Source organism: Phyllobates terribilis, unplaced genomic scaffold (genome assembly GCF_046119375.1).
Source record: "Phyllobates terribilis strain yellow unplaced genomic scaffold, ASM4611937v1 Scaffold_5__5_contigs__length_657084704, whole genome shotgun sequence".
NCBI lineage: Eukaryota > Metazoa > Chordata > Amphibia > Anura > Dendrobatidae > Phyllobates > Phyllobates terribilis.
In genome coordinates this window covers 82089569-82161657 of record NW_027362765.1, presented here as the reverse complement: position 1 = coordinate 82161657, position 72089 = coordinate 82089569, and the positions used below count along the sequence as shown (strand labels likewise).

The 72089-nt window shown below is 42.2% G+C and overlaps 1 protein-coding gene across 2 annotated transcripts; it reads left to right on the top strand.

Annotated features, from left to right (window-relative positions):
- The first annotated feature begins 30461 nt into the window (after positions 1 to 30461).
- PMP22 (peripheral myelin protein 22) lies at positions 30462 to 48868 on the top strand. Of its 2 annotated transcripts, XM_073682429.1 has the most exons (5): positions 30462 to 30664; positions 32982 to 33081; positions 35080 to 35176; positions 41829 to 41969; positions 47232 to 48868. In XM_073682429.1, exons 2-5 carry the CDS (start codon positions 33004 to 33006, stop codon positions 47390 to 47392), a joined length of 477 nt encoding a protein of 158 aa, XP_073538530.1. In that variant the 5' UTR covers positions 30462 to 30664; positions 32982 to 33003; the 3' UTR covers positions 47393 to 48868. The 2 variants fall into 2 exon arrangements, with proteins under 2 accessions (XP_073538530.1, XP_073538531.1); XM_073682430.1 differs by lacking the exon at positions 30462 to 30664 and having other exon boundaries at positions 32878 to 33081.
- The last annotated feature ends 23221 nt before the right edge of the window (positions 48869 to 72089 follow it).

The window sequence follows — 72089 nt, the reverse complement described above, 5'->3', positions numbered from 1 at the left end:
GGTGTGGGGGTGCTTTGCTGGTGACACTGTTGGGGATTTATTCAAAATTGAAGGCATACTGAACCAGCATGGCTACCACAGCATCTTGCAGCGGCATGCTATTCCATCCGGTTTGCGTTTAGTTGGACCATCATTTATTTTTCAACAGGACAATGACCCCAAACACACCTCCAGGCTGTGTAAGGGCTATTTGACCAAGGGGGAGAGTGATGGGGTGCATCGCCAGATGACCTGGCCTCCACAGTCACCAGACCTGAACCCAATCGAGATGGTTTGGGGTGAGCTGGACTGCAGAGTGAAGGCAAAAAGGCCAACAAGTGCTAAGCATCTCTGGGAACTCCTTCAAGATTGTTGGAAGACCATTTCCGGTGACTACCTCTTGAAGCTCATCAAGAGAATGCCAAGAGTGTGCAAAGCAGTCATCAAAGCAAAAGGTGGCTACTTTGAAGAACCTAAAATATATGACATATTTTCAGTTGTTTCACACTTTTTTGTTAAGTATATAATTCCACATGTGTTAATTCATAGTTTTGATGCCTTCATTGTGAATGTACAATTTTCATAGTCATGAAAATACAGAAAAATCTTTAAATGAGAATGTGTGTCCAAACTTTTGGTCTGTACTGTAAATCCATGCAAACAGCATGGATTTATATAGCGTGACCCGAGAGAGTGGTAAAAATAAAAAAATAAATATATACTTAACCTCCGATGGCCCCCGGTGTCCCGCTCACTCCGTTCTCCCTTGCCTGCAACAGTGAATTGAAAAGACCTGCCGACGTCAGCGTCGCGTGACCCGTCACATGACTCTGACGTCAGCGCAGGTCCTTCAATTCACTGCAAAGTGCCGGGAAGCAAGTAGGAGCGCAGCGCGGGCCGACAGAAGGTAAGTATACATTTATTTTTTATTTTATTCTTTTTTTACAGATTTTTTAATGGTACCTGGGTGTGGAGGAGACTCTCCTCTCATCTACACCCGGGTACCATCCGCACATTAGAACGCTTGGATTACGCATCTACATATACAGTGATGCGTAATCCATGCGGTCTAATGCAAGTCAATGGCGGCGAAGAAGCAGCACTTCCGCAAAATAATTGGTAGTCCTGCGTTTTTTTCCGCAATGATAATCCGCAGCGGAAATTTCCGCAGCATGTGCACAGCACATGCAAATTATCATTGGGTAACATTGCTGCCCTTCTACCATGTGTTTTTAATGCGTTTCCGCAGCTGCAAAAATGCTGAGGAAACGCATTAAAAACGCATCGTGGGCACACAGCCTAAAGCTTCTTCCCATCCGGGGGGTCTCTGTAACATTCAGAGAAAACAAAATCAAACAGTGATCGGAGAACTCCACCTCGACAACAGATAAAACCTGTCTATCCTGGACCTACAGTTACCTCTATGATAGGTATGATAGGTGAATCCCTTGTGGCCTGGGGTGTGCCGGATGTGGACATCCACCAGGCGAGCCTCACTAGCTACACTATTAAGGGCGACGCCATCATAAGTCAGCTTGTCTCTGGAACCTCCTCTATCCCGGGGCCTCGTGACAGTGTTAAAGTCCCCTCCAAAGACGACCTTCCGATTCGTAAAAAGGTAGGGCTTGATCCTCATAAAGAGACACCTCCGGTCCCACTTAGATTGGGGACCATAGATGTTAATGAGCCGGAGCTCTTGTCCCTTCATGAGGACATCTAATATCAGGCACCTCCCCATTTCTAACTCAATAACCCGTCGGCATTCTACCGGTGCGGTAAAAAGGACCGCCACTCCGCTATATGGCTCGCCCGCAAGAGACAAATAGGAGGGCCCGAGTCTCCACTCCCTCTTAGCTATAAACACCTCTGCCACATTTGGCAGCCTGGTCTCTTGCAAAAAGAAAATGTCAGCTTCAACCCGGCTGAGAAAATCAAAGGCCGCAAATCTAGCCATATTTGACTTAATGCTGGCGACATTAATGGACGCCAGCATCAACGGAGTGGGTAAAGCCATCATTGGTGATTGAGTTAGATGGCTTTCTTCTTCCCACTCCCCTTATGCTCTGCCTCAGAGGAGGAATCCTTCCTCCTCTTTAATGATACAGAGGTGTCCATTCCCACATTTTTCCTTCTTTTTTCGTCCTCGTCTCCGGACTCTGGGCCAGTCCCTCCCCCCAAGGACCTTGCATCCCTAGGAGAAGGAGACTCGGCGCCCCCTGTAAGCTCTGCCGAAGCCGGAACCTCACCCTCAGCCTCCTCTTCTGAGGAAGAGATGTTATCAAGGGCTTGGAACCGGTTAGAAAGACCAACCAGAGGGGAGTCAGTTTTACCTTCCTTAGGTACCTTGGCCAGAGAGGGAAAAGATGTTTTATCTCCCTTCTTTCTCTTCTTTTTGGTGCCGAGCTTACGCTTGTTCTCTAGCCACCGCTTATTATCCTCATCCATACTTTCATAATGGGAGGATTCTGAGGTAGAGGCGGTTTCCTCCCTGTGGATCCTCCTGACCTCCTCATCCAACTCATCATCCCTCGGGGCCTCAGCAGCAACACTGGCATCCAGGATAGGGGCTGCCCTAGTATCCCGGGGCTCGCCCCGCTCCCTCTCCTGTCTGCGCTTGTCTAGACGCCTCAGCTGGGCAGGCGTCTTTTTATTGCTTTTCTTCCCTGGCCCCTCAGCTCCCCCACCCCTGCTAGTCCCCTCCCCAGCAGAATCGGCCTCACGACTTTCTCCCACCGGGGTCTCGACTGCATTAGTGAAGGAGCGAGGACAACGGCTGAATGGGTGACCTAACTCACCACACAGGTGGCACCTAATCTCCACACAAGAAGCAGCAAGATGGCCGACACCCCCACACAACGCACATTTCTGCACAGTGCAGTTTGCACTGAAGTGTGTGGGGTCGCCGCACCTGTGACAGAGCTTCGGTTGCCCCTGGCAGAAGACCAGGATACGATCCCTACCCAGGAAGGCAGATGATGGAATGTGGGCAACCTGAACGCTTAAGTTTTACCATAAACGTCCAGGCCCCTGACCAGATACCAAAGTTGTCGCGGTTTTATTTTGGCATCTCCACCACCTCTCCATACCGACCAAGCCACGTCATGATGTCATAACAAGAAAGCGACTCGTTACGAGTCATCACGGTCACTTTCTTGATCTGGTTTTGGCGAGACACTGCCTGAACGGCAAAGTCTCGCCAGCCGGGCTCATTTTTTGCCAACTCATAATTCATCCAGAAGAGCTCAAGCCCCTCCGGCCGAACAAAGCTGACATCAAATTCAGGCATGGAATAGGGATGTATCAAGGCGTAGATGTCAATCGCCTTGAAGCCCATCCTCAGCAGGAGCTCCACAACTTTAGACCTTGGAGGACATGCATCACTGCCCCTCCACCGAAGATGGACCACATTCCTACGCACACTACCTGGCCCGGCTGTTGGGAGGGACCACACTGTATCCCCCCCTTTTTGCTCTCGGAAGGCCCCGAGGCCATGCCTCTCTATCCAGAAGGATAGATCAACCTCTCGACCCTCTACCATTAGTGATCTCTCCCTCTTCTTTAGAGCCTCCAGAAGGCGCCGTTGCAACATGCCATCTCCAAAGCCAGGAGACGAGGAGGAGGAGGATGCCCTATTTGCCCCGGAGGTGACACTGGCATAACTTTGAACCTGCGTTGCCACCACCGGGGGGGCAACCGGACCAGTGACTACATCAGCCCCAACAGCATCACCATTACCCACCTCCATCTCACCCTCCACCAAACCAGCAACTACACCACTAGACAATGAATTAGCCTCATTCACCCCCACCACCACATTCATTCCTGCTGGACCAGTAACAATGGTGGATGACATTTTGACCTCCGCATCATCAGGCACAAGGGGCTCAGTCACCTCCATAGAACTGGAGGCGACCTCACCCCTGGTCTTATGTGTGCCCTCCACATCATCAGTCGGTATAATGCGCCGCTGATCTTTAGCTGCTGTGAGGCGCCGCTGATCTTTAGCATCAGGATCTTCCGGACCAGCGACTCCAACACAAAATAGCACTTTGGTGGGAGGACCGGAATGCTCAGCCCCGACAGCCCCCTCACACTGCCGCCGCTTCTCAACTAAGTGATCAGCGGCAACAGCATTCAGAGGCGTCGAGGCTACCGGAGCTGCCCCCCGACACCGGGCTGCTCCCCCCTCCCACTGAGGAGCGCACCACAGCATTGTGGCCTGACCGAACGCCCGCCGCCGGGCCGCCCTCACTGTCCAGCCTCTCGGCTGATGCACCTCCTGCTGCGTCCCCGCTACTACAAGCAGAGGCGGAGCTCTGCGCCTCACTACCACGCTGTGCAATCTCCCTGCGCCTTTGCACTGGATCCACAGCAGAACCCGGGCTGGGCTGGGCAACGGGGCTTATACAGTGAGCTGAGCCTGCCACCGATTCAGGGGGTACAGGGAGGGGGACATATACGTATCTTACCGCTTCCTGCAGCTTTGGCTTGGTCTTCTTAGCCTTTTTGTGGCCCCCAGGTGCCTCTTCTGGTAAATCGTCACCAAGATGGAAGTTTTGGAGGCACACTGGGGACTTCAGGAGCTTTATTTCCGCCATTAGTGCCCCTCCCTGGCCACTGCTGTCACTGTCCTCCCCAGAGCCGGCAGAACTGCGACCGGATGTCACTGTCGCCTGTCCTGCAGGGAGCTCACTGCACGTGGCCTGCGGGTGACTTTGCAGGCTGCCAGGTGGGGCTTCCTGCTGGTCATCATCACTCTCATCATCCACTTGGCTCTCAGGCTGCAGCCCCATCTGCCTTTGCTCTCTGTTATCAGCCATTTCTCTGAAGCGGTCTTCATTTATCAGCTTTTCCTTGAATGGACCACTCTGCTCTCTGATGGTGGATTTTCTTAGTTCCAGCACATTAATTTCAGATGTTAGCCTCTTTACTTCGGCCTGGAGTTTAGCCTTCCTCTGTTTGGAGGCACCTGCAGCTTTGGCGCTTGTGCAGCGCAGCTCCTCCCGAAGTCTCCTGACGAGCTTACTCGCATCTTCATACTCACGGAGGTGGATCATGACCCGGGAGGCATAGGTGAACACAGACTCCCGGGGTCCCTGCAGCCCCCAACCCCCCTCAGTGAGGTCGGCCTCACCTCCGTGAGCACTCAGCTTTCCTCCTGAAGGAGCACCATCATGCACGCTGTCAGGCTTTACCTCCATGCTGGAAGCCTTGCGGCTTCTGGGAGTCTCCACAGTCCCAGGGGGAGTAGGAGCCACATTGCTGCAACTCCTGGTGGAGCGTCTCACCCCCAAGTCCTCTGATGTGCAGGCCGGTTGCTGGTTTCTCCTGCCCCCCGCCGGCCTGGTTCGGGAAGCAGAAGCCTGGGACTTGGCTCCATCACTCATCCCAGGAAACTCACTCCCTCCCTGGGTAGGAGAGAGAGCAGATCCCCAGGTGGAGAGGTGTTGGTTTTCAGGAGAGCTGGAGCACACAGCAGGATCTGCAGACACCACACCCACAATCAGCACACTGAACAGCAGCTGATCAGAGCTGCACTCACTATTCTGCTGGTGCAGTCACTGTGTACATACATTACATTACTTATCCTGTACTGATCCTGAGTTACCTCCTGTATCATACTCCAGAGCTGCACTCAATATTCTGCTGGTGGACAACCGCTTTAAGAGTCTGGATGTTCTGTGCATTAAGACTAAAATGTATATTACCCTTATCATACTGGGAGCCTGTATCAGAAATAGACTCTTAAAAGCAGTAATCAGCAGATAATGCAGACGATTAAAGTAGTGTGCACATATATAAATGCTGAGCTGATAAGGTTGGACGTCGGATATCGTTCCTCTGCTAATACAGAGCAATGCTAATGGTGACTCACACTCACATCTTGTTATATTCTATCCTGTGGTAATGTCTACAGACTCCCTGGTTGTTGATGAGAAATATAAATGATATTTTAGTCACCACTTATGTTAGCGCTATAGTATTAATAATAATAACTTTTAGGAATGAGATGTGCAGTACCCTCTCTGACCTGCAGGAGCGTTGATTCCATTTATAGAATCTTCAGAAGAGATTTCCATTCCCTGGAAGAACTTCAGCTGATGCAAAACTACAACCCCCAGCATGCTCTGACATTTTTGACTGTGAGAGTTGTGGTTTTTCAAAACTGTGAGCGCAGCTGCAGGGACATGCTTTAGTAGTAGTTGTACACAGGGTTGGACTGGCCCACCAGAGAACTGGAGAATGCTCTGGTGGGCCGTGGCTTCTCTTTCAGGGGAGTTCATAGTGAAAACCTTGCAGTTACTATGGGGCTCTTGAATGGGGGAGAAAGGTGGGCCCTCAGAGTCAAATCCTCTGGTGGGCCCAATGTTCTTCAGTCTGACGCTGGTTGTACATCAACTAGAGAGCTACAATTTGGGGGCCAAAACTAACCCATGGCCACTAATTTCTCGCTAAAATCTCAAACTGTAAAAAAAGAAAGCCAGGACACCCTGGGCCTTTGATGCCCAGTGAGGCTTGGTTTCTGTCCAAATTTGCTAGGATTACAACCGTCTTGCCCCTAAGGGCATCTGTGGGTCCAGTTGTGTCCCCCGAAGTCAACATTCTATTCTAAGTCTTATTATGGGGTTTATCATAGGTTTGGACACACTGAACCAGACTTTGTGTGTTGGGCCCCAGGGTTTGTTCTGAGGGCCCCATGCAGATATCTAAAAGTACAAAACGTTTGAGGGATCCGAATGCAGCTACCGAAATTGTACCTGTCCCTATGTCTTGGGAGCCAAAGTTAAATCTAGTGGGGGGGGATCCACATTCATCTCTGTTTGGAATCCCTTTGGCATGTAAGTCGATAACATGGTGAAGAATTTGAGCAAAATATCTAAACTCTTCACCCAAATTCCCAATTATACCCAGCTGAAAAATGTAATAGTCCCCAGCCCTTTAAATGCTATTTCCCCCCCCTTTCCACCAAAAGAGCGTTGTGTTATTAACACGCAGTTATCACGCTGCCTTTGCTTTGAAATAACAAACCACTAACAAGTGGAAAACCACAAATTTGCAGCTATGCAGGGTAGGAATCCCAGGCCAGAGTCACATTAGTTCCCAGCCTGGCGTATAACCAATGTGCCAAGCCGATTCCATGTGCTAGTTATGACCATTACTAATGGATGTTTTCTGCAGCTTCACACCCCCCTCTCCCCTTCCTCACCCTGAAGACAACACATAACAGCGATTAGTGATCACTGGGGGCTTATTGGGCTAGAAGGATGGCCAAACTCATCAGTCACCTGGGGTAGGTAGTATATGGGGCAGTGGCACATCCGTTGGCTCAGAAGCTGGACCCTGTCCCTGGCCACCATGGTACTGCCATTGAGCATAATGTCCAACAAAGGGGTTCTGAGCTTAAAACTGACCTCTCCGATAATTGCCATCTGGCTTATAAACTGTGCATTAGTCAGTGAGGTTCTACCATGTAGGGAGGAGGCTGAAGCTGAACCCCACACAATCACTGACTTTTTCATGACACTGTGCCATTTACATGCTAAATTCTCACTACAAAACCCCATAGATACAGGTGCTTCTCACAAAATTAGAATATCATCAAAAAGTTAATTTATTTCAGTTCTTCAATACAAAAAGTGAAACTCCTATATTATATAGAGTCATTACAAACAGAGTGATCTATTTCAAGTGTTTATTTCTGTTAATGTTGATGATCGTGGCTTACAGCCAATGAAAACACAAAAGTCATTATCTCAGTAAATTAGAATACTTTATAACAACAGCTTGAAAAATGTTTTTAAAATCCGAAATGTTGGCCTACTGAAATGTATGTTCAGTAAATGCACTCAATACTTGGTCAGGGCTCCTTCTGCATCAAATACTGCATCAATGCGGTGTGGCATAGAGGCGATCAGCCTGTGGCACTGCTAAGGTGTTATGGAAGCCCAGGTTGCTTTGATAGCAGCCTTCAGCTCGTCTGCATCGTTGGGTCTGGTGTCTCTCATCTTCCTCTTGACAATACCCCATAGATTCTCTATCGGGTTAAGGTCAGGCGAGTTTGCTGGCCAATCAAGCACAGTGATACTGTTGTTTTTAAACCAGGTATTGGTACTTTTGGCAGTGTGGACAGGTGCCAAGTCCTGCTGGAGAATGAAATTTCCATCTCCAAAAAGCTTGTCGGCAGAGGGAAGCATGAAGTGTTGTAAAATTTCCTGGTAGACGGCTGCGCTGACTTTGGTCTTGATAAAACACAGTGGACCTACACCAGCAGATGACATGGCTCCCCAAACCATCACTGATTGTGGAAACTTCACACTAGACCTCAAGCAGATTGGATTGTGGCCTCTCCACTCTTCTTCCAGACTCTGGGACCTTGATTTCCAAATGAAATGCAAAATTTACTTTCATCTGAAAACAACACCTTGGACCACTGAGCAACAGTCCAGGTCTTTTTCTCCTTGGCCCAGGTAAGACGCTTCTGGCATTGTCTATTGGTCATGAGTGGCTTGACACAAGGAATGCCACACTTGTAGCCCATGTCCTGGGTATGTGTGTGTGGTGGCTCTTGAAGCAATGACTCCAGCAGCAGTCCACTCCTTGTGAATCTCCCCAAAATTTTTGAATGGCTTTTTCTTAACAAACATTTCAAGGCTGCGGTTATCCCAGTTGCTTGTGCACCTTTTTCTACCACACTTTTAACCTTCCACTCAACTTTCCATTAATATGCTTGGATACAGCACTCTGTGAACAGCCAGCTTCTTTAGCAATGACCTTTTGTGGCTTACCCACCTTGTGTCAATGACTGCCTTCTGGACATCTGTCAAGTCAGCAGTCTTCCCCATGATTGTGGAGCCTACTGAAACAGACTAAAGGACCTTTTTAAAAGCTTAGGAAACCTTTGCAGGTGTTTTTTGTTAATTATTCTAAATTACGGAGATAATGACTTTTGTGTTTTCATTGACTGTAAGCCATAATGATCAACATTAACAGAAATAAAACCTTGAAATACATCACTCTGTTTGTAATGACTCTATATAATATGAGTTTCACTTTTTGTATTGAAGAACTAAAATAAATTAACTTTTTGATGATATTCTTGGTGAGAAGCACCTATATCAGTGCAGACTGTGCAGATTAATATAGAGATGCAGATTATAACTATTTGCAGATACTAGGCGGTTTAAAGGGATTTTTTGAGATTGCAAAAAGAGACTGCTCTGCCCCATTCACTTTAATACCATAATGCCAGACACTTCCTATAGACAAGGGGGTGCTGTTACAGGAAAAAATTAGACAAACGATATCAATAGTAATCCATAGCAACCAGGGCTGTGGAGTCGGTAAGCCAAACCTCCGACTCCTCAATTTCCATGACATCGACTCCACGACTCCGACTCCCTGATACATGGCTCATGTTTAAGTTTAAGTGATAAATTTACTGTAGTAAAATGGTAACATCAGGCTTTTAATCATTATTATGATACAATAATCAACCCATTTAGATAGAAAATAACATTTATTTATGAGCTAAGAGGAAAAACAAACTAAAACATCAAAGCATACAGAGACAACATATACTGGACTATTTATTTATGCACAGTTTATTGAAAGTTTAGATATGCTTTAAGAAGTACTTACCTTAATCCTGCTTTCCTGTTCACTCCAGCAGTTCTGAGATGAGTTCTGGCATGCCTTCCCTGTGTGTTTGTTTGTTTTCCCCTTATCTGTAGAGGAGGAGCTTCACTACTTATCATGTACATAAACTGCAGTACAGATTCATCTCAGCTAAAAGTCTAGACATTTAGATCAGGAATAGGGCAGACATTTATAGGACATTTCATAACTTTCCCAAATTCTTGTGAGAAAATATTCCCCAAAAACTGCATTGAACTACTGTACCCAATTTATTATATATTTTAGGAGTCGGAATCGGTCCATTTTATACCGCCTCTGACTCTACCAAAATGGACTCAGACTCCACAGCCCTGATAGCAACCCATTTGACTCTTGAGTCCTCTAGGCTGGGTCGTACATAGAAATCATGGAGCCCCATAGCAGAAATCCTAAGTGGGTCCCCCACAGGGACACAGAAGTGTATATCCCACAACTTTGCAGCCCTTAAAGCCCTTAAAGTAATTTTGCCCCTATTGAAGTCCCTTAGTATTCCCACACACTAAGATGTGCCCCCCCAAATACAGTAAGATACCCACACCGTAAATTCCTCCACAGACATAGTACACTCTACACGCACAGTGTGATGACCCTACAGTACCCCCCACAAAGTTTAATACCCCTACAGTGACCACAACACAGTAACATGACCCCCATAGTCTCCCACACACAGTGTGACAGCCCTGACACAGCCCTCTAGACAATATTATTGTCCCCACACAGCCCTCCATAAAGTATAATGGCCCTCCATACAGTATAGTGGCCCCCCCATACAGTATAGTGCCCCCCACATAGTTCTCCAAATTGTATGATGGCCCCCTAAATAGCCCTCTTAATAGAATGATGACCCCACAAAATATCCTGATAACCCCCACATAGCACTCCAAATAGTATGATTGCCCTAAATAGCGCTCCAATTAGTATGATGCCCAGCCCCAAATAATATGATGGCCCTCACATAGCACTCCAAATAGTATGATGGCCCCCACATAGCCCGGCAAATAGTATGATGACCCACCAAGTAGCATGATGGCCCTCCACATAGCAATCCAAATAGTATGATTGCCCAGCCCCAAATAGTATGATGGCCCCACAAATAGTCCTCCAAATAGTATGATGGCCCCCACATAGCCCTCCAAATAGTATGATGGCCTTCACATAGCTCTGCAAATAGTATGATGGCCCCCATATAGTCCTCCAAATAGTATGATGGCCCCCACACAGCCCTTCAAATAGTAAAATGGCCCCACAAATAGCCCTCAAAATAGTATGATGGCACCACAAATAGTCCTCTAAATAGTATGATGGCCCCGCAAATAGCATTCCAAATAGTATGCTGACCTCCAGGTAGTATGATGGGCCCGACATAGCACTCAACATAGTATGATGGCCCCATAAATAGACCTCCAAATACTATGAAGGCCCCTAAATACTATGATGGCCCCCACAAAGTACTCTTTGATTTAAAAAAAATCCCCATTTTTTAATTGTAAAGTGCTACGGAATATGTTGGCGATATATCAATAAAAATTATTATTATTATTCCCTGCTGCTCCGGTCTCTGCAGCATGCAGTCTGCACTGCTTGGCACAGTAGTCACAATGAAATTACATATCACGCCCACGGCGCTGAGACGTCAGACGCACAGGAGGAATGATGGAGGCGGGAGCGTCTATGCTCCCTCCTCCATCATTGCTTTCAATTGTATCTGCATCCAAGATGCGGATGTAATTAAAAGTCAGAAGCTGTGAGGGAGCAGAGCTGGCATCGGGACTCCCAGACTCACGGGTTCCATAGCGGCCACCTGGTCTGACGCTATTAGCGGTACACCACTGCCTCTAAGGGTTATTCCCCCCAAAAAAATGCAGTAATTCCCTACATATTAAATAGAGGGTAACTTTCTAATCACTGAGGTTCAGACCGTGATTACAAAATTGTGGCTTTGCAACCCAGAGAAGCCTTGTAGTTCCATCCTGAAAGGAGCTGGAGCATAGGTGCACATACTCGCCCTCCACTCTATTCATTGTCTATGGGACAGCCAAACTCTAGCAGTCCTGTAGACAATAAATGGACTAGAGGGCGAGTATGTGCACCTGTGCTCCATTCAGGATGGGACTGCAAGGTCCCATTTTCATGGTTTCAGAGCCCCGATCTTGGGATCGCTGGTTCAATGGATAGGGTAGAACTTGATTGTTTGGGAATAATAGGGTTATTTGGTTCAAAATGGTTACTAACACATACGAGTTTATTACAATTGTATCTGATAGATAAACAGCCTACACTCCAGACTGATTTTACCTTCACTGAAACATTGTAACAAACTATCAGAACATTAGTAAGGACTGGCACAACATCAATCCCCCATTTATGACTCTCCCCAATTGTAGTACATGACCCTCTGCAGCCACTAGAAAGCTGGAGCCCCTCAACGCGCCCCTGTCACTAATCCATCACAATGATCTTATTATTCTGCACTAGTGACAGAGGGGCCTGCAGCGGGGTACAGCGCGGCCAGCCGCAGGGACTACAGACTTCAAGAGAGGAAGCGGGGTTATTACAGGAGCCAAGGCTTTCCTATATGATCCATTATTGGGGGAGGGGGTAAGAGGAAGTTTAAGGGACCAAAGAAAATCCCACAAATGAATATACACACAAAGGAAACCTATCCCAGAATAGAAGCAAACCAATATTCACAAACATGTGAAAGAGGCGGTATTATAGTAGTTATATTCCTGTACATAGGGAGCAGTATTATAGTACTTATATTCTTGTACATAAGGGGCAGTATTATAGTAGTTATATTCTTGTACATAGGAGCAGTATTATAGTAGTTATATTAGTGTACATAGGGAGCAGTATTATAGTAGTTATATTCTTGTACATAGGGGGCAGTATTATAGGAGTTATATTCTTGTACTTAGGGGCAGTATTATAGTAGTTATATTCATGTACATAGGGGGCAGTATTATAGTAGTTATATTCTTGTACATAGGAGCAGTATTATATTAGTTATATTCTTGTACATAGGGGCAGTATTATAGGAGCTATATTCTTGTACATAGGGGCAGTATTATAGTAGTTATATTCTTGTACATGGGGAGCAGTATTATAGTAGTTATATTATTGTACATAGAGGGCAGTATTATAGTAGTTATATTCTTGTACATAGGGGCAGTATTATAGTAGCTATATTCTTGTACATAGGGAGCAGTATAATAGTAATTATATTCTTGTACATAAGGGCAGTATTATAGTAGTTATATCCTTGTACATAGGAGCAGTATTATAGTAGTTATATTCTTGTACATAGTGGGCAGTATTATAGTGGTTATATTCTTGTACATAAGCGCAGCATTATAGTAGTTATATTCTTGTACATACAGAGCAGTATTACAGTAGTTATGTTTGGACATAGAGAGCAGTATTTTAGTAGTTATATTCTTGTACATAGAGGCAGTATTATATTAGTTATATTCTTGAACATAGGCGACAGTATTATAGTAATTTTATTCTTGTACCTAGGCAGTATTATAGTATTTATATTCTTGAACATAGAGGCAGTATTATAGTAGTTATATTCTTGAACATAGAGGCAGTATTATAGTAGTTATATTCTTGTACATAGGAGGCAGTATTATAGCAGTTATATTCTTGTACATAGGGAACAGTATTATAGTAGCTATATTCTTGTACATATAGGGCAGTATTATAGTAGTTATATTCTTGTACATGAGACACAGTTTTATAGCAGTAATATTCTTGTACATAGAGAGCAGTATTATAGTAGTTATATTCTTGTACATAAGAGGCAGTATTATAGCAGTTATACTCTTGTACATAGAGAGCAGTATTATAGTAGTTATATTCTTGTATTTAGAGGGCAGTATTAAAGTAGTTATATTCTTGTACATAGGAGCAGTATTATAGTAGTTAAATTCTTGTACATAGGAGTTGTATTATAGTAGTTATATTCTTGCACATAGTGGGCAGTATTATAGTAGTTATATTATTGTACATAAGGGCAGTATTAAAGTAGTTATATTCTTGTACATACAGTGCAGAATTACAGTAGTTATGTTTTGGACATAGAGAGCAGTATTTTAGTAGTTATATTCTTGTACATAGAGGCAGTGTTATATTAGTTATATTCTTGTACATGGAGGCAGTATTATAGTAGCTATATTCTTGTACATAGGCGACAGTATTATAGTAGTTTTATTCTTGTACCTAGGCAATATTATAGTAGTTATATTATTGAACATAGAGGCAGTATTATAGTAGTTATATTCTTGAACATAGAGGCAGTATTATAGTAATTATATTCTTGTACATAGAGGCAGTATTATAGTAGCTATATTCTTGTACATAGAGGCAGTATTATAGTAGCTATATTCTTGTATATAGGCAATATTATAGTAGTTATATTATTGAACATAGAGGCAGTATTATAGTAGTTATATTCTTGTACATAGGAGGCAGTATTATAGTAGTTATATTCTTGTACATAGGGAACAGTATTATAGTAGTTATATTCTTGTACATATAGTGCAGCATTATAGTAGTTATATTCTTGTACATGAGAGGCAGTATTATAGCAGTTATATTCTTGTACATAGAGAGCATTATTAAAGTAGTTATATTCTTGTACATAGGAGTAGTATTATAGTAGTTAAATTCTTGTACATAGGAGCAGTATTATAGTAGTTATATTCTCGCACATAAGGGCAGTATTATGGTAGTTATATTCTTGTACATACAGAGCAGTATTAAAGTAGTTATGTTTTGGACATAGAGAGCAGTATTTTAGTAGTTATATTCTTGTACATAGAGGCAGTATTATATTAGTTATATTATTGTACATAGGCAACAGTATTATTGTAGTTTTATTCTTGTACCTAGGCAGTATTATAGTAGTTATATTCTTGAACATAGAGGCAGTATTATAGTAGTTATATTCTTGTACATAGGGGCAGTATTGTAGTAGTTATATTTTTGTGCATAGGGGGAAGTGTTATGGTAGTTATATTCTTGTACATAGGGGCAGTATTATAGTAGTTATATTCTTTTACATAGGGGACAGTATTATAGTAGTTATATTCTTGTACATAGGAGCAGTATTATAGTAGTTATATTCTTGTACATAGGGGGAGTATTATAGTAGTTATATTCTTGTACATAGGGGCAATATTATAGCAGTTATATTCTTGAACATAGGGGCAGTATTGTAGTAGTTATATTTTTGTACATAGGGGGAAGTGTTACAGTAGTTATATTTTTGTACATAGGGGAAGAATTATAATAGTTATATTCTTGTACGTAAGGGGCAGTATTATAGTAGTTATATTCTTGTACATAGGGGCAGTATTATAGTAGTTATATTCTTGTACATAGGAGTAGTCTTATAGTAGTTATATTCTTGTACATAGGGTGCAGTATTATAGTAGTTATATTCTTGTACATAAGAGGCAGTATTATAGCAGTTATATTCTTGTACAGAGAGAGCAGTATTATAGTAGTTATATTCTTGTACATAGAGGGCAGTATTATAGTAGTTATATTCTTGTACATACAGAGCAGTATTATAGTAGTTATATTTTTGTACATAGAGAGCAGTATTTTAGTAGTTATATTCTTGTACATAGAGGCAGTATTATATTAGTTATATTCTTGTACATAGGGGACAGAATTATAGTAGTTATATCCTTGTACATAGGGAGCAGTATAATAGTAATTATATTATTGTACATAAGCACAGTATTCTAGTAGTTATATTCTTGTACATAGGGGACAGTATTATAGTAGTTATATTCTTGTACATAGAGGCAGTATTATAGTAGCTATATTCTTGTACATAGGGGGCAGTATTACAGTAGTTATATTCTTGTACATAGGAGCAGTATTATAGTAGTTAAATTCTTGTACATAGGAGCAGTATTATAGTAGTTATATTCTTGTACATAGTGGGCAGTATTATAGTGGTTACATTCTTGTACATAAGGGCAGTATTATAGTAGTTATATTCTTGTACATACAGAGCAATATTACAGTAGTTATGTTTTGGACATAGAGAGCAGTATTTTAGTAGTTATATTCTTGTACATAGAGGCAGTATTATATTAGTTATATTCTTGTACATAGGCGACAGTATTATAGTAATTTTATTCTTGTACCTAGGCAGTATTATAGTAGTTATATTCTTGAACATAGAGGCAGTATTATAGTAGTTATATTCTTGAACATAGAGGCAGTATTATAGTAGTTATATTCTTGCACATAGGAGGCAGTATTATAGTAGTTATATTCTTGTACATATAGTGTAGTATTATAGTAGTTATATTCTTGTACATGAGAGGCAGTATTATAGTAATTATATTCTTGTACATAGAGAGCAGTATTATAGTAGTTATATTCTTGTACATAAGGAACCGTATTATAGTGGTTATATTCTTGTACATATAGCGCAGTATTATAGTAGTTATATTCTTGTACATAGGGGCAGTATTATAGTAGTTATATTCTTGTACATAGGAGCAGTATTATAGTAGTTATATTCTTCTACATAGGGGCAGAATTATAGTAGTTATATTCCTGTACATAGGGGCAGTATTATAGTAGTTATATTCTTGTACAAAGGGAGCAGTATTATATTAGTTATATTTTTGTACATAGTGGGAAGTGTTATAGTAGTTATATTCTTGTACATAAGGGCAGTACTATAGTAGCTATATTCTTGTACATAGGGAGCAGTATAATAGTAATTATATTCTTGTACATAAGGACAGTATTATAGTAGTTATATCCTTGTACATAGGGAGCAGTATAATAGTAATTATATTATTGTACATAAGCACAGTATTATTGTAGTTATATTCTTGCACATAGGGAGCAGTATAATAGTAATTATATTCTTGTACATGAAGGCAGTATTATAGTAGTTATATTTATGTACATAGGGGCAGTAATATAGTAGTTATATCCTTGTACATGGGGAGCAGTATAATAGTAATTATATTATTGTACACAAGCACAGTATTATAGTAGTTATATTCTTGCACATAGGGGACAGTATTATAGTAGTTATATTCTTGTACATAGAGACAGTATTATAGTAGCTATATTCTTGTACATAGGGGGCAGTATTATAGTAGTTATATTCTTGTACATAGGAGCAGTATTATACTAGTTAAGTTCTTGTACATACAGAGCAGTATTACAGTAGTTATGTTTTGGACATAGAGAGCAGTATTTTAGTAGTTATATTCTTGTACATAGAGGCAGTATTATATTAGTTATATTCTTGAACATAGGCGACAGTATTATAGTAATTTTATTCTTGTACCTAGGCAGTATTATAGTATTTATATTCTTGAACATAGAGGCAGTATTATAGTAGTTATATTCTTGAACATAGAGGCAGTATTATAGTAGTTATATTCTTGTACATATGAGGCAGTATTATAGTAGTTATATTCTTGTACATAGGGAACAGTATTATAGTAGCTATATTCTTGTACATATAGTGCAGTATTATAGTAGTTATATTCTTGCACATGAGACACAGTTTTATAGCAGTAATATTCTTGTACATAGAGAGCAGTATTATAGTAGTTATATTCTTGTACATAAGAGGCAGTATTATAGCAGTTATACTCTTGTACATAGGAGCAGTATTATAGTAGTTAAATTCTTGTACATAGGAGTTGTATTATAGTAGTTATATTCTTGTACATAGTGGGCAGTATTATAGTAGTTATATTATTGTACATAAGGGCAGTATTATAGTAGTTATATTCTTGTACATACAGTGCAGAATTACAGTAGTTATGTTTTGGACATAGAGAGCAGTATTTTAGTAGTTATATTCTTGTACATAGAGGCAGTGTTATATTAGTTATATTCTTGTACATGGAGGCAGTATTATAGTAGCTATATTCTTGTACATAGGCGACAGTATTATAGTAGTTTTATTCTTGTACCTAGGCAATATTATAGTAGTTATATTATTGAACATAGAGGCAGTATTATAGTAGTTATATTCTTGAACATAGAGGCAGTATTATAGTAATTATATTCTTGTACATAGAGGCAGTATTATAGTAGCTATATTCTTGTACATAGAGGCAGTATTATAGTAGCTATATTCTTGTACATAGGCAATATTATAGTAGTTATATTATTGAACATAGAGGCAGCATTATAGTAGTTATATTCTTGTACATAGGAGGCAGTATTATAGTAGTTATATTCTTGTACATAGGGAACAGTATTATAGAAGTTATATTCTTGTACATATAGTGCAGTATTATAGTAGTTATATTCTTGTACATGAGAGGCAGTATTATAGCAGTTATATTCTTGTACATAGGGGCAGTATTATAGTAGTTATATTCTTGTACATAGGGGCAGTATTATAGTAGTTATATTCTTGTACATAGGGGCAGTATTATAGTAGTTATATTTTTGTGCATAGGGGGAAGTGTTATGGTAGTTACATTCTTGTACATAGGGGAAGTATTATAGTAGTTATATTCTTGTACATAGGGGCAGTATTATAGTAGTTATATTCTTGTACATAGGGGGCAGTATTATAGTAGTTATATTCCTGTACATAGGAGCAGTATTATAGTAGTTATATTCTTGTACATAGGGGGAGTATTATAGTAGTTATATTCTTGTACATAGGGGCAATATTATAGCATTTATATTCTTGAACATAGGGGCAGTATTATAGTAGTTATATTTTTGTAAATAGGGGGAAGTGTTATAGTAGTTATATTCTTGTACATAGGGGAAGAATTATAATAGTTATATTCTTGTACATAAGGTGCAGTATTATAGTAGTTATATTCTTGTACATAGGGGTAGTATTATAGTTGTTATATTCTTGTACATAGGAGTAGTCTTATAGTCGTTATATTCTTGTACATAGGGTGCAGTATTATAGTAGTTATATTCTTGTACATAAGAGGCACTATTATAGCAGTTATATTCTTGTACATAGAGAGCAGTATTATAGTAGTTATATTCTTGTATATAGAGGGCAGTATTAAAGTAGTTATATTCTTGTACATAGGAGCAGTTTTATAGTAGTTAAATTCTTGTACATAGGAGCTGTATTATAGTAGTTATATTCTTGTACATAGTGGGCAGTATTATAGTAGTTATATTCTTGTACATAAGGGCAGTATTATAGTAGTTATATTTTTGTACATACAGAGCAGTATTACAGTAGTTATGTTTTGGACATAGAGAGCAGTATTTTAGTAGCTATATTCTTGTACATAGAGGCAGTATTATATTAGTTATATTCTTGTACATGGAGGCAGTATTATAGTAGCTATATTCTTGTACATAGGCGACAGTATTATAGTAGTTTTATTCTTGTACCTAGGCAATATTATAATAGTTATATTATTGAACATAGAGGCAGTATTATAGTAGTTATATTCTTGAACATAGAGGCAGTATTATAATAATTATATTCTTGTACATAGAGGCAGTATTATAGTAGCTATATTCTTGTACATAGAGGCAGTATTATGGTAGCTATATTCTTGTACATAGGAGGCAGTATTATAGTAGTTATATTCTTGTACATAGGGGCAGTATTATAGTAGTTATATTCTTATACATAGGAGCAGTATTATAGTAGTTAAATTCTTGTACATAGGAGCAGTATTATAGTAGTTATATTCTTGTACATAGTGGGCAGTATTATAGTATTTATATTCTTGTACATAGGGGTAGTATTATAGTTTTTATATTCTCGTACATAAGGGCAGTATTATGGTAGTTATATTCTTGTACATACAGAGCAGTATTACAGTAGTTATGTTTTGGACATAGAGAGCAGTATTTTAGTAGTTATATTCTTGTACATAGAGGCAGTATTATATTAGTTATATTCTTGTACATAGGCGAAAAGTATTATTGTAGTTTTATTCTTGTACCTAGGCAGTATTATAGTAGTTATATTCTTGAACATAGAGGCAGTATTATAGTAGTTATATTCTTGTACATAGGGGCAGTATTATAGTAGTTATATTCTTGTACATAGGGGCAGTATTATAGTAGCTATATTTTTGTACCTAGGGGGAAGTGTTATAGTAGTTGTATTCTTGTACATAGGGGAAGTATTATAGTAGTTATATTCATGTACATAGGGGCAGTAATATAGTAGTTATATTCTTGTACATAGGAGTAGTATTATAGTAGTTATATTCTTGTACATAGGGTGCAGTATTATAGTAGTTACATTCTTGTACATAAGAGGCAGCATTATAGCAGTTATATTCTTGTACATAGAGAGCAGTATGATAGTAGTTATATTCTTGTACATAGAGGGCAGTATTATAGTAGTTATATTCTTGTACATACAGAGCAGTATTATAGTAGTTATATTTTTGTACATAGAGAGCAGTATTTTAGTAATTATATTCTTGTACATAGAGGCAGTATTATATTAGTTATATTCTTGTACATAGGGGACAGAATTATAGTACTTATATCCTTGTACATAGGGAGCAGTATAATAGTAATTATATTATTGTACATAAGCACAGTATTATAGTAGTTATATTCTTGTACATAGGGGACAGTATTATAGTAGTTATATTCTTGTACATAGAGGCAGTATTATAGTAGCTATATTCTTTTACATAGGGGGCAGTATTATAGCAGCTATATTCTTGTACATAGGAGCAGTATTATAGTAGTTAAATTCTTGTACATAGGAGCAGTATTATAGTAGTTATATTCTTGTACATAGTGGGCAGTATTATAGTGGTTATATTCTTGTACATAAGGGCAGTATTATAGTAGTTATATTCTTGTACATACAGAGCAGTATTACAGTAGTTATGTTTTGGACATAGAGAGCAGTATTTTAGTAGTTATATTCTTGTACATAGAGGCAGCATTATATTAGTTATATTCTTGTACATAGGCGACAGTATTATAGTAATTTTATTCTTGTACCTAGGCAGTATTATAGCAGTTAAATTCTTGAACATAGAGGCAGTATTATAGTAGTTATATTCTTGAACATAGAGGCAGTATTATAGTAGTTATATTCTTGTACATAGGAGGCAGTATTATAGTAGTTATATTCTTGTACATAGGGAACCGTATTATAGTACTTAAATTCTTGTACATATAGCGCAGTATTATAGTAGTTATATTCTTGTACACGAGAGGCAGTATTATAGCAGTTATATTCTTGTACATAGAGAGCAGTATTACAGTAGTTATACTCTTGTACATAAGAGGCAGTATATAGCAGTTATATTCTTGTACATAGAGAGCAGTATTATAGTAGTTATATTCTTGTATATAGAGGGCAGCATTATAATAGTTATATTCTTGTACATAGAGGGCAGTATTATAGTAGTTATATTCTTGTACATACAGAGCAGTATTATAGTAGTTATATTTTTGTACATAGAGAGCAGTATTTTAGTAATTATATTCTTGTACATACAGAGCAGTATTATAGTAGTTATATTTTTGTACATAGAGAGCAGTATTTTAGTAATTATATTCTTGTACATAGAGGCAGAATTATATTAGTTATATTCTTGTACATAGGGGACAGAATTATAGTACTTATATCCTTGTACATAGGGAGCAGTATAATAGTAATTATATTATTGTACATAAGCACAGTATTATAGTAGCTATATTCTTGTACATAGGGGACAGTATTATAGTAGTTATATTCTTGTACATAGAGGCAGTATTATAGTAGCTATATTCTTTTACATAGGGGGCAGTATTATAGCAGCTATATTCTTGTACATAGGAGCAGGATTATAGTAGTTAAATTCTTGTACATAGGAGCAGTATTATAGTAGTTATATTCTTGTACATAGTGGGCAGTATTATAGTGGTTATATTCTTGTACATAAGGGCAGTATTATAGTAGTTATATTCTTGTACATAGAGGCAGTATTATATTAGTTATATTCTTGTACATAGGCGACAGTATTATAGTAATTTTATTCTTGTACCTAGGCAGTATTGTAGCAGTTATATTCTTGAACATAGAGGGCAGTATTATAGTAGTTATATTCTTGAACATAGAGGCAGTATTATAGTAGTTATATTCTTGTACATAGGAGGCAGTATTATAGTAGTTATATTCTTGTACATATAGCACAGTATTATAGTAGTTATATTCTTGTACACGAGAGGCAGTATTATAGCAGTTATATTCTTGTACATAGAGAGCAGTATTACAGTAGTTATATTCTTGTACATAAGAGGCAGTATTATAGCAGTTATATTCTTGTAAATAGAGAGCAGTATTATAGTAGTTATATTCTTGTATATAGAGGGCAGCATTATAGTAGTTATATTCTTGTACATAGCAGCAGTATTATAGTAGTTAAATTCTTGCACATAGGAGCTGTATTATAGTAGTTATAGTCTTGTACATAGTGGGCAGTATTATAGTAGCTATATTCTTGTACATAAGGGCAGTATTATAGTAGTTATATTCTTGTACATACAGAGCAGTATTACAGTAGTTATGTTTTGGACAAAGAGAGCAGTATTTTAGTAGTTATATTCTTGTACATAGAGGCAGTATTATATTAGTTATATTCTTGTACATAGGCGACAGTATTATTGTAGTTTTATTCTTGTACCTAGGCAGTATTATAGTAGTTATATTCTTGAACATAGAGGCAGTATTATAGTAGTTATATTCTTGAACATAGAGGCAGTATTATAGTAGTTATATTCTTGCACATAGAGGCAGTATTATAGTAGCTATATTCTTGTACATAGGAGGCAGTATTATAGTAGTTATATTCTTGTACATAGGGAACAGTATTATAGTAGTTATATTCTTGTACATAGGGTGCAGTATTATAGTAGTTATATTCTTGTACATAAGAGGCAGTATTATAGCAGTTATATTCTTGTACATAGAGACCAGTATTATAGTAGTTATATTCTTGTTCATAGAGGGCAGTATTATAGTAGTTATATTTTTGTACATACAGAGCAGTATTATAGTAGTTATATTTTTGTACATAGAGAGCAGTATTTTAGTAGTTATATTTTTGTACACAGAGGCAGTATTATATTAGTTATATTCTTGTACATAGGGGACAGAATTATAGTAGTTTTATTCTTGTACTTGGAGCAGTATTATATTAGTTATATTCTTGTACATAGGGGACAGTATTATAGTAGTTTTATTCTTGTACCTAGGCAGTATTATAGTAGTTATATTCTTTTACATAGAGGCAGTATTACAGTAGTTTTATTCTTGAACATAGAGGCAGTATTATATTAGTTATATTCTTGTACATTGAGGCAGTATTATAGTACCTATATTCTTGTACATAGGAGGCAGTATTATAGTAGTTATATTCTTGTCCATAGGGAACAGTATTATAGAAGTTATATTCTTGTACATAGAGGGCAGTATTATTAGTTATATTCTTGTACATAAGAGGCAATATTATAGTAGTTATATTCTTGTACATAGAGGCCAGTATTATAGTAGTTATATTCTTGTACATAGGAGGCAGTATTATAGTAGTTATATTCTTGTACATAGAAGCAGTATTATAGTAGTTACATTCTTGTACATAGGGGGCAGTATTATAGTAGTTATATTCTTGTACATAGGGGGCAGTATTATAGTAGTTATATTCTTGTACATCGGGGGCAGTATATAGTAGATATATTCCTGTGCATGGGGGCAATATTATAGCAGTTATATTCTTGTACATAGGAGGCAGTATTATAGTAGTTATATTCTTGTACATAGGAGCAGTATTATAGTAGTTACATTCTTGTACATAGGGGACAGTATTATAGTAGTTATATTCTTGTACATAGCGGGCAGTATTATAGTAGTTATATTCTTGTACATAGGGGGCAGTATTATAGTAATTATATTCTTATACATAGGGGCAGTATTATAGTAGTTATATTCTTGTACATAGGGAACAGTATTATAGTAGTTGTAGTTATATTCTTGTACATAGAGGGCAGTATTATAGTAGTCATATTCTTGTACATAAGAGGCAATATTATAGTATTTATATTCTTGTGCATAGAGGCCAGTATTATAGTAGTTATATTTGTGTACATAGGAGCAGTATTATAGTAGATATATTATTGAACAAAGGGGGCAGTATATAATAGTTTTATTTTTGTACATAGAGGGCAGTATTATAGTAGCTATATTCAGGGGCGTACATAGGAATCATAGGGCCCCATAGCAGAAGTTGCAATTGGGCCCTCCACCCCACGAAAAAAATGTAAATAATTGTCGGGGTCACAGAAGAGCAGATCTCACAACCTTCCAGCCTTTACATAGTAATTTTCCTCCTGCTGACATCCTAGATCCCTCTTTCATTGCCCATATAGTATTATGCCAACAAAAGTGTCCCCCAAACACAGTATGATACCCCCATGGTGAATTCCTCCACATGCGTAGTATAATGACCCTACTGAACCCCACCTCAACTCCCAGGGCAATGTATGCTTACTCCAACACAGTATGATCCCCCAACTGTGAGACCTAGAGCTAGAGAGAATGGTAGGTAATAAGGGAGGGTGTTATACATAATAAAAGATAAAACTATATAACTAAGGATGGCGCTATACATAATAAGCGAGTACACTATGTACTAAGGGACTGTGCTATACATAATACGGCTACATTCCTGCATCTGTGTGCAGTGTCAGTGTGCTGCCCTGTTTTACAGACGCATTGAGCATGTCCTATTCTAATCCTCAAAATCGGATCAGAAAATGACATTCTCTGACGCTCACAGATCTCATTATCAGATCGGTGATTTTCATGGATGTGTGAATAGATCTATAAAACTTTACAAGTCCCGTGGACCATCCGATAAAAAAAATTTGGGAGCACATGGACATTTCACACAAATGTGAGAATGCAGCCTAAGGGATTTTACAGACAATATTATCACTCCAAGTCATACAGCGCAGATACAGAATAATATTTACATCCAGGCACTTACCGCTGACGTCTCATCTGATCAGAGTCTGTTTCTGCTGCTTCTTCTCCATCTGGTCGGACCTTCATGTTGACATCTCCCAGCCACATCTCGTCTTGTCACGACGATCCTCCAGCCTAGAAAATAACAAGGTCACATATATTGTATATATACATGTCTCCCCCAAACTGCGGCCCTGAATACAGATATGTACCCCTGCCCCCCTTCATTAATATACTATTAGCCACTTAGAAATCAAAATATAAAGTGATAAGCAGCACTGTGCCCCCCATTAACTATAATCGCCACTGGCCAATAATATAAATTATTCAGTCTCTGTGACTCTCTCCAATTAACTGTAAGGCTATGTGCACATGGAAAATATACTAGCACCCCTATCATTGCTCTGTCCCAGCACCCCCATCATTGCTCTGTCCCAGGACCTCCATCATTGCTCTCTCCCAGCACCCCCATCATTGCTCTCTCTCAGCACCTCCATCATTGGTCTCTCCCAGCAACCCATCATTGATCTATCCCAGCACCCCCATCATTGATCTCTCCTAGCACCCCCATCATTGCTCTCTCCCAGCACCCCCATTCTTTTGCTCTCCCTGGACCTCCATCATTGATCTCTCCCAGTACCCCCATCTTTGCTCTGTCCCAGCACCTCCCGTCATTGCTCTCTCCCAGCACCCCCATCATTGCTCTCTCCCAGCACCCCTATCATTGCTCTCTCCCAGCACCCCCATCATTGATCTGTCCCAGCACCCCTGTCATTACTCTCTCCCAACACCCCCATCATTGATCTGTCCCAGCACCCCTGTCATTGCTCTCTCCCTGCAACCCCGTCATTGCTCTCTCCCTGCACCCCCGTCATTGCTCTCTCCCAGCAACCCTTGTCATTGCTCTCCCAGCACCCCCATCATTTCTCTCTCCCAGCACATCCATCGTTTCTCTCTCCGAGCAACCCGTCATTGCTCTCCCCATCCCCAACATCCCTATCATTGTTCTCCCCAGCCCCATCACTGCTCTCCCCAGCCCTATTATTGCTCTCCTCAGCCCCATCATTGCTCTTCCCAGCCCCATCAGTCCCATTATTGCTCTCCCCAGGCCTATTATTGCCCTCCCCAGCCCCATCATTGCTCTCCATAGCCCCATTATTGCTCTCTTCAGCCCCATCACTCCCATTATTGCTTTTCCCAGCCCCAGCATTGCTCTCCCAGCCCCAGCATTGCTCTCCCCAGCCCCATCATTGCTCTTCCTAACCCCATTATTGCTCTCTCCAGCCCCATTATTGCTCTCCCCAGCCCCATTATTGCTCTCCCCAGCCCCATCATTGCTCTCCCCAGCCCCATTATTGCTTTCCCCAGCCCCATCATTGCTCTCCCCAGCCCCATCAGCCCCATTATTGCTCTCCCCAGCCCCATCATTGCTCTCCCCAGCCCCATTATTGCTCTCCCCAGTCCCATCATTGCTCTCCCTAACCCCATCATCCCCATTATTGCTCTCCCCAGCCCCATAATTGCTCTCCCCAGCCCCATTATTGCTCTCCCCAGCCCCATCATTGCTCTCCCCAGCCCCATTATTGCTCTCCCCAGCCCCACCATTGCTCTCCCCAGCCTCATCAGCCCCATTATTGCTCTCCCCAGCCCCACCAGCCCCATTATTGCTCTCCCCAGCCCCACCATCCCCAACATTGCTCTCCCCCACCTCCCCTCCCCAGCGTTTCAGTAAAAAAAAAAAACACTTACCTCTGTGCCCGTTCCCCCGCAGGCCGCAGCATCCTTGTTGTCAGAAACTTCCTCCCTCACACAGGCCCACGCTGCATGATGACATCATCAAGCAGCGCGTGCCTGTGTGAGGGAGGAAGCGGCGGGCAGGAAGCAGAGGACGGATCTCTGCAGCGCCGCTGCCATTCTCTCCTATCAGCAGCGGAGCAGGGAGAAGCTGCATTGGCGGGCCCCCACGGCGCAGCTGCACCAGCGGCGGTATGTCCGCCCCTGGACTGCTATGGGGCCCCCCTGGCTCATGGGCCCCATACCAGTTGCGTGGCCTGCCAATGGTGGTACGCTACTGGCTATATTCTTGTACATAGCGGGCAGTATATAGTAGATATATTCCTGTACATGGGGGCAATATTATAGCAGTTATATTCTTCTACATAGGGGCAGTATTATAGCAGTTATATTCTTGTACATAGGGGTCAGTATTATAGTAGTTATATTCTTCTACATACAGGCAGTATTATAGTAGTTATATTCTTGTAAATAGGAGCAGTATTATAGTAGCTATATTCTTGTACATAGGGGGCAGTATATAGTAGTTATATTCTTGTACATAGGGGGCAGTATTATAGTAGTTATATTCGTGTACATAGGAGCAGTATTATAGTAGTTATATTCTTGTACATAGGGGCAGTATTATAATAGCTATATTCTTGTACATAGGGGGCAGTACATAGTAGTTATATTCTTGTACATAGGGGCAGTATTATAGTAGTTATATTCTTGTACATAGGGAGCAGTATTATAGTAGTTATATTCTTGTACATAGGGGCAGTATTATAGTAGTTATATTCTTGTACATAGGGGCAGTATTATAGTAGTTATATTCTTGTACATAGGGAGCAGTATTATAGTAGTTATATTCTTGTACATAGGGGCAGTATTATAGTAGTTATATTCTTGTACATTGGAGGCGGTATTATAGTAGTTATATTCTTGTACATAGGAGCAGTATTATAGTAGTTATATTCTTGTACATAGGGAGCAGTATTATAGTAGTTATATTCTTGTACATAGGAGCAGTATTATAGTAGTTATATTCTTGTACATAGGGGCAGTATTATAATAGCTATATTCTTGTACATAGGGGGCAGTACATAGTAGTTATATTCTTGTACATAGGGGCAGTATTATAGTAGTTATATTCTTGTACATAGGGGCAGTATTATAGTAATTATATTCTTGTACATAGGGGCAGTATTGTAGTAGTTATATTCTTGTACATAGGGGCAGTATTATAGTAGTTATATTCTTGTACATAGGGAGCAGTATTATAGTAGTTATATTCTTGTACATAGGGGCAGTATTATAGTAGTTATATTCTTGTACATTGGAGGCGGTATTATAGTAGTTATATTCTTGTACATTGGAGGCGGTATTATAGTAGTTATATTCTTGTACATAGGAGCAGTATTATAGTAGTTATATTCTTGTACATAGGGAGCAGTATTATAGTAGTTATATTCTTGTACATAGGAGCAGTATTATAGTAGTTATATTCTTGTACATAGGGGCAGTATTATAATAGCTATATTCTTGTACATAGGGGGCAGTACATAGTAGTTATATTCTTGTACATAGGGGCAGTATTATAGTGGTTATATTCCTGTACATAGGAGCAGTATTATAGTAGTTATATTCTTGTATATAGGGGCAGTATTATAGTAGTTATATTCTTGTACATAGGAGCAGTATTATAGTAGTTATATTCTTGTACATAGGGAGCAGTATTATAGTAGTTACAGTCATATGAAAAAGTTTGGGCACCCCTATTAATCTTAAGCTTAATGTTTTATAAAAATTGGTGTTTTTGCAACAGCTATTTCAGTTTGATATATGTAATAACTGTTGGACACAGTAATGTTTCTGCCTTGAAATGAAGTTTATTGTGCTAACAGAAAATGTGCAATCTGCATTCAAACAAAATTTGACCTGTGCATAAGTATGGGCACCCTTATCATTTTCTTGTTTTAAATACTCCTGCCTACTTTTTACTGACTTACTAAAGCAATTTTTTTGGTTTTGTAACCTCACTGAGCTTTGAACTTTATAGCCAGGTGTATGCAATCATGAGAAAAGCTACTTAAAGTGGCCACTTGCAAGTTGTTCTCCTGTTTGAATCTCCTCTGAAGAGTGGCATCATGAGCTCCTCAAAACAACTGTCAAATGATCTGAAAACAAAGATTATTCAACATAGTTGTTCAGGGGAAGGATACAAAAAGCTGTCTCAGAGATTTAACCTGTCAGTTTCCACTGTGAGGAACATAGTAAGGAAATGGAAGAACATAGGGACAGTTCTTGTTAAGGCCAGAAGTGTCAGGACAAGAAAAACATCAGAAAGGCAGAGAAGAAGAATGGTGAGATCAGTCAAGGACAATCCTCAGACCACCTCCAGAGAGCTGCAGCATCAACTTGCTGCAGATGGTGTCACTGTGCATCAGTCAACTATACAACGCACTTTGCACAAGGAGAAGCTGTATGGGAGAGTGATGCGAAAGAAGCCGTTTCTGCAAGTACGCACAAACAGTCGGCTGAGGTATGCAAAAGCACATTTGAAGAAGCCTATTTCTTTTTGGAAGAAGGTCCTGTGGACTGATGAAACCAAGATTGAGTTGTTTGGTCATACAAAAAGGCGTTATGCATGGTGGCAAAAAAACACAGCATTCCAAGAAAAACACTTGCTACCCACAGTAAAATTTGGTGGAGGTTCCATCATGCTTTGGGGCTGTGTGGTCAATGCCGGCACTGGGAATCTTGTTAAAGTTGAGGGACGCATGGATTCCACTCAGTATCAGCAGATTCTTGGCAATAGTGTTCAAGAATCAGTGATAAAGTTGAAGTTACGCAGTGGATGGATCTTTCAGCAAGACAATGATCCAAAACACCGCTCCAAATCTACTCAGGCATTCATGCAGAGGAACAATTACAATGTTCTGGAATGGCCATCCCAGTCCCCAGACCTGAATATCATTGAACATCTGTGGGATCATTTGAAGAGGCTGTCCATGCTCGGCGACCATCAAACTTAACTGAACTGGAATTGTTTTGTAAAGAGGAATGGTCAAAAATACCTTCATCCAGGATCCAGGAACTCATTAAAAGCTACAGGAAGCGACTAGAGGCTGTTATTTTTGCAAAAGGAGGATCTACTAAATATTAATGTCACTTTTCTGGTGAGGTGCCCATACTTATGCACCTGTCAAATTTTGTTTGAATGCAGATTGCACATTTTCTGTTAGTACAATAAACCTCATTTCAAGGCAGAAACATTACTGTATCCAACAGTTATTACATATATCAAACTGAAATAGCTGTTGCAAAAACACCAATTTTTAGAAAACATTAAGCTTAAGATTAATAGGGGTGCCCAAACTTTTTCATATGACTGTATATTCTTGCACATAGGGGCAGTATTATAGTAGTTATATTCTTGTACATTGGAGGCGGTATTATAGTAGTTATATTCTTGTACATAGGAGCAGTATTATAGTAGTTATATTCTTGTACATAGGGAGCAGTATTATAGTAGTTATATTCTTGTACATAGGGGCAGTATTATAGTAATTATATTCTTGTACATGGGGAGCAGTATTACAGCAGTTATTTTTTGTTGTTTGGCACAGTATATTTTCCATAGTTATGGATAGAACCAGTTTGTCTACAGTAGCTCTCCCAGTATATTATAGGGGCTATTGCGATGCTGAAACTTGTAGTGTGTGCTACTCAGAATCACAGGTAGACTGAGTGCATCACTATCATCTACGTATGAAAATCCTCAGCATATCTTTCCACGTGCAACCACATCCACAATCCCAGGCAAGGTGACAATTTCATTTCCAGATGTGGAATTACTTCTTGTTTCATTATGAATCAGTGACCTGATGAGAGTTGTAGTTCCACAACACTCCAGACCCTGGTGCAGCTGAAACAAGGGCACTTGTGACAAATGTCACATTCCTGAGTGACATCACTCAGGATCGAATGAGTAACCCCCCTTTGATGCCTTCCCACTCCCTCCAGTATTATTTATAGCCCAGGCACTGGGCTCTCTGGATTGATGCAGGGGCACACCCAGCACAGCAGCGTCATGGGGCGTCCATCCTGTTAAAGGGAAACTTATATCCTCCCCAGCTCCCCAGCTAACCTCAGATAACTCAGTGTGGACACAGGACACATACACTACACCACTGCCTGCAGCTGTTGCACCACAGGGGAGGCAACCACTCACCCCCAGGCTGACACTCAGTAAGTACTGGATCTACTGGGCACTGATACAGATGTAGTAGACTTCTGTTCCATGTGTCATCTGCAAGAAACAGCTGAATAACACAGCCAGCTCTGCTACATCTGTTCCTCCTGTTTTCCTACTTTAGTGGCTGATTGAGGTTTTTTTGTATTGAGCTGACATTGACAATGCAGCTGAGCCGAATATGTTCTTCAACTGTTTCTAGTGTGCACCATGATACAAAATGAATTACTACAAATGACAAACTCAGCTCTGCTACATCCCTAATTCAGTATATTTATATTGAACCAATATTGTCAAATATTACAATGCAACAGAGCTGTATGTGTTATTTAACTCTTTCTATGGTGCACTATATCACAAGTTACTGCAAATGACAAACTCAGCTCTGCTACACCCCTACTTCAGTATAATAATTATGAGTTGTTTTTTAGTATTGAACCAATATTGTCAAATATTACAATGCAGCAGAGCAGAATGTGTTCTACAACTGTTTCTATTCTGCACCATACAACAAAGTGAGTTACTACAAATGACAAACTCGGCTCTCCTGCATCTCTATTTCATTGTAACATTTATGAAGTATTTTCTTAGTATCAAAACCAATATTGTCAAATATTACAATGTAGCAGAGCTGAATGTGCTATTGAACTGTCTCTGGTGCACTCTACCACAAAGTGAGTTACTACAAATGACAAACTCAGCTCTGCTACATCCCTACTTCAGTATATTTATGAGGTGTTTTTTTGTTTAGTATTGAACCATTATTGTCAAATATTACAGTGTAGCATAGCTGTATGTGTTATTTAATTATTTCTATTGTGCATTATACCACAAATTAAGTTACTGCAAATGACAAACTCAGCTTTGCTGCATCCCTACGTCAGTATAATAATTATGACTTTGGTGGGTTTTTTTTAGTATTGAACCAATATTGTCAAATATTACAATGTAGCAGAGCCATATGTGTTATTGAACTTTTTCTGCTGCGGAAAGAGTCATATGAGGTTATTTATTTAAGTGAGCAGTTCAGCTCTGCTACATCTGTATATATAGATGTATGCAATATGTCGTTTTACAACACAAGAGTTGTGGACTGTCTCTATGAATTGGTGCTGGTGGTTACTACTACATGCATCTGCCATGTCAGGATCCCATTGCTGGAAATCCTGATGCCTCCATGGGTGTTGCCTTGGCTCATCCTACATTGCAGATAGCAGGACTCACACCCAACTCTCACTTCTCCTCCTTACAGTTACACAGTCCTGTCATTCTAGCTGGTTAAAGAATTACCACAGTGTTGTATATTTCATGTATGTCATATACAGCTCATATACAGCACTGCTATATATATATATATATATACATATATATATATATATATATATATATATATATATATATATAAAGCATTGTGAAAAAAATAACCAAAAACAAATCACTTTTGCCTCTCGACCTTTTTTTGCAATTTTTATACATTTTTTTACATTTATTTACACTTTTATTAAGACTTTTATGAATAGAAGGCCGCATTTTCCACAAAAATATTCACTAAAATCCCATTTATATCGTGATAATAAATATCGGGATCATAGTAAAAACGTAAAATAAACATTTTCGTTCCAAATTTTTCACGATACGAACTTGCCCTCGAAATGATGAAATTTCCAAATCCCCCCCCCCCCCCCTCTTAAGGTTCTCAGCAGCAGGAAAAACTCTGTATCTTTTCAGAAACCCAGACTCGCTCAAGTTGGATGAAACCTAATTCTCCTATTCTTATTAAACACATATGTCAGCCATTTAAAAGGAAAAAAAAAAAAAAAGAAAAAATTCTCCTGCTTCATGGAAGATCTTGGAAACAGATGTGGAGAATTTGGAATTCTGGGTGTATGCAAAAAAAAAAAAAAAAAAAAAGACTTAACTGTTTAGTATCCAAATAGTTGTTGCATATACAGGAATAGTGGTCGATATATGAAAATTCGACTTTTGGGACCTTCTTTTTGATTTTTTGTTTCTTTAGAATTTCACTATGATTATTTTTAAGAAATTATAAGGTAAGGGTCATGTTGATCATGTTTGTGATGTTGGTTTGTGTTCAGCTTTTAGATGGGTAGAATTTTATTTTCTGCTTGAAATTGCAGTTATCCTCCAATTATAATAGTGGGGAGTGATGCTTTGGCTCCCCCTCCTGGCCAGTGGGTGTATAGACACAGATTGACACACCCAGACTCTCAGGCTGAGCGTTCACTCTGAAAGTTGTTGCTGTAGGGAACAGACTCACTCAGGGTCTAAACCAAACTTTTTCTCTTCCTTTAGGAATCCGAATACTTGACTGAAAATGCTTCTCTTGTTGCTCGGGATCATTATCCTCCATGTCGCTGTCCTGGTTCTGTTGTTCGTCTCTACAATCGTCAGCGTAAGTACTTCGCATTTTTCCTTGAAGCATATGTGCCCATATATGTACCACGCATTCTGTTAATTACATCAACTGGGTCATATTTTGCCAAATTTTTCATATTTTTGGATGTTGTTCGACCTCAATTTTATATGTTTTCATTGTTTTTTTTAATTTTTTTTCTAAATATTTTTCACTTTTTTATACTCTCGTACATGTGTGTATCCGCCTGCGTGCGGTTATACGGGGTACAATACCATAAATATATTATTTATGGCCCCTCTCTGCATAAGCATAGTGGGATAATTGGGTGTAAATAATATATAGGATGCCATGGTTAGGCAGGGCGCAATCTGTTTTCCAGATGTGCTGTTCAAGGCATTTCCGTAGAGTTAATTTCTGCAACTCAATCTTGGAGGGAAAAAAAAAGTATGAATTTTTTTTTACTAGGATTCAAATTGTGAAATTTGAAACCCCCCCCCCCCCAAAAAAAAAAAATGCGTGGAGGTGGAGGGGATACGCAGCTGGAGGCAATGAAAAAAACCTCCCTCCATTTATAAAGCTTGTGAATGTGATTCAATGTTGGATCCAATTACAAAAATAAACAATCTAATGGAGTAAAAATTTAGAAAAATTGGGAAAAAAATATTGAAAAACTTTGAAAAATTGCATTCTAACTCGGAAGTAAAAACATATTTCAGATGGTATAAAATAAAGTTATAAGCATGAAATAACGCAGAAATATACATGTATAGAGAGTCTAGGCTGTTTTAACAGAGCCCTCTAGTTGGGTATAAACGTGGTTAAAGCGGCGACGCAACGCAGTTCACACTATGTTTTTCAAATCTCAGAGCTTGAGGGGTTAACGACCATTGAGACAATGCTGACAGAGTGTTTCCTTACTGGAGTCTTTGGTATTTTAGAGATTACGTACTCCAAAAACATACACATGAGCGTACGCTGTCTGGCAGGCAGTATGCGCTTGGTTTATAAACAGCCCCAAGCTCTTTTGCCTGTATTGTTCTGCCAATTTCTACTTGTTTACTTTCTGTAATGATGGATCGGGGGATTGGGAAAGGAAAAAAAAAAGATTGGTTACTTATTCATGAGTTGTTTTTAGAATGGAAACTATAAAATATTTTTTTTATTTATTTATTTATTTTTTACTTTTTTTATTTCTTTTTTTACAAAATTATTGATTATGTTTTATTTTGCAATATTAATTGTCTGTAAAGGTTTGCCTTCAGATTGTTATATCTTTTGGCTTCAAGGTTATTAATTGGAAGAATGTGTAGTAAATTGACCACATTTTTTAAGCTTAAGTGGGGGCAGAGCTACCTAAGACAGGGACCAATCATCTATTATGTTTGACAAACATAGTACCGTTATATATGGGAGTTGTACCTTTTTATTACATAGAATGTCTTTTGTCATTATTTTATATATTTACAATATACTTGCACATACTAGAAACAGTTTAAAAAGATTCTACATACTCTGAAGTCCACGCCCACGAGGGTCCAATATTTGTTTCAATTGGACTCTTTTTGCCAATGTTTCTGTTTCTCGGTATAAGTATTGGAAATAAGAAAGACTGTGCCAAATGTCACGCCTACACTTAGTGACACGCCTACGCTTAGTGACTCGCCTACGCTTAGTGACACGCCTACACTTAGTGACACGCCTACGCTTAGTGACTCGCCTACGCTTAGTGACTCGCCTACGCTTAGTGACACGCCCATGCTTAGTGGCTTACCTACGCTTAGAGATTCGCCTACGTTTAGTGACACACCTACGCTTTGTGACTCCCCATGCCCATTGACACACCCATGCTTAGTGACAAATGTTGTAGGTAGTATATGCAAGAAAAGGGGGTCATGGTGTTTTCGTCAGCACCCCAAATAGCTATATTCCTTGGTAGGTCCTCCAAATTTGAGCAGAGTCGTTATGGCTATTATAAAAGGCCCATATATTTGCATTTTTATTCTAATACTTTGGACTTTTTTCTTTCTTCACCAGAGTTGGCTTGTAAGCAATGGTTACTCTTCGGATTTGTGGCAGAATTGCAGCGAAGGAGCCAGCAGTACCTGGAACTGCCTTTCCTCCTCCAACAATGGTGAGTAGCTCGATGACATTGCTTTAGAGGTAGAGTGGATTTACACTCGGTACCTTACCAAATTCCCCAAAAAATCATATTATTAACAATAACAAAGCAGTAATGGATGAGAAGTAGCAGCGCCAGACCACCCAGTCATAAATCACTTGGGAGGCCATTTCTCTGTCCTTTCAGACACAAAAATAGGCCGCCTGTTACCTGCATAAAAATAGAAGTGGTATAGTCCAGGCTTTCTTGAATTTCATATTGGCTGAAAACCCCACAACATATTTGCAGCTCAATTCAAGGTTGGGTTATGGAAATGTGCTTGCTCATAACACCCACTGGTGGTGTATACTAGCAATGCATGTAATGTTACTTATGGATGGGACCCCGCAATATCTATGCGGTGCAGGTGCAACTGTGTTACAAAAAAAACTACTTTCCTAAAGTTTATTGCATCCCACAACTTGATGGAAATTTACTCGGGGGTTATTTGGCAGCGGATCAGGTATGGATTGCAATAGATCTACAGACATGGAGACAATAAAGTCCATTGTTCTTCACAATTATATTCAAAATTAATTTCTGGTAGATAATAAGATAGGAGATTCTTGGGGCAAACCTTTTACTATACAGATTGTTTACAAGGAGCACATGCTACAAAGAAAAAAATCAAATCATTCTTTATAGGATGATAATAGGAAAGAACCACAAAGGGAAATTCGAATCAAGGAAACATGCTAGGTCTGTGAACGATATAGGGAGAAACCATTAATGGTAGGGGGTTGTGGAATGCTATATGGAGAAACCAAATCTTGTAGGGAGTACTGTGTGGAGTAATCATGGCGTTATGGAATGATATGAGGGTACAGTTTACTGTGGGCGTGATTGGAATGTTCTATAGAAAATACCAATTATTGTAGGGGGGATCTGGAATGTTATATAGCAGTACCATTATATGCAAGGATATCTACAGAAAGTACCATGTAATAAAGGGAGATCCGAAATGCTATATATGAGGTATCATATAATGAAGAGGGATATGGAATGTTATATAGAAGTACCTGATTATTTAGGGAGATCTGGAATATTATATAGAAGTACCATATAATATTGAACGATCCAGAATGTTATATAGAAGTACCATATAATGCAGAGGGATATGGAATGCTATATAGAAGAACCATATAATGCAGAGGGATATGGAATGTTATATAGAAGTACCATATTATGCAGAGGGATATGGAATGCTATATAGAAGAACCATATAATGCAGAGGGATATGGAATGTTATATAGAAGTACCATATTATGCAGAGGGATATGGAATTCTATATAGAAGTACCATATAATGCAGAGGGATGTGGAATGTTATATAGAAGTACCATATAATGCACAGGGATATGGAATGCTATATAGAAGTACCATATAATGCAGAGGGATATGGAATGCTATATAGAAGTACCATATAATGCAGAGGGATATGGAATGCTATATAGAAGTACCATATAATGCAGAGGGATATGGAATGCTATATAGAAGTACCATATAATGCAGAGGGATATGGAATGCTATATAGAAGTACCATATAATGCAGAGGGATATGGAATGTTATATAGAAGTACCATATTATGCAGAGGGATATGGAATTCTATATAGAAGTACCATATAATGCAGAGGGATATGGAATGTTATATAGAAGTACCATATAATGCAGAGGGATATGGAATGTTATATAGAAGTACCATATAATGCAGAGGGATATGGAATGTTATATAGAAGTACCATATAATGCAGAGGGATATGGAATGTTATATAGAAGTACCATATAATGCAGAGGGATATGGAATGTTATATAGAAGTACCATATTATGCAGAGGGATATGGAATGCTATATAGAAGAACCATATAATGCAGAGGGATATGGAATGCTATATAGAAGTACCATATAATGCAGAGAGATATGGAATGCTATATAGAAGTACCATATAATGCAGAGGGATATGGAATGTTATATAGAAGTACCATATTATGCAGAGGGATATGGAATTCTATATAGAAGTACCATATAATGCAGAGGGATATGGAATGTTATATAGAAGTACAATATAATGCAGAGGGATATGGAATGCTATATAGAAGAACCATATAATGCAGAGGGATATGGAATGCTATATAGAAGTACCATATAATGCAGAGGGATATGGAATGCTATATAGAAGTATGATATAATGCAGAGGGATATGGAATGCTATATAGAAGAACCATATAATGCAGAGGGATATGGAATTCTATATAGAAGTACCATATAATGCAGAGGGATATGGAATGTTATATAGAAGTACCATATAATGCAGAGGGATATGGGATGCTATATAGAAGAACCATATAATGCAGAGGGATATGGAATTCTATATAGAAGTACCATATAATGCAGAGGGATATGGAATGCTATATAGAAGTACCATATAATGCAGAGGGATATGGAATGCTATATAGAAGAACCATATAATGCAGAGGGATATGGAATTCTATATAGAAGTACCATATAATGCAGAGGGATATGGAATGCTATATAGAAGAACCATATAATGCAGAGGGATATGGAATGCTATATAGAAGAACCATATATTGCAGAGGGATATGGAATGCTATATAGAAGTACCATATAATGCAGAGGGATATGGAATGCTTTATAGAAGTATGATATAATGTAGGGGGATTTGGAATGTTACCATATAATGTAGGGGGATCTGGATGTTATATAGAAGTACCACATAATGTAGGGGGATCTGGATGTTATATAGAAGTACCATATAATGTAGGTGGATCCAGAATGTTATATAGAAGTACCATATAATGTAGGTGGATCTGGAATGTTACTATATAATGTAGGGGGATCTGGAATGTTACCATATAATGTAGGGGGATCTGGATGTTATATAGAAGTACCATATAATGTAGGTGGATCCAGAATGTTATATAGAAGTACCATATAATGCAGGGGGATCTGGAATGTTACCCTATAATGTAGGGGATCTGGAATGTTATATATAAGTACCATATAATGCAGGGGGATCTGGAATGTTACCATATAATGTAGGGGGATCTGGAATGGTATATAGAAGTACCATATACAGTGGGTATGGAAAGTATTCAGACCCCTTTAAATTTTTCACTTTTTAAATGTTTCATTGCAGCCATTTGTTAAATTCTAAAAAGTTCATTTTTTTCTCATTAAAGTACATTCTGCACCCCATCTTGACTGAAAAAAACAGAAATGTAAACATTTTTGCAAATTTATTAAAAAAGAAAAACTGAAATATCACATGGTCATAAGTATTCAGACCCTTTGCTCAGACACTCATATTTAAGTCACATGCTGGCCATTTCCTTGTGATCCTCCTTGAGATGGTTCTACTCCTTCATTGGAGTCCTGCTGTGTTTAATTAAATTGATAGGACTTGATTTGAAAAGGCACACACCTGTCTATATAAGACCTCACAGCTCACAGTGCATGTCAGACCAAATGAGAATCATGAGCTCAAAGGAACTGCCCAAGGAGCTCAGAGACAGAATTGTGGCAAGGCACAGAAGTGGCCAAGGTTATAAAAGAATTTCTGCATTACTCAAGGTTCCTAAGAGCACAGTGGCCTCCATAATCCTTAAATGAAAGAAGTTTGGGACTACCAGAAGTCTTCCTAGACCTGGCTGTCCAGCCAAACTGAGCAATCGTGGGAGAAGAGCCTTGGTGAGAGAGGTAAAGAAGAACCCCAAGATCACTGTGGCTGAGTTCCAGAGATGCAGCAGGGAGATGGGAGAAATTTTCACAAAGTCAACTATCACTGCAGCCCTCCACCAATCGGGCCTTTATGGCAGAGTGGCCCGACGGAAGCCTTTCCACAGTGCTCTGGACCTCAGACTTGGCCGAAGGTTCACCTTCCAACAAGACAATGACTCTAAACACACAGCTAAAATAACAAAAGAGTGGCTTCAGAACAACTGTGACCATTCTTGACTGGCCCAGCCAGAGCCCTGACCTAAACCCAATTGAGCATCTCTGGAGAGACCTGAAAATGGCTGTCCACCAACGTTCACCATCCAACCTGACGGAACTGGAGAGGATCTGCAAGGATGAATGGCAGAGGATCCCTGAATCCCGGTGTGAAAAACTTGTTGCATCATTCTCAAGAAGACTCATGGCTGTGCTAGCTCAAAAGGGTACTTCTACTCAATACTGAGCAAAGGGTCTGTATACTTATGACCATGTGATATTTCAGTTTTTCTTTTTTTAATAAATTTGCAAAAATTTCTACATTTCTGTTTTTTTTCAGTCAGGATGGGGTGCAGAGTGTACTTTAATGAGCAAAAAAATGAACTTTTAAGAATTTACCAAATGGCTGCAATGAAACAAAGAGTGAAAAATGTAAAGGGGTCTGAATACTTTCCGTATCCACTGTAATCTAAGGGATCTGGAATGTTATATAGAAGTACCATATAAAGCAGAGGGATCTGGAATACTATATAGAAGTACCATATAATGTAGGGGGATCTGCAATGTTGTTATATAGAAGTACCATATTAGGCGGGGGATCTGGAATGGTGTATAGAAGTACCATATAATGTAGGGGATCCGGAATATTATATAGAAGTACCATATAATGTAGAGGATCTGGAATATTATATAGAAGTACCATATAATGTAAGGGATCTGGAATGTTATAGAGAAGTACCATATAATGCAGAGGGATCTGGAATACTATATAGAATTACCATATAATGTAGGGGGATCTAGAATGTTATATAGAAGTCTCATATAATGTAGGGGGATCCGCAATGTTATATAGAAGTACCATATAATGTAGGGGGATCCAGAATGTTATATAGAAGTACCATATAATGCAGAAGGATCTGGAATCTGTTGAAGTGACTAGGGTTGTTCTGCAATACCACACTTGATCTGTGCACAGGGGTGGCGCTGTGTTTGTAAATAGTCTTCTAATCCCCGACAACTCATTTAAACAGCGCAAAGAAATGTCTGCTTTAAGACCCATCTTATCCTTCAGTAAATGGATTATATTTTACAAAGTACTCTCCATGAATTGGCTAGAGGAAGGACTCATATTTTGCATGTGTAATGTACAAGTTCCTGTAATCCTGGATAGTAAATTATTCAATACCGGCATTCCCGTTGTTTTCTTATTGGACCATTGACATAAAAGCTTTACGTTTTATTGAACGTCTCTACTGTGGCAGGCCGGTGGATACATCGAGGCAGCGCTCGGTAGAGAAATGGTTCGTCTCGTAGAGATCCTGCTTAATGTACATTTTTGAAATATCTGATTAATAATGCAGGAAGGGACGGGGGATGGCTTTTAGTCAATAGATCTCTCCGTCAGGCTGGTTATATGGATAATACACAGCTAAACTGTAAAAAAAAAAAAAAAAAAAAGGTAACTAAATGTAACAAAGAGAAATAACTAAGTCCGGCTGAGTTGGAGCAGTCATAGTGATCAGATTTTTCTAAAAAGTAATAAAGCAGTGATGTAATAAGTACAAGAAAACAAAAAGAAAATGCAAAATTTTATATATATGCCTTATTCTTTTGTATGGATTTGTCCCCTAACATAAATTCCAGAGCAGACCCCCTAACCTAATATCGACCCAAGACCACTTACCGTACATGAGCCTTCTGGGATTGAAAAAAAGGCCATTTTTTCCAAAACAGCTGTCGACAGTTTGTGTCTGTTAGTTCAGCGCACTTACGTTAAAGTGAATGGAGCCGAACTGTAATACCACACACAACCTGTACACAAGTGTGGCACTGTCTTGAGAAGAAAGCAGCGTTTTTCCTAATCCTGGACAACCTCTTTATATAGAACCCAAACCCCCTAGATAAAGATTCCAGAGAAGACCCTCTATGTAAATACAGATGACGGGTTAAATACAGACCACCCTAAACTAACGTAGACCCAAGACCAAACCCTCTTAAGTAATTGCAAACTGACAAGACCCCTTAAACTAGTATAGACCTCTACCTCCTAAATTAAAACAGACCCCAGATCAAACCACCCCAACATCAATACAGATTGTAGGCCTTTTTTTGGGAGCTTACAAGGTCGAACAGGAAATAATAGATCAGATGCCATACTGTATATAAAAGATCCGCAAGACTCTGGTCCAGCAGACACATTGGTAGTCCAGGGCCACCGGACCAGAGACCTGCGAATCTCTATGTGCCAACATCTCTGGTGCCCAGTGGCATAACTTCAAGCTTCTGGGTCCCAATGCAAAATCTCCAACAGGGTCTCCAACTATCATAGGTTTAGAATTATTATAGTCAGTTTATATGGGGTAAGGGACCTTTTGGGACCCCTAGTCTCCAGGGCCGATAGTCAGTTCGTTTGGGGCAAAGGGACCTTTTGATCCCCCTGGTCTCCAGGGCCGGGTGTGATTGAAACCCCTGCACCTATTATAGTTACACCCCTTCTGAATAGTAGTGCACCAGGCTTACTAATTGGTTAGAAGGTTGTGGTCCGGTGGCCATGGTCTAGTGATGTGGCCACTGGATCAAGGACCTGCTATTTTTTATCATCATCTCTATACTGTGTGCCTGTCCCGCTGTACTGCTTGCAGATTACATATAAGCGTTTGATGTTTCCTCTCCACAGAGTGGCTCCAGTCGGTCCAGGCCATGATGATTCTCTCCATAATCTTCAGCGTCCTGTCCCTGTTTCTCTTTTTCTGCCAACTCTTCACTCTTACAAAAGGTGGACGATTCTACCTGACCGGCATCTTCCAGCTCCTTGCAGGTAAGTGGTGTCAAATGTTGGGGGGCATCAAATGTGGGGGTTATAGACCCGATGCATTGCATTGTGGGAAGCATAGTGCCTTTCATTTTTCACAATAAAATAAGATAGGGAATGGCTCTTCAGGGAATAATTCGCAGATGTGATGTCATGAGAGCTAACAGGAAATCACATCTCACTGATTTTCTGTTAGCTCTCAGTGTATCATATCTCCCCTTTATGCATTCAGAACTCTGCTGATTTTCTGTGAGCACCAAGGAAATCAACAGAGTTCTGAATGTATTAAAGGAAATCTGTCAGCAGGTTTTTGCTATGTAATCGGAGAGCAACATGATATAGAGGAAGACAGCCGGATTCCAGGGATGTGTCACCTGCCCTGCAGCTTGCTGTAGTTTCAATACAATCATTGTTTTAGCAGCATGAGATTATCACTGCTGGACTAAGTCTCACATGCACAGCAGTCAGGTTAATCTGTGTAACCACGCCCCCACCACTGATTGGCAGCTTGCTGACAGTGTACATTGAAAGCTGTCAAAGAGTGCTGTGGGCGGGTTTATACACAGCTCAGCATTCTGACTACTGTTACAGCTACAGCAGAGAAAACAGGGATTTTAGCAAAACTGCCCCAAGCAGTCCAGTTAGTGACACATCGCTGGAATCAGGCTCTCTTCCTTTATTTCATGCTGCTCTCAGATTACATACCAAAAACCTGCTGACAGATTCCCTTAAAGAGAAGATGTTATGTCTTCAAAGCTAACAAGAATGCATTATGAGAAGATGTGATGTCCTGGGAGCTAACAGAAACACTCTCTCATTATGCAATTAGAACTCTGCTGATTTTCTGTTAGCACCCAGGACATCACATTTCCTCCTAATACATGAAGAGTTTACAGTGCAGCTCTGGATGTGTAAACTATAGAGACCTGTCCACTTTTAAGACTTTTTTTTAGGCTCCTCACCATTGGCCGGAACTGTTGATTTCCTTTGGGCGAGTATGGTATATCCATATGTATAACTCAAAGACACTACGGTTAAATAATGGATTATTATCAGACCTGCCATTGCTTTCAGCTCAGGATTTCCCAGGCCATGCCCGGCTACCATGATGCAAAATGGACAAAATGTTTCAGAGCTTATTTATAGAAATGCTGGTTACTGGAATCCATTCATCATTTCATTCAGCAGGGATGGGCCTTTAAACCCCCGGATTATCCACTTTCTATGGCGCTGCATGCTTGGTCTCTGACTCATTCCTAATAATCACAGAGGGTAACGTAATAACCGGGCACAGAGATGTGCTGCATCCTAGAGGAACTCAAGTTGTTGTTGGCTTTTTTTTTTGGGTTGCTGGCAAAACTTGACTGAGCGCACTTGCTGGCAAAACTTGACTGAGAGCACTTGCTGGCAAAACTCGACTGAGCGCACTTACTGGCAAAACTCGACTGAGCGCACTAGTACAGAAAACAAAGTTTCATGAAGTAGTCGTGTAACATTTATAAATGAATCTGCATCCAAGAGTCTGGAAATCCTTTTAATCTACAAAAGGGACAAAAATAGTTTCATGCTGGTTTGGTGTGAATTTATTTGACATCCCTCTTGATGCTGTTGATGGGTTTCCACCATGTCACTGGTTGGCATGTACCACCAAAGGAGCTTCAAATCAGGATTCCTTGCAGGAACTTGTCAATGGGGGGGTCCAGGATCATACAGTGGGATTTACACGCTCTTGCCAGTCGGCCCCTTCACAAAATGCCTCCTTAAAGGTGCCAAGCCACATAAGCCAAGCCGCAGTGTGGTATCTTGGTCCCAATCGCTGTGCCCCAAAACAGTGGCAGCCACATGTCCCCTTACTTTCTGTACAGCAGTGCCACCCATATGCCCCTTTAGCAGTACAAGCTCCTTACCTGTAGCAGCATAGAACCTGGCAATGCTCCTGGGCATGGATGTACTAATGGGCAGGCCACAGGGGTAAATGGCAATTAGAGGGAAAGGTAGAAACTAGCTTCAATTGCTATTAAACCTCTAAAAAGGGGCATTTTCATCTTTAAGAGGTTCTTCAGCTGCTGGGGTGTGTGATCTCACATGGTCGTTTTGTGATCGGAAAGGAAGAAAGGAGATTTATGTTCAACCATACATGATAACATCAACTTTTATACTGTTATTACAGTATATTGTGATATTGACGGCATTTCTGAGGTTATATAGTCGCCACCCTCTTAGTGATATTTAGCAGCGTCTGGCTGGGACGCGACATATTTTTGTCCTCCACTCACACAGTTTCTCCTTTCTTTAAATGTGGGTGGGCGGTCTGGCCACTGTAGAATCCAGTGACCTTGCCCATGAAATGCCCACTTTTTGCCTTTTCATAAACAATGCACCCATTGAGACTCTCCACCCTTGGCAGGAGCTGTAGGTGTCCTTTGGATAATTAGACAAAATGATGAATGTTGTGGAATATGCAAGGCCAAACAATGCCTCCCAAATATTTTATAGATTTTTTTTTATAGGTCATGTTAAGAATGCTCCTTAAAGGGGGAGTATTACATCTTATAAAATGACAATGTTATAACATATGTTGTACATATTTTCTTGCTGTTTAAATTGAGTTTTTTCCTATTTTTAGGGAATGATGTGGTCAAAAGTTATTGCCCTGCAAAGTCTTGTTTTATTTGTAACTTGCAGTACCATTCTTTACCAACATTTCCTACAGTAAAGAACTTCCATAGGAACACATGCAACAGCGCCACCAGTCATATAATTTTATTAATATTGTGTTAATATTGTGAACTCATACATCCAAAGCACTAATATTGTGCTTTGGATGTATGAGCTCCTCCCAGTGGCAGGTCCTCCATGAAAAATAAGTTACAATATACAGTACTTTGCAAAAGTTTTAGTCAAATGTGGAAAAAATGCTGCAAAATAAGAATAATAATCTTTAATAATAATCTTTTTATTTATATAGCGCCAACATATTCCGCAGCGCTTTACAATTCAGACAATTTACAGACATTATTGACACTGTCCCCATTGGGGCTCACAATCTACATTCCCTATCTGTATGTCTTTGGAGCTTCAAATATAGAAGTGTTAGTAATTAATTTATTTTTATCAATTAATAAAATGCAAAGTGACTGAGCAAAAGAGAAATGTAAATCCCATCAATATTTGGTGACGGCCCTTTGCCTTCATCACTTCTCGGTACTTGTCACTTGCACACAGTTTTTGAAGGAACTCGGCAGGAGGTTGTTCCAAACATTTTGGAGAACTGACCCCAGATCTTCTGTGGATGTTGCTTGTGCAGATCCTTGTGTCTCTTCATGTGATCCCAGACAGACCAAATGATGTGAGATCAGGGCTCTACGGGACCGGATCATCACTTCCATGGCTCTTCGTTCTTAATGACATTGGCTGGATGTTTGGGGTCGTTGTCTGACTGCAGAAAAAAAATGGAGCCAATCAGACGCCTCCCTGATGGTATTACACGATGGATAAGTATATGCCTGTATTTCTCAGCATTGCGGACATCGTTAATCCCAACCAAATCCCCCAACTTCATTTCCTGAAATACAGCCTCAAACTTGCAGGACCCTCCACTGAGCTTCACTGTTCCTGCAGACCCTCATTAATGTGCCACTCTCCAGCCCTGCTGGAAACAAACCTCTATTACAACTAATATTTCAGGTTCTGACTCCTCAGTCCAGACCAGCTGCGGCCACTCTTCTGCACCTCAGTTCCTATTGTGATGTGGCAGACATCCCTTTAATGGTTCAGTGTGTTTGAATGACCATGTACCTTCCCCTTTAATTGACGGGTCACATGACCATGACATCACACAGGTCCTTATGCACACAGAGGGTGTGGACACATGACTCTGACATCAGTTAAGGTCCTATCTGTGCATGTGTGCTGCAAGATATAAAAACCCTGTGTGTTCCTGTGTGGGTGTGTTCCGGTATGTAGGAGTTCCTACGTGTTGGGAGCTCCTGTGTGGGCACCGTGTGAGAGGTACGAGGCTGTTCCCTGTGTGTGGGGGGGAACACCGACCGTGTGAGGCCTGGAGTGGCCTGGGGGACTCCGGTGGAGGTGAAGCCTGGATCCCTGTGTGTGTGTGTGTGGGATGCCAGTAAGCCTCGGAGTGCCACACAAGCATCCTGAAAGGTGAAGCCTGGATATGAGTAGTATGCCAGTAAGCCTTAAAGGAAGTGACGGCTGGAACGAGGCTGTTCCCTGTGTGTGTGTGCGGGAACACCGACCGTGTGAGGCCTGGAGTGGCCTGGTGGACTCCGGTGGAGGTGAAGCCTGGATCCCTGTGTGTGTGTGTGTGGGATGCCAGTAAGCCTCGGAGTGCCACACAAGCGTCCTGGAGGGTGAAGCCTGGGTATGTGAAATACGCCAGTAAGCCTTAAGGGGTGGAGGGCTGGAGACCACGTGTGGTCAAGCCTTAGAGTCACAGTGGTGGCGGACTAAAAGCAGCTGAAAGCCGATAAAGGTAATACTCTTTATGTTATGGACATTTTCATGGACATTGTTTTATTACCTTGCGGAAGGCTGTAATTAGAGCCAAGTGGGCCGGTCGCCACTTGGGCTCGTGGACATTTTGTATGTGAAATATGGTTTATGAGGTGTAATAATCTGTGGATTATGAAACACGGCAAAGTAGTTGCTGGTGTGCAGTGATTGACGCAGCAAAGCGAGTATCCCCCAGGATAATAAGTAGCGCTGCCTTACACTATGTTTTCGTGCATAATTGAGTCACTTCTCCTTGTTGAAGTTATGGGGTTTTGACTGCAATTCTTCCATGAAGACCACTTCTAGCCAGACTCCTATGAACAGTAGATGGGTGTATCTGGAACCCTCTGGTGGCTGCCAGTTCTGAGCTGATGGCACTGCTGGACATCTGTTTTCCTAGAGAAGTCAGCATGATGTGTCTTTCATCTGCTGTACTAAGTTTCTTTGGCCGACCACTGCATCTACGGTCAACGTTGCCCATATCTTGGTGTCCTCAATACTGAGAAATACTGGCCGATACTTATCCATCATGTAATATCATCAGGACAATGACCCCAAACATAAAGTAAGAACTTGGTAAAGAAGAATAAGGAGTTCTAGAAGTGATTATCCGGCCCCCACAAAGCTCTGATCTCACATCATCTGGTCTGTCTGGGATCACATGAAGAGACAGTGATTTGCACAAGCGACCTCCACAGAAGATTGGATATTTATAATATGTTTTCTTAAAATGTCCCTTTTGTCTTACCTTAGGTCTATGTGTGGTGGCTGGAGCATCCATCTTTACCGTTCGACACACAGAATGGCATAGCAGCGCTGCCAGCTTTGGTTATGCCTATATCCTGGCATGGGTAGCCTTCCCGCTCGCCATCATCAGTGGTATCATCTATGTCATCTTGAGAAAGCGGGAATAATGATTTATACACCATCATGACTAGGAAAAACTCAATATAAAGTCTAAAGGGGATTCTGAAAACAACAAAAAAAATTTAATTGAAACCAAAAATTTAAAAAAAAATCCCCTCCCTCACCGAAAAAGAGAGAGTGCGGTGAGGGTGGGCTCCTGTGTTAATTGAAGATGTAAATAGTATCTATGGTTTAAACACCTATTTATAACACTTTTTACATATATGTACATAGTATTGTTTGCTTATTTTGACCTGTAGGCTAAAAAAAAAATTGCTAATGTCTACTACAAAAATGTTTCCAAAATTTTTTTGTAAATGGACAGCAACAATCCAAAAACATTTCAATTTGTGTGCCTTATGAAAAAACATGCCAACAGTCTTAATCCCCATTAGTGACTACCCCTTGCTCATAAAAAAAAATTGCCAATTTTTGTTCTAAAAAATCCACATGGCTTCCATGCCAGGTTCAAAATGGCCGACGCTAGAACCCGAGAGAGAGGCGTTCATAGCGCCAACGGCCATTCTGATGTTTATTCCCCAGAGCAGTTAGGTGTCTATCGGGTCCATACAAAGAGAGAGGATGAGAACCCGACTTGGAACTTATCGAAGGGGTGAAAACCGTAGCCCGGCGGTCAGTAAGCCCTAGTGGAATGGGCTATGAGGCTGGGCCAGCGACAGGGTCACATTTTCAAAATGCCATGTTACTATTGCACTGACACCAAAGTACTGTGGAAACTATCAAGGACAATCAAAATTTTTTAATTTTTCCAATTTTTTTGGGGCATTTTGAAGAAGGCAATAACGCAATGAAATGAAAAGTTTTGAGGGGTAAAAAAAAATTCTCAGTTTCTCTTTTTTTTATTTACCTTGATTGCGTTATTGTTTTCTATGGCATTTTTTTTTTATAGTTTTGCTTTATGGCCGAGCTTGAATCGACCCTACACTGCCAGCGGAGCCTGCGAGTCTTTGCAGCGCCAGAAAGTGGGAGGGACTTTACCATCCGAAAGTGTGTTTGTGTGTATATGTACCTGTGTCAAAGAAATTTAGGATGTGGAAAAAGGACAGTCTATGTATATTTTTATTTTAACCAATGTGCATGTATTATACATATAGAATTATAGCTATAAAACAAGGTAGCCAGAAATTTTACCGAACTTTACCAATTTTTTTTTGCTTCTAAAAAAAAATAAAATAAAAAAATAATAGAGAATTTTAGATAATCGACTCCTGACTGAAATTAGAGTTAGATTTACTGTGTCATTTTAACGTGGAAAAAGAAAATGTGGTGCTATGATAATTTTATTTTTTGACCATTCCTACTACTTTAACCTCTGTATTAACTGCTGACCCAGTAACGTTTCTAGTTGTTTTCATTTTCCTTTTCAGTTTTTTGTTATTTTTAGAATAAAATCATTGAAACTCTGTCTAGTTCTCTAAATTTCAGGTCTATGTGAATATTTAATAAAAAAATGGCTGCTTAGACGTCTTCTGAAGTGTTTACTGTGTGTTCTGTCATTTATCCTTTACAGAATTATTGCATATAACACCCTCCGTCTCACCAGGGCTGTGGAGTCGATGTCACGGTTGTGTCAGAGGTGACGGACAGTCGCCCTGCAGTGGGTTGCAGGAGATCTCTACGTTTGGCATTGCAGACAGTTTCTTAGATAAGAGGCTGTCTTTAGGACCGAGCGGCTACCTCTCTCTTACTAATTAGCTCACTGGTCTAGGTGTATATATACCTGGTGTGTCTGAAATGGAGTCACCGGTTATACTCATTACTACTTGTGAAGCTTAGCAGGAGCAGTACTTCGTCGTCTCTGGAGCTTGAGGCCGTGTGCTTATTTGGCGTTCATCTAAAGCTAAGCCATTTCCCCTGTTTTGTCCACCCTTGTTGTCTATAGAGCTTAGTGGAGGTTGACTAGTGCTCATCTCCTTCCATCCCTAGCCATAGCCTTACACCAGGGAGAGTAGGGCGAGGCACGCGTGCGGCGATTGCTGAGGAGGCAATATAGGGACAGGATGATAGTTGAGACAGTGTGATGCTAGACCAGACTAGGAAGTCTCCACTTCCCCCCTTTCCCTAGTGTCTGGGCTCCCTTTCCCTTTTCCCTCTGTGTTGCACTAAGTCTTCCCCACACCTGGCGTGACAGTCGGAGTCGGAATTGGAGTCGGTATAAAATGTACCGACTCAAACTCCTAAAATATATAATAAATTGGGTACAGTAGTTCAATGCAGTTTGTGGGGAATATTTTTTCATAAAAATTTGGGAAAGTTATGAAATGTCCTATAAATGTCTGTCCTATTCCTGATCTAAGGGTCTAGACTTTTAGCTGAGATGAATCTGTGCTCCAGTAAATTTATCACTTAAACAAGAGCCATGTATGAGGGAGTCGGTGTCATGGAAATTGAGGAGTCGGAGTTGGAGTCGGAGGTTTGGCTTACCGACTCCACAGCCCTGCTTCTCACCCCAGACCATACCACCTTAACCCATACAGACATCAGAAACTAACCAATGCAGACCCCAGCCCATACCTTCTTTGTTAATACAGACTCCAGGGCCCATACCACATCACCTTAACCAATATAGACCACAGACCATACCACCTTAACCCATACAGACACCATACCTTAACCAATGCAGACCCCAAACCATACCGACTTAACCAATACAGACCCCAGACCATACACCTTAACCAGTACAGACCCCAGACTATACCACCATCACCAATTCAGACCTCAGACTATACCACCATAACCAATGCAGACCCCAGACAGATCCCCTGCATAAATAACCCAGACTGAATTCTCTAAACAAATACAAACCACATGAGAGACCTCCTAAATTAATACAGACCCCAAACCATGTTGCCTGGACAAATACAGTCCCTAGATCAGCCCTTCTAAGTAAAAGTGTAAATTTCAGCTTTCAGCAGAATCATTAGCAATTAGGCATTATGGGTGAAAGACTTGTTTTACTTGGTGCATGCACCAACTATTATCTTCGTCATCAGCAACATGGAAGATACAGGGAATAAGTGCTAAAAGAAAACTGAGAGGCAGTGGTGTAACTAGAGTCTGATGGGCCCTAGTGGAAAATTTGGACCTGGGCCCCCACCTGCATGTTGGTCAGATGTATGGGCCCGTATAGCATTCTAGATCCTATAAAGACATATGTGTTCGCTCCCTCATATAATGATGTCCCCATTCCTGGCGGCTTCCTGTAATAATGTCCCCCATTCCAGGTCGCTTTCTGGTATAATGTCCCTCATCCCGGGCCCTCCCTGTGGTGGCGTAACTAGAGTCTGATGGGTCCCAGTGTAAGATTTGGACTGGGACCCTCATCCTGGTACATATATAAATCCACCATCCTGGTATATATCCCCCATCCTGGTATATGTCCCTTATCCTGGGCCCCGTCCTGATATATATATATCCCCCATCCTGGTATATGTCCCTTATCCTGTGCCCCATCCTGATATACATACCCCCCATCCTGGTAATATGTCCATTATCCTGGGCTCCGCCATCCTCATATATATGTTAAAAACTGACCTGGGTTGGAGTAGTGGCATTGTAACCACTAGGGGCTGCACTGGCAGGTAGCGTAGACAGGAAAATCCAAGAATCATTGCACAGGAACAGCAGTATAGTCTTGAATTTAGCACGTTGCATAGTCTGGAAAGGCCAAGAATCGGTACACCGGAAGAGCAGTATAGTCTTGTATGAGACAACAGGTGAAGGGAGAGCTTGACTAAAGGCTGGGAGCTCAATAATCTCGCAAGGAAGGAGGTACCAGGTCATGTTTAAAGGGAACCTGTAAGCAGGATTTTGCTAAGTAAACTACAGGCATTGTCAGGTTGGGTCTGCTGCACTGATTAAAATGATGCCTGATGTGAATCCATCTTGAGGTTCTTGTGTAATCAGTGTTTGCAGTTTTGAGTTAATGATATGCTCGTGCTCCAGGGCATGCCTGTAGGCGGGTCTTTCCTTGGTGCTCTAGGCCAGATCAGCAAGAAAAGACCTGCCCACAGGCCCGCTTCGAAGCACAAGTATGTTCCTCATCATACTATCTCTCTCTCTGTCTTATACATCAACCACTCAACTATACACAGCCCACTACAGAGACCCTGCCACAGCAGCACAGAGTATGTCAGTGACTCCACCACAGCAGCACAGAGTATGTCAGCGACTCCACTACAGTAGCACAGAGTATTCCTCCTTATTCCTTTAGTTGGAATAAAATGGGCCATTTTTGCGAGCCGATCCACCACAACAAGGATAACAGTCATTTGTCTAGATGGAGGTAGGTTCATGATAAAATCCATTGAGAATTATCCCCAAGGCCTGGATGGAACTGGAAGAGGTTAAAGGAGTCCTAAAGGAGAAGATCATGGCATCTTGTCCCGTGCACATGTTAAACAGGAGGAAACATTTTTTCTCACATCCCTCCTACAATTAGGCCACCAAAAAGAGCGGAGCAGTAGTTCTTGAGTTTTCATGACTCCAGGGTGTCCTACAAGTTTGGAATCATGGACAAGTTTGAGGACTTCAAGTCGAGCAGATTCGGGGACATATATTTGGTGCTTCTGCATCCAAAATCCATCCTTGAAAAAAAGATCAACGTCTTTAGAAGGATGGTTAAGAAATATCAGTTTAGTATCCATCTTTAATTTTTGCAAAAAATTCTTTAGTGTCCAGTATTCCCAAGAATTTTTTTGGCTGAAGAATGGCATAACCACTGTTTGACCTCTCCTAAGGTTCAGTAGATATCCTGGACAGAGCGTCACCCTTGCCGTTTCTTGAACCAGGCCGATATGAAATTAGAAAATTAAACATGGGGAAAAATAAGGCCCAGCGTGCTTGTCTTGCAGACAACCTCTTATCTGTACATACGAGTATGAATTATAAATTTTTGTGGTCAGTAAGGACAGTCACCGGATGATTGGCCTCTTCCTAAAGATGTCTCCATTTGGAGAAGGCAACTTTAATAGCTAAAGTTTCTTAATTTCCAATGTCATAGTTCTTTTCTGAAGATGACATGGTATAAGAAAGGAATGCACACGGATGAGTCTTCAACACGCTATGACAAAACGACAACAAACGGCAGTTCGGAATTTGGATGGAGTAGTAATGGTGCAGAAGTAAAAAGAGTCTTTAGTTTGTCAAAAGCCCCTTATGCCTCTGGAGACCCCTTATGCCTCTAGTTTCCTTTGTGAGTGAAGTAATTGGCAAAATAATTTTTAAAATGAATCTTCTATATAAATTTATAAATCCTATAAAGTGCTGGACATCTTTTAAATTTCTTGGGGTAGGTTAGTCAACTACCGCTCTGATTTTACTGGGATCCATGCTCAGACCTTCTGGGGAGATGATGTATCCCAAAAATTGAGTCCCGGTTTGTCCAAATACACATTTTTCGAGTTTGATATAGAGATGATTCTCCTAGACGTTGCAGGAATAACTGGACATGCCTGCGATGCTCCTCCAAAGTATCTGAAAATATAAGAATGTCATCGAGATAAACAATAACAAATCGATCCAAGAAATCTCAAAAAACATTAATGAAGCGCTAAAAGGTGGCAGGGGCACTGCTAAGGCCAAAAGGCATAACCAGGTATTCAAAATGTCCATATCTAGTTCTAAAGGCGGTTTTTCACTCATCTCCCTGGCGAATTCATATGAGATTATAAGCCCCTCTTAGATCGAGTTTGGTAAAAATCTTGGCAGAACGCAGTCACTCCAGCAACTCAGAAATTAAGGGGAGTGGGTAGCGATTTTTAATGGTAATTTTATTTATTTATCTGTAATCAATACATGGCAGCAGGGTTAAGTCCTTTTTTTCTACAAAAAACAAGAGTGCTCTAGCTGGCGAAGAAGAAGGTTGAATGAAGCCTCTCTCTTCAACTCTGGTTCAGAGAGATTGTAAATTCACCCAAATGGAGTGGATGCTCCAGGACGCAATTCAATGGGACAGTCGTAAGAACGATGAGGAGGCAGTTGATCGGTTTTCTTCTTACTGCAGACCTCACTAAACTGTAGTAGTGAGGTGGTAGTTTATCATAATTCAGATACTTGAATTTGTTTGAGAACAGGTAAATTAGCATGGTGATTATTCTTACAGTATGTAACGGGTCCGGGAGGCGGAACCTCTGAGCTACTATACAAGGGGGCGGCCCTTGTAAGGGAGCGGGTGGCAGTCTCTGGATGAATGGACAGGGAGATACGGCAAGTGATCAGGGCAGTCTCTGGGTGAACGGACAGGGAGATACGGCAAGTGATCAGGGCAGTCTCTGGGTAAGGGGTAGGTACGACCTGTGATGGCAGAGCCTCCGGGTAGGCTAGCAGGCAGATGGTAGATGGGTGCTCCCAGGTGAGCAAGCGAGAGTCTCTGGAATAGCTGGTGGTCACCGCACGTGACAACGGGACCTCCGGGCTGGCAAGCAGGCAGGTAACGGAGATGCGCTCCCAGGTGAGCGGGCAAGAGTCTCTGAGATAGCTGGTGGTCACAGCACGTGACAACGGAGCCTCCGGGCTGGCAAGCAGGCAGATAACGGAGAAGCGCTCCCAGGTGAGCGGGCAAGCTGGTCCATAGACAGACTGACCGGAGTAGTAAGGCAGACCGTCGGACCTCAGGCAAGCAGGCAGGTAGCTGATATGCGCTCCCAGGTGAGCGGGCAGGCTGGTCCTTTAGACAGACTGACAGGAGTAGTAAGGCAGACCGTCGGACCTCAGACTGACAGACAGGTAACAAGTATTCAGGCAGAAATCAGGCAGGTAACTGGCAGGAATCGGGCAGGTAACTGGCAGGTAACTGGCAGGTAACTGGCAACGGGACCTGAGGGCTGAAGCACAGGTGAGACACAGGTGCAAACAACATTGCTCGGGCACCTCCATTTTGGAGGAGGTGCCTTATATATGATGAAGTCCTCCGGCCATTGGCCGGGGACTCCTTAAGACGGCGCGCGCGGCCCCTTTAAGAGGAGGGGAGCGCGCGCGCGCGCGCCCTAAGCACAGGGGCCGGGAAGGAGCGCGCGCTGAGAGCAGAGCGGGAGGAGGACGCCGGGCACGGAGCAGAGCAGGAGAAGGACGCCGGGACGGAGCGCGCGCTGACAGCAGAGCGGTGAGGGGAGCAGCGTCCCTGCCTAGCAGAGGGCAGGGACGCCAGCGCTACAGTACCCCCCCCTTTAGGCCCCCCCTTTTTTAGGCCAGACAGAAATTTAGCTAGGATGAGAGGGGCATGGATATTCTCCCGGGGCTCCCACGTTCTCTCCTCAGGACCAAACCCCCTCCAATCTACCAAGAAAAAGGTCTTTCCTCTTACCCTTTTGCTGGCAAGAATGTTCTCTACCTCAAACTTGTCCTCAGCAGAAACCAGAGCAGAAGGCGTACCTATAGACTTAGAAAAAGAGTTAAGTACCACAGGTTTGAGGAGAGATACATGGAAGGAGTTAGGGATCCGTAAGTTGGCCGGGAGTTTCAATTTATAGGCTACCGGGTTGATCTGACCGATGACCACCAGTGGGCCGATGAACCGAGACCCTAACTTATAGGAAGGGATCTTGAGTCGGACATATTTGGACGAGAGCCAGACTTTATCCCCAGGACGGAATTGAGGAGGGTCCATCGCTAAATGCTGCCAGGGGGCAGCAGGTACTGGCAGAGGAAGAAGGCGGCCGGCCGACAGGTGTCTCGGAACTTTGTTGCGGGCGCAGGACACACAGGCAGAAACAAAGTCCATAACATCCTTGTGCAGGTTAGGCCACCAGTAGTGTCGGGTAATGAGCTGGAGGGTCTTTTTCCGACCGGCGTGGTCAGCTAGTTTAGACGAATGACCCCAGTGTAGGATTCTCTCCCGATCAGGTACCGATACGAACGTCTTACCAGGAGGGAGACAATTTAGACTCACGGGAGCCACCTGCATTACTCTGGCGGGATCGATGGGGCAGTCACATGGTCTATGAGGTGGTGATGTCTCTGCCTCCTCCTTAACAAAGACATCAGCACTAGACCAATAAGAAATCAGAAGTCCAGGTAGATTAGCTGGGATAGGAGAGGGACGGACGGAATGGACGGGAACCAGGCAGGTTTTATGACAGGCCTGTCCCCAGTGAAGGACTTCTCCGGTTTGCCAGTCAAGCACGGGTGCATGTCTCTGGAGCCAAGGCAGACCTAGCAAGAGGGCGTGAGGGAGACCAGGCAGAACGTGAAAGGAGATACTCTCTGAATGCAGCATTCCCACCTGCAGAGTAATGGATTCGGTGATGAATTGGATGGGGCGAGGTAAGAGGCCCCCATCCACGGCAACAACAGACAAGGGTACAGCCAGAGGTTTGGTGGGGATGCGGAATTTCTCCACCAGAGACTGTGAAATAAGATTTCCGGCTGCTCCAGAGTCAAGTTGGGCTAGTTCGGAATAACGATTCTCCCCGCAGATGATTGAGACTGACAACAGCAGGGATGGAGAGGATTTATTTTTGTCTAGATCGACCCCTCTGAGTGAACCTAGAGACAGGCGTTCTCCTGACCTCTCCGGGCAGGCACGGATCAGATGCTCCTTACTGCCACAGTAGAAGCAGCTCCCCTCGGCACGGCGGAAATCCTGACGGGATTTGACCATCTTGGTCTGGTCGACCTGCATAGGCTCAGGAGAGTGTACCTGGGGAGAAACGGAAGGAATGACGGGTTCCTGGAAAGTAGGAGCTAAACGTGGAATCCTTCCCTCACGGGTGACCTCTTTGGCACGCTCCTGGAACCGTAGGTCAATCCGGGTGGCAAGGGTTATTAGATCATCGAGAGTGGTAGGAATGTCCCGACCAGCAAGTTCATCTTTAATACGGCCGGACAGACCCTCCCAGAAGACGGATACCAGGGCTTCGTTATCCCAGGCCAGCTCCGAGGCAAGGGTACGGAACCGTATGGCATATTGGCCCACGGTGAGGCTTCCCTGACGGAGGCGAAGCAGAGAAGATGCGGATGAGGTCCTCCGTCCGGGTTCGTCGAAGGCTTTCCGGAAAGCCATGAGAAAGGCAGGCAAGTCGGACACTAGGGGGTCTCCTCTCTCCCATAGAGGATTTAGCCAGGCCAGGGCCTCCCCGGTGAGATGGGACATGATAAAGGCAATTTTGGCTCGGTCGGAGTTAAACTGGTGGGACAATAGTTCAAAATGCAGGGTGTACTGATTTATGAAGCCCCGAGCCAGGACGGAGTCGCCTCCGAAGCGAGGAGGTGCAGAGAGCCGGGGTCCGGAAAAGGATACCATGGTACTGGCCGTAGTTGCAGGATCAGACAGGGTGTTCAGGCGAGTATTAACATTCCGCAGATGACCCAGGATGGCCTCCTGTTGGGACTTCTGACGGGACGTTTCAAGACAGAGGTCCGAGAGCGAGGGAGCTTGGGTGCCACCGGGTTCCATGGCCCGAGCAAACTGTAACGGGTCCGGGAGGCGGAACCTCTGAGCTACTATACAAGGGGGCGGCCCTTGTAAGGGAGCGGGTGGCAGTCTCTGGATGAATGGACAGGGAGATACGGCAAGTGATCAGGGCAGTCTCTGGGTGAACGGACAGGGAGATACGGCAAGTGATCAGGGCAGTCTCTGGGTAAGGGGTAGGTACGACCTGTGATGGCAGAGCCTCCGGGTAGGCTAGCAGGCAGATGGTAGATGGGTGCTCCCAGGTGAGCAAGCGAGAGTCTCTGGAATAGCTGGTGGTCACCGCACGTGACAACGGGACCTCCGGGCTGGCAAGCAGGCAGGTAACGGAGATGCGCTCCCAGGTGAGCGGGCAAGAGTCTCTGAGATAGCTGGTGGTCACAGCACGTGACAACGGAGCCTCCGGGCTGGCAAGCAGGCAGATAACGGAGAAGCGCTCCCAGGTGAGCGGGCAAGCTGGTCCATAGACAGACTGACCGGAGTAGTAAGGCAGACCGTCGGACCTCAGGCAAGCAGGCAGGTAGCTGATATGCGCTCCCAGGTGAGCGGGCAGGCTGGTCCTTTAGACAGACTGACAGGAGTAGTAAGGCAGACCGTCGGACCTCAGACTGACAGACAGGTAACAAGTATTCAGGCAGAAATCAGGCAGGTAACTGGCAGGAATCGGGCAGGTAACTGGCAGGTAACTGGCAACGGGACCTGAGGGCTGAAGCACAGGTGAGACACAGGTGCAAACAACATTGCTCGGGCACCTCCATTTTGGAGGAGGTGCCTTATATATGATGAAGTCCTCCGGCCATTGGCCGGGGACTCCTTAGGACGGCGCGCGCGGCCCCTTTAAGAGGAGGGGAGCGCGCGCGCGCGCGCCCTAAGCACAGGGGCCGGGAAGGAGCGCGCGCTGAGAGCAGAGCGGGAGGAGGACGCCGGGCACGGAGCAGAGCAGGAGAAGGACGCCGGGACGGAGCGCGCGCTGACAGCAGAGCGGTGAGGGGAGCAGCGTCCCTGCCTAGCAGAGGGCAGGGACGCCAGCGCTACACAGTACTTAGAGGGAAAGGTAATGGTAATCGATGCCCAGTTGATAGAAGGGTTATGGGTTGAGAACCAGGGAATTCCTAGAATAACTGGAAATTTTGGAGAGGAAATAAGATGAAAACGAACAGCTTCATGATGATTTGGTTCAATACAAATTTCAAGTTCAATTGTCTCGCGAGTAACAGGTCCAGAAGATAAAGGTGATCCATCCACACTTTCCATATCAATTGGCATGGATTTAGTCCTACTTGCAATGTTATTATCAAGTGTGAATTGTAAGCCCGTGAAATTCCCTCCTGCTTCAGAATCTAACATGGCAGAGCATTGTATTTTTAGCTCCCGAATATGACCTGTATGGGAACGACAAAATGAGACGATGGTGATTGCTCTTTGCCTTTGTCCTGCATTACAGATGAGATGGTCTGCATAACCGGATCTAGCCATTCAGAAAGTCCAAATCGCTTGTAGCTTTGGCATTTGTGAATGCTATAGTCTTTTTATTAGGATAGTTATTATTACATGGCGCTTTACATGTGCAAAAGGGGTATACATACAAAAACAATTACAATGATTTTTAACAAAACATGACGGCGACTGGTACAGGAGGAGCGAGGACCCTGCCCGCGAGGGCTTACAGTCTACAAGTTATTGGCAAAATGTCCAGAGCCCCCACAATAGAGGCATACATTTTATGTATATTGCCTCTCCTTCTCTACTGCAGAGAGAGGTTTTCAGATTACATCAATTTGCATAGGTTTAGGTACACTTTCCATTTTCTGTGGGTTTTTTAATGCTGATTGAGTAAAGGAGTAGTTAGGATTGTTTCCAAATACTCGCAGTCTTTCCTTTCTTCGTTCAGTGAGTCTCTGATCAATTCGGATGCACAATTGAATAAAGTCCTGTAAATTATCAGGGTTCTCGACCTCTGCAAGTTCATCCTTTATTAGCTCTGACAATCCTCGTTGAAATTGACTCCTCTGGGCAGCTAAATTCCATGTGGTGTCTGCCACCCAGTGGCGGAATTCTGAGGTATACCGTATTTTTCGGACTATAAGACGCACTTTTTTTCCTCCAAAATACCAGGACTGGGATGAGGGGTGCCATGCATACCAGGACAGGGATGAGGGGTGCCATGCTTACCAGGACAGGGATGAGGGGTGCCATGCATACAAGGACAGGGATGAGGTGTGCCATGCATACCAGGACAGGGATGAGGTGTGCCATGCATACCAGGACAGGGATGAGGGGTGCCATGCATATCAGGATAGGGATGAGGGGTGCCATGCATACCATGATGGGGATTGCTGTGCCATGCATACCAGGATAGGGATGAGGGGTGCCATGCATACCAGGATAGGGATGAGGGGAGCCATGCATACCAGGATAGGGATTAGGGGTGCCATGCATATCAGGATAGGGATGATGGGTGCCATGCATACTAGGATGGGGATTGCTGTGCCATGTATACCAGGATAGGGATGAGGGGTGCCATGCATACCAGGATAGGGATGAGGGGTGCCATGCATACCAGGATAGGGATTAGGGATGCCATGCATACCAGGATAGGGATTAGGGGTGCCATGCATACCAGGATAGAGATGAGAGGTGTCATGCAGACCAGGATAGGGATGAGGGGTGCCATGCATACCAGGATAGGGATCAGGGGTGCCATGCATACCAGGATAGGGATGATGGGTGCCATGCATACCAGGATGGGGATTGCTGTGCCATGCATACCAGGATAGGGATGAGGGGTGCCATGCATACCAGGATAGGGATTAGGGGTGCCATGCATACCAGGATAGGGATTAGGGGTGCCATGTATACCAGGATAGGGATTAGGGGTGCCATGCATACCAGGATAGGGATGAGGGGTGCCATGCATACCAGGACAGGGATGAGGGGTGCCATGCATACCAGGATAAGGATGAGGGGTGCCATGCATACCAGGATGGAGGGATTCCATGCATACCAGGATGGAGGGATGCCAGGCATACCAGGATGGGGATGGGGGCTACATATAAAAGGAAGGGGGGGCATATATACCAGGATGGGGGATATTGTCAGAATTGGGGGACATTACCCCTATACCATTGTCAGCAGAAGACCCCCTCCCCCTTAAAAGTGCATCGTGAACACATTTTTTATGCTTAATTTTTTTTTCTATTTTCCTCCTCTAAAACCTAGGTGCGTCTTATAGTCTGAAAAATACATTAATAAGCTACAGAGCGCTGCCCTTGACGTAAATTATGCAACTTAGTTTCAGCTGTAGCACAGCAGTCACCAAACACTTGATCCATACCTTCCACATAAGGTGAGGCCCATGCAAGAGCCTCATCAGCCAGGAGAAGTATCTGGAAGTGCTGTATATACTACATTAATTAAGGAATCCACGGTAATGATGACAATCCCCACTGAACTTTTCGGGCAGTGCCATGCGTGCGTTTGATTCTAGACCAGAGTTGCGCAAATCCAGAAGTTGCCTCTGCAACTCAATAATTTATTTTTGCTGATCCAACACCTGTGTTTGCAACTTAGAACTTTTTTCTTGGTATGTGGCACCAAAATTCTGAAGTTCAGCAGCTTGTTGTCTCAGGGTGGCTGCAACAGACTCCATATTGTGCGCGAGATTATTCTGTTAGGAACTGACCTGGGTTGGAGTAGTGGTATTGCAACCACTAAGGGCACCATCGGCAGGTAGTGTAATCAGGAAAACAGAGGAATCGGTACACAGGAACAGCAATATAGTCTTGAAGGATTTAGCAAGTTGCATAGTCAGGAAAAGCCAGAAATCAGTAAACGGGTCATTCCATCCAAATCTGATATTTTTTTACCCGATGTCTATGGATTTTTTTTTTGTTTGATTTTTTTTTAAGTGCTACTTAATGGGGTTTTCCCACAAACGAAAGTTCATTTTAGTTAATAGATCTTGGAATAATAATAACTTCCACAATTGGATGTGTTTAAATAATATGTTCCTGTGCTGAGATAACCTTATAAATGTGCCCCTGCTGTGCACTGTGTAATGGCTGTGTTTGACCGTGCAGGAACATGGTCTAATCATACCACATCTCCTGGGCAGGGGAGGACGCAAAAGAAAGTATACAGATATTACAGTACATGATCACAGTTGATTCTTTTTGTGAGTTAAAACTTTTCACTGCCTGTTTTTAAACAATGTTTTGCTTCAAAGAAGAATCAGCTGTGATCCAATGCTGTAATGTCTGTATTCTCTTTTGCGTCCTCCCCTGCCCAGGAGATGTGGTATGATCAGACCGTGTTCCCTGAACGGTCAGACACAGCCATTACACAAGGAAACATTTAGGCTAAGTGCCCACGATGCAGAAATGCTGCATATTTTTTCTGCTTCTCCCTGGCAGGAAAAACGCATTTACATGCTGATTTTACATGCGTTTTTCCTGCCAGGTAGAAGCATTTGTCAAGCGTTGCGCATGCATTTCTGCATGTGGGTTATCAAGTGCTTTCCAAGCGATTTTAGCATCACTTGGAAAAGTGCTTGACAACTTGTTCACACTATATAAATCTATGCAACCGGCATGGATTTATATAGTGTGACCAAGTTAGTTAAAAAAAAAGAATAAGAATGGTAAAAAATAAAAAATAAATTTTATACTTACCTTCCGATGTCTTCCCGGTGTTTTCTCCGCTCCGTCCGGTGTCTTGGGCGGCTCGCAGTGGTGTGAAGGACCTGCGATGACATCATTGAGTCAGGTGTCAGGTCACATGACTAAATGACGTCATGGCAGGTCCTTCACAACACCGCGACCCATACAGCAGACCAGACGGAGCGGAGAAAACACTGGGAGGACATCGGAAGGTAAGTATAATCTTTATTTTTTATTTTAAATTCTTTTTTTTACAGGTTCTATGGTACCCAGGTCTGGATGAGAGTCTCCTCTTCTCCAGACCCGGGTACCATCCGCACATAGAAATGCATAATATCCGTGTGTGCAAATGTACTGACAAGGATATTATGCGTTTCAATGGAAGTCAATGGCGGCAATTACGCTGCGTGTCCGCAAAATTAATGGACATGCTGCGTATTTTTCCGCAATGATAATCCGCAGCGGAAATTTCCGCAGCATGTGCACAGCACATGCGGATTATCATTGGGGACCATGGGGCACGGGTTACCAAGCATTTTTTTAAGCGTTTTCGATGCGGAAATTCCGCGGCAAAAACGCTTGAAAAACGCATAGTGGGCACGCAGCCTTATAAGATTATCTCAGCACAGGAACATTTTATTTAAACACGTCCAATTGTAGAAATTATTATTATTTCAAGATCTATTGATTTAAAAGAACTTTTATTCGTGGGAAAACCCCTTTAAGTGAAATACAAAAAAAAAGTTTTCCATTTTTATCTTCATTAGTTACTTTTTTATAGATTTCTAAAGTTTTGAAAAAGTCAGAATTTTGGGCTTGTATGATGTTACATTTTTTATCATATCTCGGGTTAGAAATAAGATGGGAGAGGCATCGTTTTGTTTAGAACGGTACAGGTTTTAATTTGATGTCACAAGATTATATTTGTTGATATTTTGTTTTCGATGAGTCAAATTCAAAATTTTGATGCACAATTTTGAAAAAACAATATGTTCTAAAATTTTCAAAAAAAGGCATGTGTGTTACCTGAGTTCTTGGTTACATTTGTAGAAACATTCAAGTGGGCTCTGCTTGGGATCATATTTTTAAGTGTGATTTTCTAAATACAGTCTCATCCTAATCATATGTTTAATACTAAAGTAAAAGCAGCAATATTAAATATTTAAATATCTGTGTATCAATTTGTTTTTATTATTACGACACCAGAGATGTCCTTTTTCAAGTTTTAAAACAGAGTATAGTAGTTAAATCATCAAGCTTTAAAATAAAAGAAAATTAGCTAGTCTGAACAATTAAGTCTTTAAACTGAGCTTTTTTCATCAATGTGTCCCTTCTACTGGGAGAGATTTAGTCTTGTCCACAATCTCTTACTAACAATGGCCATTTCCTTTTGTGTCAGTATGTATGGCCTGTTAGGGTATGTGCTCACGATGCAGATTGGATGCAGAGCGTTTTTGCCTCTCCCTGGCAGAAAAAAACACATGTGGATTTACATGCGTTTTTTCTGCCAGAGAGAAGCATTTTTTCATGTGTTTTCGCATGTCTTTTTTCAAGTGCTTTTCCAAGCGATTCTGAGCATCACTTGGAAAAGTGCTTGACAAGGTTGGTCACACAATATAAATCCATGCAACTGGCATGGATCTATATTGTGTGACCAACTTAGATGCATTAAATGCTGCATCTATACTAAAAAAAAAAGAATTAAAAAGTTAAAAATAAAAAAAAACTGTATACTCACCTCTCCGATCTCCTCCCGGTGGCGATCCTCTCTCCTCGGCGTCCCGCGGAGTACTGGCAGGATCTGCGGTGACGTTATTTAGTAAGCTGATGGTCATGCGACTATCACCTGACCGCTGACGTCAGCGGTCGCGTGACCATCAGCTGACTAAATAATGTCACCACAGGTCCTGCTAGTACATTGCGAGACGCTGAGGAGAGAGGATCGCCACCGGGAGGAGATCGGAGAGGTGAGTATACAGGTTTTTTTATTTTTAACTTTTTCATTTCTTTTTTTCACCGCGTGGTAGCCGGGATGAAGAGGAGTTGTAGTCTCCTCTTCATCCCGGGTACCACACACACCGCGATTACGCCGCGAATTTGCGGCCATTGAATTTAATTGAAACGCAGCAAATCCACATATACCTGCGGGTTTGCTGCGTTTCAATGTTCCTCAATGGCTGTGAATTTGCGACGTAATCACGGTAGAAATGGTCATGCTGCGTTTTGCAACGTAATGCGAATTCGGTGCGCTAATTAGCGCATCATGTGCACAGCACATCCGAATTCACATTGCTTTGCATGGCAGACTGTTTTACAAGCGTTTTCGCGACCGTAAAAAAGTCACAAAAACGCTACAAAAACGCTACGTGGGCACATTATTGTGTTTGGGTCCACCTGAGTTATATCTGATTTTGGCTTACTTTTAATATGTCTGTTTTTTTGGATACACAAAGGATGGGGATGGACCAGAAGGTGCAAAAAAGGTCACTTCTACTTCTTCATTAGCATAATCTTTGGAAAGTCCATTAGCCAGCCACCAGTGCCGATCATATACTTAGGTCACATAACCAGTTATGTCATCCAATGCCAATCTTGTGCCATCTTCAATCACTTCATGGACTTCACTGTCATTGCTGAATGAAACAAATCCTTGTTTTTATTTCTGTTTCACTCAATGGAATGAAAGTGTGGTATTGCTGAGTCCCTTTAATGAGTTCTCCTTTGCCTCTCTCGCTTTTAAAATAATACTTCACTTCTGTCAGTATTAACCCCTTAACTTTCCTCTTCAAGTATTTATTCATTTGTTCCTTTTTTATTGTAATTATTGCTATATGCCGCACCCCTTCTGGAGTGTGCTTGTGATACTCAACTTTCTATAATCTGCTCAGGTTGTCTCCATTATTGGGCAGATCTGGGAGATGTGACTGGATTGGTGGAGAGCAGTCTAAGCAGGAAGATTTGAGTGTGTACAAGGCTATGTACCCACGATGCAGAAATGCTCAGGATTTTTTCCTGAGCGTTTCTGCATTTCCCTGGCAGAAAAAAAACGCATGCGGATTGTACATGCGTTTTCCTGCCAGGGACATGCGGAAGTGAAGCGTTCTTCTCATGCATTTTCGCATGCGGGTTGACAAGCGCTTTCCAAGCGATTTTAGCATCACTTGGAAAGTGCTTGTCAACATGGTCACACTATATAAATCCATGCAACCGGCATGGATTTATATAGTGTGACCAAGAGAAAGTCCAAAAAAAAAAAAAGTGTATACTTACCCTCCGATGGCCCGCGCTGTCTTGCTTCACCGTCCCGGCTGCCGGCAGCGGTGGATTGAAGGACCTGCCGACGTCAGCGTCGCGTGACCTGTCACATGACTCTGATGTCAGCGCAGGTCCTTTATTCCATCGCGAAGTGACGGGAAGCAAGGAGGAGCGCAGCGCGGGCCGCCAGAAGGTAAGTATACATTTATTTTTTATTTTATTCTTTTTTTTACAGCTTTTTTAATGGTACCTGGGTGTGGATGAGACTCTCCTCTCCTCTACACCCGGGTACCATCCGCACATTAGAACGCGCCAATTACGCAAGTACAGATGCAGTCTTGCGGAATTGGCGCGTTCTAATGCAAGTCAATGGCGGCGAAAACGCAGCACTTCTGCAAAATAATTGGTAGTGCTGCGGATTTTTCCGCAATGATAATCCGCAGCGGAAATTTCCGCAGCATGTGCACAGCACATGCGGATTATCATTGGGGGACATGGCAGGCCTTCTACCATGCGTTTTTTAAGCTTTTCTGCAGCGTTTTTGCCGCTGCGGAAACGCTTAAAAAACGCATCGTGGGCACACAGCCTTAAGCTCATCTCAAGGTTCAGTCAGCTGTCCGTCCTGTGAAGAAGCAGCCAAAGCATCCCTCCACCCTCCCAAAATCTAAAAAGAGTTTTCATATGGAAAACAAAGACCCTATACTATTAGACCACAAGCTGAACAGATCTGAATTCAAGATTTTCGCATTGAGACTGTTTATGTAGGGTTTTTTTTTTGTTATTTTATATTAGCATGATCCCAATGAAAGCCCAACTTGAATTTTGGCACAGATGTGGCTAGGAGCATAGGAGGCACATGTGAATTTTTTGCAAATTTCATATCATATTGATTTTTCGGAAATGCATTTTGAAATTTTGCGTTTGATTCCGCATGGGTAAAATATTAACAAAGATACTCTTATGACATATATGTTGAAAGCCTGTACTGTTCTGAGTTGAATGGTCTTTTTCCCTATATTGTTTCTTGCCTGAGTTATGAGGAGAAACGCAAAGGCATGCAACACTGTAATTCGCATTTTTTCACAACTTTGAAAAATAATTGAAAAAATACTAAAATGTAAAGAATTTTTTTTTCTTCATATTTTTCATCCTCTAACACAGTATTACCAAAGAACAAATTCTCCAAAAAATTCAAAATATAGTGGTAATATTCATTGGTCCACTGGACATGGAATGACCCACACAGGAACAGCAGTATAGTCTTGTATGAGGCAGCAGGTGAAGGAAGAGCTTTTTTTAAAGCCTGGGAGCTCAATAACCTCGCAAGGAAGGAGGTGCCAGGCCAGGTGTTCAATCAGGACCTTGCAGGATGAAGCCAATCAAGAACAAAACAGGGTGGAGCCGCTCATAAACAACACAGATACTAGAATCTAGGTTAGCCAGAAACTGTCCAGTGAGCTGAATAGCTCAGAGGGAAGAGCTGCCACCTGGTGCACAAGAGCTGCTGGTTCAAGTCCTGACAATATATATCCCCCATCCTGGTAATATGTCACTTATCCTGGGCCCTGCTGACCTGGTATATATATCCCCAACCACGTAATATGTCCCATGTCCTGGTATATGTCCCCTTATCCTGGGCCCTGCTGTCCTGGTATACTATCCTGGACCCCACCATCCTGGTAATATGTCCTTTATCCTGGGCCCCACAGTCCTGGTATATATATTTCCTATCCTGGTAATATGTCCCTTAGGCTGTGTGCCCACGATGCACATTTAATGCATTTTTGCAGCGGCATTTCTGCCGCAAAAACACATTAAAATCTCTTGTTAAGATGTCTGCCATGTTTCCCAATGATAATCCGCATGTGCTGTGCACATGCTGCGGAAATTTCCGCTGCGGATTATCATTGCGGAAAAATCCGCAGCACAACCAATTTGGGCGCGATTTTGTGGCGAAATCGCGCCCATTGACTTACATTGAACCCGTCTCAAATCCGCATGTACAGATTTATACATGCAGACTTTATGCGGTTCAATGCGCGGATGGTACCCGGGTCTGGAGAAGAGGAGACTCTCATCCGACCCAGGTACCATCGTACCCGCAAGTTAAAAAAGAAGATAAAGTAAAAAATAAAAAAAAATTATTCGTACTCACCTCTCTGGCTTGAAAAAACGCATGCATAAACGCATGTAAAAACGCTTAAAAAACGCATGTAGAATCAGCATGCGTTTTTTCTGCCAGGGAGATTTACCTTCTGATGGCCCCCGCTGCGCTCGTCCTCCCATGCCAGCAGATCGCAGTGGACTGAAGGACCTGCGCTGACGTCATAGTCATGTGACGGGTTACGCGACGCTGACGTCGGCAGGTCCTTCAGTGTACCGCGATCTGCCGGCAGCCAGGAAGGAGCGAAGCAAGACTCCGGGGGCCATCGGAAGGTAAGTATAGATTTATTTTTTTATTTTTAACCATTCTTTGGGGTCACACTATATAAATCTATGCTGTTTGCATGGATTTATATAGTGTGACCAAGTTGTCAAGCACTTTCCAAGTGATGCTAAAATCGCTTGGAAAGCGCTTGTCAACCCGCATGCGGAAATGCAAGTGAAGAACGCTTCACATCCGCATGTCCCTGGCAGGAAAACGCATGTACATTCCACATGTACAATCCGCATGTACAATCCGCATGTACAATCCGCATGCGTTTTTTCTGCCAGGGAGATGCAGAAACGCTCAGGAAAAATCCTGAGCATTTCTGCATCGCGGGCAGAATAACGTACTCATAGTGAGGGCCCTTGCAGGGGTTCTACCATTACACATTAGCCACATTGCTGTCGGCTGTCGGCCATCTCCATCTCTGTAACCGTACCCTGCTCGCAATGCCACTTGTAGCGGTGTCCAAAGAACACCACAAGGCAGGATTCAAGTACGGCACAGCAGACGAGAAGACTGAAACAAAACTCCGGCTTTATTCTCCGGAATTATACGCCGGGAGATGAGAATAACAGTATTTACAATAACAATATTACCAACATGAACATAGGAAGATATAGCTGGAGCGAGTCACAAACTATGCTCCAGCTATCGCAATGAAAGCTTATTACAAACATGACACAACAAGTTTCACAGCTACACAGGGCTAATTCTCTATCTGGCTTTCGGAATAGTCGGGCAACGCTGTTACAGGGTCATAGCTACAGAAAACTTTACTAAACTCTAACACAGTCCACACCGATGGGTCACTCACGATTGTGCAGATCAGGCGCAGATGGCGGCCGCCGCTTGTTCCTGGTGTGAAAGAGCTGGATAAATTCACTTTAGTCTTTTCCTTGTACATGGGATCTCTTTCTTCCAGCCGGCAGGCAAACCTTGCTTCACTCTCACAAAAATAGCTGACACGCTGTGTTGTGTGTTATCTCAGGTCCTCAGTCGCCAGGGAAAATGTTCTTCAAAAAAAGGATGAATTTCTCTACTCCTTGACACAGTCCCAAACAACAAATCTTGCTATAGTCCGTAATCTTCTCTTTCCATAGATTAACAGTGTCTTCTTTATAGTCTTTGCTGATCTGTTACCTCAGACACACACACACACACACATGAGGTCTCTACTTCCTGGTTCTTCTTCCTCTCTCAGCACATACCAACAACCAACAGCAGGGGGAGGTGACTAGTCCAACACCAAGACTCAGAGGGGAGATTGATTCCTTAAAGTCACAGTGTATTCAATGTCCAGTAAGGGCTGATCCCCTACATGCCTCCCCACTTAAAGATGGCCGTCCTCGGCCTCGCTGTATAGCTCTGAAAGAAATAAAGGCCTCATGCAGCTGTATACATCACAGGATCACTTTCATCACAATACATATGAGTGGACCAAATAAACTGATCAGTATTGTACCTTTCTGGTGGAATCCCTGCATTAGGTCTACTGGATCTCCGGAGATCTTGACTGTCCTCCATAGGCATAACGGCTGTGTGACTGTCCTCTTCAACTGAAGGTTTGGCTGGAGCCGTGGTTTCCTCCTCTCCACGAGCTGGCAATGCGTCCGTGTCGGGAATGTCAACTCCCACTGACTGGGTACCTTCCGCGGACTCAGGAACGGTCCCCCAGTCTTCAACAAAGTCACTTTCAAGGAAAACCAGTCTTGGTGAAGGAGCAGGAGGAGTAACTCTTGGGACAGGTGTAGGATCCTCAGAGCAGCATGGTCATAACATATTCCTATGTAGAATTGTCCGACCAGACTCCTCATTTTCAGCTTGCACTTCGTATACTGGACTGTTGGGATATTCTCTTGATCACTTTGTATGGTTGTACCTCCCAACATCTGCTCAGCTTCCCTTTGGGGCGTTTTTCCCGCACTAGCACTCGGTCTCCAGGCTGGAGCGGAACTTCCTGAATTGGCAGTTGACCGCTGTGCGCCTTCTCTTGTAACCACTTGCCTACAAGCTGGCGGATGGTCTGAAGTCGCCGCCGATGCACTTTTACCCAGGAGATGGTAGATCGTTTGAATAGATCCTCTGGCTGTTCCAGATTTAGCTCGATAATTTCTTGGCGGGCTCTAACAAACAGTATGGGGCATAACCTGTGGTGGTGTGGACCTGATTGTTATAGGTGCAGACTAGTATGGGTACGTAATCAGGCCAATGCATCTTCTTGTCTTCTTCTAACGTCCTCAACATTTGAAGCAGAGCTCGATTAAAGCGCTCACAGGCCCTATTCCCTTGATATGGGGTTGTTCAGGACCTTTCAATGCCGTACAGTCGGTACAGTTCCTCCATCACTTTACCCTGAAAACACGCTCCCTGGTCTGAATGAATCCACTTCGGACACCCATAGACCCGGATGAAATCCTGATAGCCGTCTGGTCCCAAGTTGGGATGACCACTGCAAACTTGGAGAAGTGGTCGGTCATTACCAGACCTTACTGTGGGCCTCTAATCGATTGTCCCACGAGGAGGTAATCTATCATATCATCAACACTTCAAGTGGTTCTTTGGTCCGTATGGTCTGTATGGGTGCCCTCTGTTTTGTGCTTTTGGTGAGGTCACACATTCGACACTGTCGGCACACTTCTTCAACAGTCTCCTCCAGCCGGGGGCAATATACGTAACGCTGCAGCCACTTGTAAGTTTTTCCTGGGCCGAAGTGAGCTCCAAACTCATGAGCTTCTTTGGCAGTTTCTCGTGCCAATCTTCCAGGGACTACTACTTGCCATCTCGCCTCTAAGTCAGCAGGCTGTTTCCACTTGCAGTATAGAATGGCTTCTCAAACTTTCAATGTATCCCACTGGTGTATCACGGACTTCGTTTCGAGATCTAGGGCAGCTCTTTCTTCTTTTTCAGGCCAATTTCCTTGGACTACCCAGCTTTTCACTTGCTGCCACCCTGCATCCTCATCTTGTACCCGACCCCATTCTTCATTACTCCTTCCTACTGACTTGGGTAGAGGTCGAGCCTCCCCACTTGACTGTGCCACTACTGCAATGGGTGTGAATTTGCAGAAATCGGGGATCTCCTCTTCTTCTAGGTGATCATCACGGTTTTCTCCCAGTCTCGAAGGTTACTCTTGACAATCCATCCACGTTGGTATTCTCCGTGACAGAGCGGTAGCGAATCGAGAAGTCAAATTTTGCGAGACAGGCAACCCAATGCTGCTCTATGGCCCCCAGCTTGGCAGTGTCCAGATGGGCCAATAGGTTGTTATCTGTTCACACTTGCATCTTGGCTCCTATTAGGTACTCTGCAAATTTCTCCGTCATGGCCCATGCTAGGGCGAGGATTTCCAGCCGGAAGGAGCTGTAGTTGTTGGGGTTCCGCTCCGTATCCCTCAAGGACCTACTGGCATAGGTGATGACCTTTCATGCCCATCTTGAATCTGTGAGAGTACCGCTCCTAGTCCATGAAGACTGCCATCCGTGTATAAGAGGACTGGCCGGTCAAAATCTGGGCTAAGATGGGGGCTGACGATAGGGCGTCTTTCAGTGTCTGGAAGGCATCCTCCTGTTTCTGTTCCCAGAGTATGCCCTGGTTTCTTGGTCCCCCAACAGTCCCTCTCAGCAGCTCGTGCAGCGGACCCACTATTTTCGCATAGTCTTTGATGAACCGCCGGTAGTACCTGGTCAATCCAAGGAAGGCCTTTAACTCCCGTAGTGTTTTAGGTGCTGGCCATTGTTGTATCGCAGCAACTTTAGCTTGGGAAGGTAAGACTCCATCCTGAGACACCTTGTGGCCCAGGTACTTGATCTCTTTCTCGAAAAGATGACACTTCTTCGGCTTTATCTTCAGGCCATGGGTCCGCAATCGTCTGAGCACCTGCCCAAGTCTGTCCAGATGTTCCTGAAAAGTAGCAGAGTAAATGATATCATCCAGGCATATCAGAGTAGCTTCAAGGTTTAGGTCACCCAAACACTTCTCCATCAACCGCTGGAACGTGCCCGGCGCGTTGGATAATCCAAATGGCATTCTATTAAATTCAAACAGTCCCATGGGGAGTATGAACGCAGTCTTTGCCTTCTCCTTTTCTGCCACCGGTACCTGCCATTACCCGCTAGCCAAATCCAGAGTAGAGAAGCACTTCGCTTTTCCCATGGCCGTCAAAGACTCTTCGATATGGGGCAGGGGGTATGAATCACGCACGGTGCACGCATTCAACCGCTTGTAGCCCACACAGAAATGAAGGGTTCCGTCCTTCTTTTTGACAAGCACAACTGGTGCTGCCCATGGGCTCTGCACCACTCCCGAATCCAACATCTGTTTCAGCAGGGACTGAAACACCACTACTCTGCACCACACCCGAATCCAACATCTGTTTCAGCAGGGACTTCACCTCTTGGTGCAGCTTAGGGGGTATCTGTCGATATCTTTCTCGAATCGGAGGAGTGTCCCCCATAGGTTTCTCATGGGTGATGGCGTCCGTGCAGCCAAAGTCGTTAGCGTCACGGGCGAACGCAGCCTGATTCTCCCATAGCATTGCTTCCACGGCTTGCATCTGATCCGAATTGAGGGCTTTCACATCCACCCCTATCTGAGTCAGGAGGGCTCGCCCATTCCACTCTGGAGTCGGTGCCCCCTTCTCTTCGGCCATGAGTTCAGGCTGCATCATCTACCGGGGCCAGGGTCATTTCTCTTGAACTCAACTCTTCACTTCGATGTAGGTACACACGAGCCAGCTCCACTCTGGGGGGTAAATGGACTTCTCTCAGCCCCATATTCACGACTCGGATGGGTACTCTCCCTTCCCCGACCACTGCCAGTGTCCGGGCCACCAGGACATTCTGGTCTATTTCACCAAGGCCAACGGGTTCAATAGCCACCTCCATACCTTCAAGGTTGCGGAAAGTTCCCGCGGGCAGTGGGAAAATGGTCTC

Coding starts and splice junctions, on each gene's coding strand:
- PMP22 (XM_073682429.1), top strand. CDS start 33,004: ATGCTTCTCTTGTTGCTCGGGATCATTATCCTCCATGTCGCTGTCCTG. Junction 33,082..35,079: donor TCGTCTCTACAATCGTCAGC/GTAAGTACTTCG, acceptor TTTCTTCACCAG/AGTTGGCTTGTAAGCAATGG. Junction 35,177..41,828: donor CCTTTCCTCCTCCAACAATG/GTGAGTAGCTCG, acceptor TCCTCTCCACAG/AGTGGCTCCAGTCGGTCCAG.